Consider the following 72,089-nt stretch of genomic DNA (forward strand, 5'->3'; position numbering starts at 1 on the left):
TCAGAAGAGAGTGGCAGTGGTCAAGTCTTGAGATGTCTAGACATTTAAGCATAAGAGCACCTTTATTCTTAATAGTGTACAATGTTAAAAGTATTAGATCCCTTGAGGAGGGGTTCTTCAAATTGAAACTGTGGCAGAACCTCTTAAGGTGCTTTTGAGGAAGAAAAAGTTTCCTCAAAGGTTCCTCAAAGCACGTTAAAAGGTTCTGCAACAATTTCAAATTGAAGAACCCCTCCTCAAGGCTCAACATCATTTCACTTGAGTAACACCAAGTGTCCAAAATTTCCCTGCCTTCCCCACACCCCTCCACCCATCCTAACCCCCTCCCATATCACTCCACCTCCCTTCAATACAGCATAAGGCACTGGAGAGCATTAGCAAAATGAGCAAATAGAAAAACAGTCTGGTTTTCATATAAATTAATATATAAATCAAGCCCTGTTTCTCTTTCCCTGCTCACACTGAGGAAAATGTAAAATCCTAACATACAGACTCCAGAATCTTTTACTGGCTGGAAAATAAATCTGTCAATAACGTCTCAGTTGAGAGCTTTTCTTTGGTAACACTGCCACTGTCTGTTCCATCTGATTTATTGCTCTAAGGCAAAGACTGATTAAGACCAGCTTCACAGGCTGACATGAAGCAGCAGCAGGAGGAACAAGTCTTTTCAGAAGATCAATGATGCCCTCTACTGGCAGATCTATTGAATTACAATACACTCTCCTTTTGCCTCCTTTGGCAGTAATTGGTCTCTTAGGTAATGTGGCCAGGTTCATTACTCAGCTCATCTAGCAGATCAGATGCAGCCCCTGGAGGGGAAGGGCAGCATGATTAACAGAGGAGCGCACTCAAATGTCCTAGATATTATCAGCACTAACTACAACTACTACTGTAATGATCTAGGAGTCCATTGGGAATTCTGTAGTGAGAGCTTTACATGTTTACAAAAAGCCACATTTTTATATTTTTATTGTATGACATTTGTAATAACATAATAACTGTATAATTCTTAAACAATTTATCTTTATAACCTCTTTTGAATTAAATAAACAGACTTCATTTTCAAAGATATGTGGACCTCTTTTGAAATGTAGGAAATGTTTTAAGTGAAAAATAAGAAAGCAGTGGTAAAAGTTTGCTAATACTTTAAATAATAAATTATAAATGATGTTTATTTAGGCATACATGCTGCACTGTGTATTCACAATATATGCTTTACGTAGCCATGCTGTTAACTGAAAACTATATATATATATATATATATATATATATATATATATATATATATATATATGTTTATATATTTAGGGAACATGCAAAAAAAAGTGTGAATGCTTTCTGTACAATTTGACCTGTGGAGCTCAAACCTTGATATGCCACTGTAAAAATAAACATAGAGTAATTAGCAATTAGGTTCATCGCAGGTTCTTTAGAACCATGATAACTAAATTAATCGATTTTAAGGTTAAATGTTCTATGCTTGGTTATATGGTTCTTCAGACAAAGGTGTAGGTGGTTCTTGTAGATGATTCTTTATAGAACATTTTATTTTCTATGTAACACTATCATGTAGTCAAACAACCCAAATTTATTAATATTATTATTAGTAGTAGTATTACTATTATCATTACATACTACACTCATAAAAACTCTTCATGTTTTTTTTTAGTAAAGGCTTTAAGACTTTTTTTATCATTTAAAGAACGAACTGATCGTCCTTCACCTCATAAAATGTTTTTCTCTGCAAAATTGTTAGAGAACCCAAACATTCACATGTATTTGTGTACAAATATAGAATGTGAACAGAATGTATTTCAGAGTGAAGAAAAATACTTGTGTCTCGTAACAACTTACAAAAATATGTTTCACGTCATTTGTCTCCTCAGTTCAATGAACAACAGACCTGATTCATCTTCAGCTTCTTCTGCAGCTGATCCAAATAATGTTCAGCTAGAATGATGCTGGATTGATTGACAAACACAAGAAGACATCCACAGAAGTATTGTGCTCTCATTCTCTCTCAACACAAAACTGTAATGAAGCAGGAGTGTTTTTTGTTAATATGAATATTTATATATATTAGTGAATTACTACTTTTAGAAACTTACCCCACAAGTAAAGGAACTTGGTTTCTTGCCTGATCACACAAACAAAGGCTCTTCAGTAAAAGCAGTAATACTGTATAGAACTACGATAACTCAAAGAACCACTTGATTGATTGAATGGATCTATGTCTGATTAAATAAATTAAGGAAATATAAGGAATATAAAATTTAAATAAAAATTTCAAAGTTTCTATACATGGTTATTTATAGAACATTTAAATTGACAGTTCTGTATAACACCAAATACCAAGGGTTCAAGAAACTAGGACTACTTTTAGTCAAGAACCCTTGTGTAGAGTGCAGAACAAATAAATAGCACTGTAGATTTAACCTCAAATACATTTAAGCTCAGTTTCACACTGGACCGGGGTTAAGTGTTGTTGATTTTGTAAGTTTGCATCATCTACAGACACACTTCTGTGCATTCTAAAGCATAGTTACTATTTAACTGCTTAATTTAACATGCTCCCAAAACAAACCATACATTATATTTGGCATGTGCAAGTAATGGACATTGCTGCAGCCCTGCAAAACGGCAACTTTACAGGAGAAGGAAAAACACTGACACAAATGTAATTTCAAATTATGTCAAATAGTCAAGTTTTTTTAAGCAAGACAGTGTCAGTATGATATTTATAAAATCAGAAATGTGTTTTTTTATATTTAAGTTTGTTTCCTGTAGAGAACTGAATTGTGTAATTTAAACAGAGGTGCCCAAACATTTGCATAAAACTGCATTTTCATATTTAAATTTTTCATCTTCTCTCCAAATAAACAGAGCCATATATCCTTCAAATATAAAATGTATGAACCTGTTTCTTACCTAGCAAAACAAAACCATTCCAAGTTTCCCAATTTGTCAAAAACTCATCAAACACATCAGAGCAAAAAAAAACCTTAAAAAAGGTAAAACCGTTCCCCTGATTTAGCAGTGATCTTATCTTAATCAGCTCCTAATGGAAAAATCAATAGTCTAATGACTTTCTCACCTACAGCCAGCTGGAGCCGGCTAGGTAAAGAGATTTTCGGGTGAATAATGAGTGCTTTCCGCTGGTCGCCGTACCCCCTCTCCGTAGGAGAGAGCGCCTCAGGTTCAGTTGGGGGAAATGAAAGAGCTCAGTGACCCCACACAAAAAGCAAAGGCCACACTGAGGAAATGGAACCTGACAACTTCCATACCTCACTCGGACCCTAACACACCGGCCCTAAAACCACAGAGCAGAGACTACTGACATTAACTAATGACTCGGAGATGTCGTTCGGATAGGCATACGCGTAGATGTAGGATCTGGTCACTCAAACTGGAAAACAGATGCTGACAGGTTACCATAAGTCTGAAGAACTAAGATAAGGTCAACTAAATAAGGTCAAGACAATATAAATGTACCTTAAATCTCTGTATGGGATGAGATCTAAAGCTAGGTTGTTTTAGAAGAGGTATGTGACTAAAACTAGTCACAAAATTCTCGAAATCACACACCAGGCACATTTGTGTCATTTAAGAATATATTTGCAAAATTAATAAATTTTTCGAATGTTCTCCTTAAATATGAACTGAGGATAGAAAGATACGGTCATAACTCAATCTTATATAGTTTTGTGCAAAAGTTTGGGACACAGTAAAAGTACACCAAAAGTACACTAAAAAATATAGAAATCTAAAATATAAAAATGTATGTATTTTCTTAACTTGTACATAATCTATATGGTGCTATTATCGCCTCTCATTTTATATTATACAGTACAAATAATGATACATTTCCATCTTTTTCAATTGTTTTTTTTAATTATTTTAATATTAGAAAATATCGGATTAATCTAACCTAATATATTTAATGTGCCAATACCTTTTCACAAAACACATATTAGCAATATCTTAAAATGGGCAAATACTCTGTAATTATGCTTTATAAGGTGCAGAAGTGTGTAACTATAGAGGATGTGAACTTATTTGCCCTAGAAAATCAACCAAACAAGTAGTTTATCAAGGGGTGCCAAAACTTTTGCATAAGACTGTATCTAGGAAATGGTAACTTCATATCAATCTAATTTGCAAATAGATAAGAAGTGACTGTATGAACAGTGGTGTTTAATATAAACATACACACAGTATACACACAGATGCAGTGCATATAAGGAAAGTCAGACCAGGCTGCTTCACTAAGAGAACGCAGGCCCCAAAAAGTTCAGAGGAAAGGAAATCATTCGGAAAATTGTCCAGACCATTTCCAAAAACACAAGAATGCTTGAACGATTGTTGACCAGACGTGAAATCAAGCTCGCAAATGTGGCGCTCCGAGTTGATTATTGGTATTCCCCGTTATCTTTAACATGTGACCGCACAAGCTCTGACCTGAGCAAATGATAAATTCCAGACAAACTCACGCAGGTTGTGGAGTCAGTGACCAGTAAGGCCTGCACTGGGATACAGGTCAAACGATTAATGACCAATAATGACAAGTTCAACCAGAATTTAAGCCACGCTCCTGTGCCCTGACCTGAAGCTATCCAGAGACACGGTATGAGTCTGAGCGTGAGGGTCAGCGAGGGTCATTTATTTGACATAAATGTGTCAGTAACTAAAGACTAGCAAAAAAAGAAAAATACATACATAAATAAACAAAATATATTAATCACTAATGTTAAAACAAAACATAAACAATCTATTTCTACATTTATATTTGTTCTTCAACCACAAAATGAAGTCGTACTGATGCTAGGGGGGGTTTAAAGGCTTTAGAGAACCCTTCCTTTAGCTTCACCTTATGAAGTTAAGCACTTACTGCTGAATGTGAACACACAGGCAATGCAAATAATCAACATTATAGATAACCAGTGATCGATTCATTTAATGATTCTTGGGTTTGAAGCAGGTGATTGATGCATGTGTCTGACAGGGAAATGGCAAGATACGATTTAAGCACATTTATGGAATAGTAACCATTAATAATGCAGCAAAAAGAAATCTCTGCTGTTTCAACATTTATAATAATGACCACACATAACATGCAGACATTTTCCTTCCAAATGATTAAACAGATTGATTTCGTTAATTCATTTGATAAAGATTTATTACTACACATGCATTGAAATATTACACATGCAGTTTCCAAATCTTACATCTAAAGTACTGGGTCAAACCTAACTTCATTGATTGTTATGAGCTAAATCTGTACAGCTGAAAAAAAAAATCATGTGTAAATAAACTTCCATAATACCTGGGACATTTTCAGTAGAGCGAATTTAAATAAATAAAGTTGTGGAGAGCACATGCACTTGTAACGATTAAAGCACATTATTGCAAAATATCTATTTCTGAAATGATCAGAAGATGGTTATGTAAATAATCTTTAATCTTTATGCTCTTTACATTCTGATGTTTTACTGTTTTCAAGATTTTCCTGTAAAACATTTAGACAAAAACATGTACAGATTTATTATACATCATGGATGTTTTATCTCTAAACTTCATCACATTAATAAAGAGCTATGCACCAGAAGAGCTTTTGCTTCTAATGTGTTTTTTTTTAAGAATATTCTGGAAAGGAAAGTGTAATCTCAGATTTTTTAATGATGTAAATTTTATATCTGATTATTTATGTTAACATATTCATGTATAATAAATGTGACATACAGGCAGTTATTTGTATGATGTATAAACTGCAACTGCAATGTAATATCAAATTACTTTAAATATACAGAAGAAAAGAAAAATGTTTTCTCTAAAACAAAAAAAACAGGAAGCAAAAACATTGGTGCAAAAACAGCTTTCGGCAAAAGCAGCTCTCACACTACATTACACAACACTTACACACCCTGCTTCTAACTCAAATGTGACTCAAAAATTCTAGAAATATGAGTTTTTAACAATAGCATCCCCGAATAAACAAATAAACATTTACAACAATATACATTTCACAACTGCAAAATACATTTTACTATTCAATTAATTTTTACTATTTTATGAACTTAACTACAACAATTTTGCAAAAGAAAGAGTGGCACAAGTATTATGTCATCCTTTGGCAGTTATTTTTACAATAGCTTGCTAGCTGAACAACCACAACATGATAAATGACAGATTTATGCTTCTTATGAAAAATGTTACATTAAATACAAAATAAAAAATATATACAAAATATTATAAATAATAAATAATTATACATACAATCTTTTTTCTATGTTTATTAACTACTTGCTCTTAACTCAACAATAAATTATATTACTATTACTATTATTAATTATATTATTTTCTTAAAGCAGTAAATCCATATGTAATGTGAAGTCAGAATAAAGATGATTTTTGTGATTTTTTTATTATAATTTAAAAAGTAATAATAGTATTAGTAGTTTAAGTACTACACAAAAATAAAAATAACAAAAACTGCTACTTTCCCCAAAGAAACTTTGCATGTATCCTAACATTTCTTCAAGTTCTATGTGTTTATTAGCGTTTACGGTAAAACATAGCATTTAACACCATGCTGCTCAAAAATACAGGTATTAAAATAGTGACTTTTCACTGTTGTAAGGATCTTTTAATGGTATACGTGTAGTATACTGGGCAATTTTAAATGACTTTTGAGATCAGCTAAAGATTATGTTGAAAATGTGAGCTGTTTGGGATGTGTCTGATGTGAGCTCCTAACCAGCGACCAGCTGGAGGAGGCTGGAATGTAAGTCAGGTTAAAGTGTTTTCATCCTCATCAATTAATTAGCAGCACCTAAAGCCCTTTAAAACTGGCAGCGGTGTTTATTGGCAGATTGCAGATAGAGAGGCGATAAAAATCACTTTCTGCTCGTCATAAGACATACACTCTCAGAGAAGAGGCAAGGACACACAAACAGCACAAAGCAGAGGAAAATAAGATGGCTAGAGAGACAGACAGACAGACAGACAGACAGATAGATAGATAGATAGATAGATAGATAGATAGATAGATAGATAGATAGATAGATAGATGCAAAAATATATATTTTTTAATTTAATTAAGACAAAAAAATGAGACAGCATGAGCAGGAGTGAGCAGCACTGAATCAAGTATGCATGTATATGTGTGTGTGTGAGAGAGAGAGAGAGAGAGAGAGAGAGAGAGAGAGAGAGAGGGAGGGAGAGAGGGAGGGTTAGTAGGAGGTGCCTAGTAGAGTCCGAGCTGGGCGGGGCAGGAAACTTGCGTGACAAACAGGGTGAAAAACAAGCGTCTCCAGGCCCGGCTGCTCTCCTCTGGGCAGTGCATTAATACCACCGCCTTTCATCTTTCATGTCGCTTTTGGTTAACCCAGCACTGCCTCCACTCCCTACATCCATCTTTAATCAGCACTCCCCCAAAAAGCCCCACCAATTACCTCAACCAGGCCGGCCAGGCCAGAGCAACCCATCCCCGAGACCCTGAAACCCAGGCATGAGTAGATCAGCCCATAAGCAGAACTGACTCACTATCAGGCTCTCTGACACGGTGAGGTAACATTGTTTTTTCAACGTCGTCTTAAATAAAACTGGCCATTAGTTTTAGCCATGGCGGCTGAAAGAGGATCCCCCTTCACATTCAAGCAGCCCCTCCTCGGTTTTCTCTAGTAGAAGATGTTTGGAATTAGTCAATATGTGTTTTGGACCGGTCTGGATTAAATCTTCAGAGTAAATATTTATGTGGGAGTGTTTAGCACACTCTTAAAAATAAAGGTGCTATAAAAGGTTCTTTGAGCGATGCTGTAGTTAACAAAACACCTTAGGATCCTTAAAAAAACCTTGAATTAGTAGAAATCTTGTTTATTTTAACCTTCAAAAGGTTCTTCACACTCAAATATCACTTTTATAAACATGGCACTTCTATGGCATCAAAGAACCCTTTGTAGAACCTTTATTTTAAGAGTGTAATGTTAGGTCATTTATTGTCTATAAGAGGGTTCTTCAAGTGTTTTTTGTGGTAGGCAATGTTTCTTTATAGAACTGTGACTCAAAGAACTATTCGATCACTTAAATGCATGCACTTCTAGCATGGCTTCTCTACTATGAAGAAACCCGTGCATCTACACTGTAAAACTGGATAAGTTCACCTAACTTAAAAACTTTGAGGCAAGTCATTGCCTTAACCCCTAACTGCCGGTGGGCCAAACGTGTTACTACAAACATCTACTGCCAGAGAATAGCCCTGCCACTTAGTATAGAAGTCCCTGTAGTTACTGAGTAATACGCTTTAGTGCGTAATATGTCTTAAATAAATGAAGCTGTGTTGAACAAATGAATAGGTTTAGGATGAACGAATGTAAAGCACTAAATGTTGTACATTAGAACAGTCCAAATAGACTAGTTTAGAATAACTCATACGGTCTTAATACTTTAATTAAATATCTTAAGTTACCTTTACCCAAAATCTCACCTGGAGGCAAAATACGCTTGCATTGTTATAAAGTTTCATTCATGTCTTAATTGATTATTATTCTATTCTATTCTAAAATCACTGCCAGCACAATCCTGCATTGCTCAGCCAGAGTAAAGTCCCACTGAACAGTACAGAAAATATTAACTTACTCTTACACAATATATGTATATATTGGTATGAGGCAGCCAACCATTATACATGACTGTATTGCAGAGGTAGCCTGGGGGGAACAATTACACCCGGATGGTGAGTCGGGGTGGAAGACACACCCAGTATGCAAATAGATGATGCCAGGAGCCAGTGGGCAAGGTTCTGGTGGAGTTTTACTCAAATAAGTTGAGATAGATAGACATATAGATCACATGGGCCATCTATAAAATTACCACAAATGTTTACCTAACTCATAAAGGTTTGAGTAATATGTGGGATGTATCCAGTTTTATGTACAACAGACTTGATTATTTTAAGTAAAAACAACTTGTGGGATTACAGTGCAGAAAGAATCCAACACCAAAAAGGGTTTCACTACCTTTTCTGGTATTAAAAGTGTGTATCAGTATCAATATCAGTATCAATGATATAAATGTCCCACAACAATATTCATATTTATTTTTAGTTGTACTAATAATACTTCTGGAATATTTAGATTAGATATTAGAGAAACAATAATTAGAAATGTTTAAAACTAAGTATTATATTATATAAATGTATAAATCTGATTTCTTTGTAATTAGCATTTACAGCTGGGTAAGGCTTTCAAGCTTTTTGATGCAAATTCAGCAAAAATTGCAAAAAAATCCCTACAGAATTCAAGGTGTCAAATTAAACCAAGCTATGTCGTTTATACACCGATCAGCCATAACATTAAAACCACCTACCTAAGGTCCCACTTGTGCCATCAAAACAGCTCTGACCCATTGAGGTATGGACTCCACAGGACACAGGCAGCACTAACTTTTTTTCAGCAGTTTGTGCTTTAGTAGTTCTTTGGTTTGAACCAGACGGGCTAGCCTTCACTCTGCACCAGTCAGGGTCAAGTGCCCATGACCCTGTCCCTGGTTCACCGGTTATCCTTCCTTGGAGCAATTTTTGGTAGGCACTGACCACTGCATACCGGTAACACCCCACAAGACCTGCCTGGTGTTTTGAAGCAGATGTTCTGACCCTGTAATCTAGCCATTACATTTGCCCCTTGTCAAAGTGGCTCAGATTCTTATGCTTGCCCATTTTTCCTGCTTGAAACACAAACTTCAAGAAGTGACTGTTCCCTTGCTGCCTAATAAGTAGATCCCACCCCTCAACAAATGCCACTGGAACCTGATAATCAATGTTATTCACTGCACATGCCAGTGGTTTTATTGTTATGGCTGATCAGTGTAAGAAATGCCACAAAAGGTTTCTACGAGTGATTCTATAGGAAAACAATCTTTGGGTCGCTAAAAAAGTCTGAAAAGGAGATCTACGAGTGTGAAGAACCTTTTGAAAGTTGTAAGGACCTTAAAATAATGTAAAGGTTTCTACACCAATTTCAAGGTTTTTCCTAGAGCCTTTACAATATGTGGAGGTTCTTTAAACTTCCAGGTTCTTTAAGCTTAAACATCTAATTTACAAAAAGAGAGTGGTTCTTCAGAGGACCACACAGTGGAAAGTAAGAAAGAACCCATCGCTCTAGGACTGTGATATTGCATTTTTTTAAAATATATAATTCTAGCAAAAGTAGATCCACCAGATTTTAGAATTCCTGGAGTAGGTTTGGTGCATACTTTTTACTTTGGTGCACAGTTACTGTGAACCAATGCTCATCTATTTAAGACATTAAGGGCACGGCACATTATCTAGCTAAATCGGCATGGGTTAATTAACCATGAGCGCTGTAGCTTTAACCTTGAGGGCAGTTTGCTTTCAAAGGCATCCTCTTCCATAGTGCACACTCACAACACCCCCTCTCTTTCTCTCTCTCGCCCAACTCGCTCTCTTTCTCACGCAATCCCTTCATCTGACAGCAGCTCAGTAAAGCGTGTACAACATCTCCCCATGCAACAACCAGTTAAGTGTCACACTAAATGAACTCATATAAATCACTCAGAGGAGATGAACTCAAATCATAGCCAGGCTTCAAGGAATTAATCGGAAAAGGGAAAGAATGACAACACTCTGCACGCTCTCAGAGAGAAACTACTCCAAGCCTCTTCTTTTTCCACTTCATAAAATGCGGGCAATTGTGGCTAAGTTGTGTGAGCTGGAAGGAGCCGTCCAAGTTAAAGCTCAGAATTCCTAATACCAATTAGAGCGCTGACTGTAGATGCGATTAGGAGGAGGAAAGCTGTAAGCGCATAAGCACATTGCTTCTGTTTGATTAAGAGGTTTGGGTATTAGTGGGAACATTCTATAGATATGATTGCATGAAGGGGTTAGGAATGTTGCCTCACACACACACACACACACACACACATATACACATAGAGTAGTGTATAGACAGGTTTAAAATGATTGATCTCAGGGTTGTGGCAATATAACATGAAAATAAACATAAATAAACATTAATGTATATCTCTCAAAAATTTAACCTTCAAGGTTCAAAGATTCTTTACCAATTTAACATATCTTCATGCCCACATTACAATTTTGAGACTGTATAGTAACAACTAGACAGACTGTGCTGTTGATCAGTAAAAATATTCATTATTGTTGGTTAGAAGAGCACAGAAAAACAGAACAGCACAGTTAAAAAACAGTTAGAATAGCACAGTTAGACAAATAGAAGAGCACAGCTAAAAAAACAGTTAGAATAGCACAGTTAGAAAAGTAGAAGAGCACAGCTAGAAAAACAGATAGAATAGCACAGTTAGAAAAACAGAAGAGCACAGCTAAAAAAACAGTTAGAATAGCACAGTTAGAAAAGTAGAAGAGCACAGCTAGAAAAACAGTTAGAATAGCACAGTTAGAAAAACAGAAGAGCACAGCTAGAAAAACAGATAGAATAGCACAGTTAGAAAAACAGAAGAGCACAGCTAGAAAAACAGATAGAATAGCACAGTTAGAAAAACAGTTAGAATAGCACAGTTAGAAAAACAGAAGAGCACAGCTAGAAAAACAGATAGAATAGCACAGTTAGAAAAACAGAAGAGCACAGCTAGAAAAACAGATAGAATAGTAGTTAGAAAAACAGAAGAGCACAGCTAGAAAAAACAGATAGAATAGCACAGTAAAAAAACAGAAGAGCACAGCTAGAAAAACATGATAGAATAGTAGTTAGAAAACAGAAGAGCACAGCTAGAAAAACAGTTAGAATAGCACAGTTAGAAAAACAGAATAGCACAGCTAGAAAAAGTTAGAATAGCACAGTTAGAAAAACAGAAGAGCATAGCTAGAAAAACAGATAGAATAGTAGTTAAAAAACAGAAGAGCACAGCTAGAAAAACAGATAGAACAGTAGTTAGAAAAACAGAAGAGCACAGCTAGAAAAACAGTTAGAATAGCACAGTTAGAAAAACAGAAGAGCACAGCTAGAAAAACAGATAGAATAGCACAGTTAGAAAAACAGAAGAGCACAGCTAGAAAAACAGATAGAATAGTAGTTAGAAAAACAGAAGAGCACAGCTAGAAAAACAGATAGAATAGCACAGTAAAAAAACAGAAGAGCACAGCTAGAAAAACATGATAGAATAGTAGTTAGAAAACAGAAGAGCACAGCTAGAAAAACAGTTAGAATAGCACAGTTAGAAAAACAGAATAGCACAGCTAGAAAAAGTTAGAATAGCACAGTTAGAAAAACAGAAGAGCACAGCTAGAAAAACAGATAGAATAGTAGTTAAAAAACAGAAGAGCACAGCTAGAAAAACAGATAGAATAGCACAGTTAGAAAATAGAAGAGCACAGCTAGAAAAACAGTTAGAATAGCACAGTTAGAAAAACAGAAGAGCACAGCTAAAAAAACAGATAGAATAGCACAGTAAAAATACAGAAGAGCACAGCTAGAAAAACAGATAGAATAGTAGTTAGAAAACAGAAGAGCACAGCTAGAAAAACAGATAGAATAGCACAGTTAGAAAATAGAAGAGCACAGCTAGAAAAACAGTTAGAATAGCACAGTTAGAAAAACAGAAGAGCACAGCTAAAAAAACAGATAGAATAGCACAGTAAAAATACAGAAGAGCACAGCTAGAAAAACAGATAGAATAGTAGTTAGAAAACAAGAGCACAGCTAGAAAAACAGTTAGAATAGCACAGCTAGCAAAACAGAAGAGCACAGCTAGAAAAACAGATAGAAAAGTAGTTAGAAAAACAGAAGAGCACAGCTAGAAAAACAGATAGAATAGCACAGTAAAAATACAGAAGAGCACAACTAGAAAAACAGATAGAATAGCACAGTTAGAAAAACAGAACAGCACAGTTAAAAAACAGTTAGAATAGCACAGTTAGACAAATAGAAGAGCACAGCTAAAAAAACAGTTAGAATAGCACAGTTAGAAAAGTAGAAGAGCACAGCTAGAAAAACAGATAGAATAGCACAGTTAGAAAAACAGAAGAGCACAGCTAAAAAAAACAGTTAGAATAGCACAGTTAGAAAAGTAGAAGAGCACAGCTAGAAAAACTGTTAGAATAGCACAGTTAGAAAAACAGAAGAGCACAGCTAGAAAAACAGATAGAATAGCACAGTTAGAAAAACAGAAGAGCACAGCTAGAAAAACAGATAGAATAGCACAGTTAGAAAAACAGTTAGAATAGCACAGTTAGAAAAACAGAAGAGCACAGCTAGAAAAACAGATAGAATAGCACAGTTAGAAAAACAGAAGAGCACAGCTAGAAAAACAGATAGAATAGTAGTTAGAAAAACAGAAGAGCACAGCTAGAAAAAACAGATAGAATAGCACAGTAAAAAAACAGAAGAGCACAGCTAGAAAAACAGATAGAATAGTAGTTAGAAAAACAGAAGAGCACAGCTAGAAAAACATGATAGAATAGCACAGTTAGAAAAACAGAAGAGCACAGCTAGAAAAACAGATAGAATAGTAGTTAGAAAACAGAAGAGCACAGCTAGAAAAAAGCACAGTTATAAAAACAGAAGAGCACAGTTAAAGGAATGCAGCAGAATACAGTTAGAAGAACCATTAGAAGACAGTTAGAAGAGCACAGTTAGACTAATGTAAGGTTTGAATGCTGAGCTTCTCTGTGAACTGCAGACATTGTTTAGATTTCTTCAGTTCCAGCAGCAGCTGACCTGATTTACTTTAATGACGGACTGATCAGGTAAACTAGATCTTGGACTGGAACTGTATGTCCGAGGCTTTCTTGAGGAGAACGTGAGAAATAAATGTTTAAACTAACTCACTCAAACACATCTAATCTCACTGTATTCCCACTGGCCTAAGACTTTGGCAGAGTAGTGTAGATACACACACACACACACTCACACACACACAGGCTGGCATTCAAAAGCAAACACATGCTTAGATCAAATAGCTGATTTGTTCCGATTCACGTTTTTCTTGGTAAAAGCGCTTTCAGAATTAATACCTTAAGAGTTTTTCTTGCTTAATTAACTCTCTGACCAGTAATGCACTACTTGACCTAAATTCCAAGTAATTAACGCATGGTTTCAAATGGCCTTTAGGAAAAAGGATAAGCAAATCATGTCAAGTGATCTAATTTGAAGTAAACCTATTATTTCAAATTGAAAAGCTTTAAAGCTGTGTCTGTAAACTTTCTGCTTATGTGTTCAGCAAGGAATTGATGTCCTTTGAAAATATCACAGCAAATATCACTCAGGAAAAATTCTGAGAACATTTCTATTTATCTAATAAAATGAATGATGTTCCCACAATATGGCTGTGAACACTGCACAATGCTTTCAACACATATTTTAGCATTATTACATTTCAGCATTGTAATGAATACCTAATGTCGAAGTGCTCTACAAAGGACACTCCAGACTAACCAATAAAAGCAGTATAATTCCATTATAATTCCAGTGACTGGAACCGAAGTATCAACTTCTTGTACTCACCGTGTTGGGGTCGCCAGTTTGCACTATGAAGTTTGGGGTTTGGTTAGGAGTCCTGTTTAAAGCCCCAAATGTTCACATCTTTGAGGTGTGGTGACGAGCTGGGGTTGACAGGGGTTAACGTAGCGTGGAGAGGTTAAACAAACTGCCATTCTTCCTGAATAAGCCCCAGCTGATAAAGAAGATAAACTGAGGTGTAAGTCTCAGATTAAAGACTAAATTCTTAGCAAAGCCTCTCTGTCCCTCATCTGAGAGAAAATCTTCATGCTAAGAAAAGTCTTAGAGAGAGAAAACAGCAGTGTGAGAACCGGAGATACTCTGATAACTCTGCTAATGAGAATATCAGTGCTGATGATTAGAGAGTTTAAACAAACAGTGTATCTAGAAGTTGAAAAACAGAAGTTTTGTTCATCATGAAGACACTTAAAAACAAAAAACAGTCAACTTCATAATACTTGACTGTCCTTTATCTGACCAGAACCTAAAAGAGATCAATATTTTAATGTAAGCATGTTTTCATAATTGACACAAATGAATATTTTTATTATTAAATAATTTAACATGATAATAAATGAGATTTGTTAAGAGTTATGTTATAGTGCTTCACAGAGAACCCTAATAAAATACTGAATACTTAAACCTGGAACATTTAAAAACTTTTTTGTAACTTGACCAAATTCACAGCACATACAAAAAGTGCAAAAACAACAACAAAAAACAGCTAAACAAAGAAATAATGTGTTTTAAATAAAAAATAAGAGCATATAAAAACTAACGGGGTCTGAAATCTGCCCAAACAGAGCTGTCACTTGAGCTATTGAGTCTGAAAGCTTTGTATAAAATGTCACAGTGACTCAACCTGTTAGTAACACGCCTTGAGCACATGGTACCCAGCACATATTCTACTGTATTACTCACAGTGAATAAAAAAACTGAATATGTCACTAAGAGTATATTTGACCATAAGCCATACATATACAGCTTCAGACATCGCGTGTGAGAGCTGTAAAACAGTGGTCCTACATTTACACAGCAATGTAGGTGAATGACTGAGGAGCTTTCCTGTCACTCTATCCAGTGCTGGCAGTTGAAGAAAGCTAAGGTTACTCAGACACTCAAAGTTACTTGGAAATGATCTGGAATAGTATATTTCTTTCTTTCTTTGGTGTTGATTTATGTTCTACATGTTGCAACTCATCCTAAAGGCCTTTACTAAAGCCTTTTCGAACACTTCATAACTTCATTTCTTTGTGGTAATTTTTTTCCAGGCTGGAAAGGTTCTGGTCTATTTTACACCTAAGAGATCAAACTGAAGCCGTTCTCAGAAACAATGGTTTCAAACTACTTTCTCAGATAAGCAGATTATTGGTTACACAAGTGAGGCCTTCCACATGTTGGCCAGGGGCCTCAAAGGAGCTTCTGGTAATGATGTAATAACCAATCAGACATTTACTAAACACTGCCGCAGGGGGACAATCACCCTGTTTGCTGAAGAAAAATGTATATTTCCACATGCTGAAAATAAAGAGTTGTGCTCTAAATCTCTTGGTCATAGAACAATATTGTGTCTCGCACAACCTCCTATCTTCAAATGGCAACTTTACAGGAGAAGAGAAAAAAAACTTCTTAACTATAAATGGAAGTCAATATAAAAAAAGTCATTTTGAAGCATTTCTATTGGTCCATTTATCACAAATGCACCATATTACGCAACATATTAGCTAATTACAATTCCTCCACCTACTCACTTATTTCTGAATATAGTTTTTTTCAACAATTGCTTCAATAGCACTATTCAGATCTCACAGACAAACCTGTCCACCAAAATGAAACACAATCACTACTTTAGTGAAAAGTCTAAATCACTAAATCAGCGTGAATTTTTCTTGTAAAAAAAGAAATAATAATAATAATAATAATAATAATAATAAACATTACATTTACAACTATGTTTGTAATGTTTTGGTAAAAACTTAAACATAGATTAAGTTTTCTTCAAAATACCTTTTCATATTATTAGATGATATACCTACATACATCATTTAGGTAACAGCATTTCTGCCTGTTATTTTTACGTGTCTCAGTCCACTATACCCATACTTTACCACAAGATATAATAAATGAAATAATAAATAATTAAACCAATTAAATAATCAAACTATTGTTATTTAGTGTCCCATAACATGCTAATTATTATTTTTATTAATTTAACTGATATTGTCATTGACTAACATCAATTTACAGACTGACATTTACAGAAATGTACAGACATTTATTAAACGAGTTAAGTAAATCATAACAATAGTCATAATATCAGCATAGATGTATTTTCAAATATTATGTTCAACACTGTAACTCTTTATAATCAGTCAGCAAAACAAAATGAGATATCATAGAAAGAGTCTGTCCCATATTAACATATTTTAACACAGCTTTTAACATAGCTTTCTTACAAAACTACAAAAATATAGTTTACTTTTTAAGAGTTAAAATGAAATCATAATCAAATCACAATGAAATGAGAAGATCAGAAGTAATCAGCCTAGGTTTATAATTCTTTGGTAAAACGGTCTGTCCCCTGTAAAAAACTAAATAATTAAAAAAACTGAGTGTAATTTATTTACTGCAAAATTACCGCAAAAAAGTTCAGGTTCTTTAAACTTTAAAAAAGGTTTGTCACACTTGCACATTTTTGCAACTGATTACCGTGAGGCACGACACTGTCACAGAACTACTAATACGAGCAAGGTGCAGTATCCCTGGCTGGTCCCAGCAAATATCTCTTTGATAACTGATAAGTGATTTTCTCAGGAACCTCATTTTAACACAGTCAGGCTACAATGTACTGTCACCATAACTGATTCATTTGGACAGTGTTTCTTACACATGGCCCCTGCGGTCATTCTAAAAACGATACAATGCAGAAACATTGACCCAAAGCTGACAGCAAAGTTTTGACAGTAGAGTTTTGACAGCAGAACCTTTGACACTTTCCGCTCTGACCCAATCCAATTTCACGGTGGCAGTTCAGGGGTGGCGGAGACTAAAGTAACTGTGGGTGTGTTCTGCCTGACTGAGGCTTTAAACAGCGAGAGGAGATGCTTGGACCTCCATGTATCTTGGGTCAGTGCGGTTCAGGGCAGCTCAGTGAAGGCAGAGGTCCCCAAAACACAGTTACAGTGTGACGGGGTGACCCTGACCCCAGCTAGAGAAGCGGATTCTAAACTGGACATAGCCATTAACGATCCTAAAGACGTCACAGCTCACTGAACTTCTGTCTGCACACAAACATTGGACATACCATATCTGCAGCAAGGTGCAGCCAGGCATACAGGCCACTATATCGCAGCTACACAGAGGTCAGCCTGTACTCGGCCTATGTTAATAATGATGAATACTAGATATGGCCATGCGGCAATGCACCCACAATGCTTCTTCTTTGGTAAAAAAAAACGGTCTGTCCCCAGTAGAAAAAACAGGGAAGAAAAGAGACTGTCATTCAGGTCATTCAGGTCATTCAGCACATCAGTGACCTCAAAGAGGAGAGCCGACTCTTCTGAGAAAAATGGTTCCAGATAATAGCTTTTTTTTTTTTTTTTTGCAGTTCTTAGCTTGAAAATACTTTAATACAAAGTTTAGCTTCTTTAAACTTTAAAAAGGTTCCTCACACTTGCACATTATTTTTTTAAGAGCCATCCATTGAAATGTTCTTCAGGGAACCAAAAGTGTTTCTATTATGGTCTCACAATTAAAAACATCCTAAAGTACCTTTATTTTTGAGAGCTTGTCTCAATATATAGACCATATTTTTACAAGAAAGAAGGTCTACAGTGATTTATCTTAACCTAGTGTTACATACACTCTGCAATTAAGGTGCTTCGAAAGGTTCTTTTGAGCGATTCCATAGAAGAACCACTATTAGTTCCAATAAGATTTGATGTAAAAGCTATACATACCCTTTAAAAAGGCTATGGACCGCCGGCAGGCTAAAAGTGTCATTACAAACTTCTATTACCAAAGAATAGCTTGTACAGAAGTCCCTGTGGTTACTGAGTAATACACCTTCATGTGCAATAAGCCTTGGAGTGTTGGAGAGTTAGCACATATTTACAAACATGGTTCTGTATGGAATCAAAAGTGGCTCTTCTATGGCATTACTCAAAGAACCACTTAAAGCACCTTTATTTTTGAGAGTGTAGATAGCCAGTAGAAAGCAAATTCCTTATAGACACTAACCTCAAAGAAGAGAATTTGCTCGCTTTGAGGCATGTTACGAACAGGTCAACCAGCCAGTCAGTCAGTAAGTCAGGCTTTTTGGACTGTCAACAATACCTGACGCACAGCAGCCCATGCTAAAGAGGCTACTACAGGTCTGTACAGAGCCAAGACAGGAGCTTACTTTCAATTAAAGGCTCATTTTATCTCCCGCGCCGGCGTCGCTGAGTCTGCTCACCGATGTTAAAGGCCTCTAATGCTATCAATGGGAGTCGACACTCGCCTCATCACAGAAGGCCGTGTTCTTCAAGGCTGGCGCACACACTTCACTCCACACGGCTAAGCTAAGATGCTCTGGCGGCCTCCCTACAGCCTAGGGTGCGTTCCGCACTAGTAAGCAGAGTAACATCAATGTCTGGATGGAGCTGCATTCTTCTAACCGCCGTCTTCTTCCAGGGTGAATAACATTGTGCTTTTCAAGGAGTGCCCAAGATACAGCCCACTACCATTGAGATGCTGTAAACTGGGGAGGCCGATATTGTATACTGGGGTGCTCACAGGGCTTCTGAATGAAAACAAAAGACGGTGAATCAGTGCATCAGATGAGAGCAAGTCTATCAGAGAAAAAGCCCTTAGTGAACTAAAGCTACACACCACTGTGTAATTAAGGCCAAGCATTACGTTATAGAGGTGCACATTTACTAGTACATATTCACCTACGTTGGAGGACACATATATTAAACCCGAGTGTTTAAGCAGAGGTGGAAACAGGTCATTTTATAATTTTTTTATTATTTATTATTATTTTATTATTGTATTTTATTGGAAATGGTGCATTATAGAGAAACTCACTGACTCAGACTTCCTTACTAATGGTGGAACCAGGGTTAACAATGTCTGCATGAAAGCCAAATACAGCCTTTTTTATTTATGATCCAAAAGTCCACTAGTAAACCCTTCCTAGTGGTTATATGGGAACGATTTTCCTCTCTGCAAGGAAGTTTTTGTTTTTAAATTTAGATTTTTATTAGGCTAAACAATTAGATTGTTAAGAATTGAAGCGTCTGGTTCTATTCACCACCACTGTGAACAATTCTGACTCTGTAAGTTTCTCAGATAATAGTTTTCTACAACAGCATTTCACACCAAACCCTGAATTACTTTATTTACCTTCTAAAGATTGGACTGTATAGAAAAGTTGAAATATCCAAGGAATTCCCCTTTAAGTTTAAAGCAGCAGTATGTGAGAACTGGCATTTCTTGCTGTAGGCTCCCCCTACAGTTAGGAAGTAGAATTCCACATTTTGGGCTACCTAATTTTACAAGCTGAGATACATGTCCATCTTCCGAAAGTGAAAGAAGCATGTGGACTGAGGTGATGGAGTAATACAAAATTACAGAATTTTACACAAATAGGAAATATGACAAAAATTACTGACAAATATAAATGATAGCAGCACTACTCTCCCTATTACGGTCAATGGAGCATCAGCATGAATTTGAAGCTGTTATTTTAAAGTAAAAATATTACATACTGCTGCTTTAAGTTACTTGTTTTGTCAAATTTGAGTGTTTTTCTCTAATGTATTGTCACTGTTGTGCAGAATGTTAACTTTATAGAAAAAGGGGGAAAAAACTTCTCAACCTTCAATGGGAGTCAGTGTTATAAACTGTATTCCAATTGTAATCATTTTGGGGGCATTTCTATTTGTGTTACAGTGACAATATGTATGTCTTGTACAGTTCCTTTTATTGCTGATGTAGCAAACTATCTGTCTAGCAATCAAGGGGGTCTTAAAATTACCAAACTAACCGCAGTACAAAAACTTCACCAACAGATGGGGCAACATATCCAACATCCGTTTATACATCTTTATAAAAAAAAAAACTTGAATTTAAGCATAAACTAGTAGACTACTGGCTTTGACTCTCAGTTATTAATACTCTAGGAACAATTATTGGTTAAGAGCTCCTAGGCAGGCCGTGTTAAACTGCAGTATATAGAGTCGGGTCACTGTATTCGAGAAGGACTGGTACAAAAACAATAAAAACTAACCATGAGATTCAGACTGGATTAGGCACTACAGACAGAGCCTGTGTTCTGGCGGTGACGATTATAAAGTGTTACAGCATCCTCTCTCTCTCTCTCTCTCTCTCTCTCTGTGTCCTCAGATGTCATGTGAAGAGCATGGGGGGGGGGGGGTAGTGAGATAGTGAACTGGGTCATATGTTGCACTGTCTAACAGTCCTAAAGCACTTTCCTACGCTCTGCCTGCTCTTAATACTGTAGTGTGTTTCTAGAGAGAACCCTTACTGAGCCCTCAAGAAAAGGATAATAGGAGATGGGATAGGAAGCCTCTTGAAGTGAGAGAGGGCAAATGGAGGATGAGAGTGAGGGCCAGAGTTCAAACAGAATTAAAGGCAGACAGGGGAAGAAGGGGTGAATAGGGTCAAAGTGGAACAGCAGAGGGAGAGAGAGATAGAGACAGAGAGAGAAAGAGAGATAGAGAGAGTGTGTGTATTAAAAGGTCTGAAAAGGTCTGAATGCTGGTCGGCGGTGTGAAAAGGCCATGCCAGTCTGGATAAAGATCAGCGGGGCTACATGCCAACAAGGCCAGGAGCAGTCTGCCCTCTCATCCAGGGGTCGGAGTGAGTGCCATACCAGAGAACGCACCGATATACACACAGAAATATGAGCTAAGTAATCGCTCTCAATCCCTTACACACACACACACCACGGGCAGAAAGAAAAGTGAGAGAAAACACACGCTTAGATGTTCCTCATCTATGGTCTACTGGTGGAGGAACAGGACTGAAGCTTTCTCTCAATAAATCTCCAGGATCATCCACCAAGAAGACCAGCTACGGCCCATGTTCAGTACTGAACCACTGCCATTATCAACAAACCCTGGAGGAATGAGTATGAGAATGTAGGCCAAAGCGTTGGTAGATTGACTCCTCACTGATACAGCTAAATAACCTGTAGAGTTAGAGACTTTCTTTGTACATATATGTATGCGGATTGTTTTCCAGAGCTAACTTGCCCTCAGGCTTAGGATGAATGGTGTTTGATGCCAGTTACAGTACCAGGGAGCTAGGGCGGTATCAATAGCCACCAAATCGCTGCTCTGGGATTAGGACATGGAGAGATTATAGCCTAGGTCTGTTTAGTCACATCTGCAGGGGTGGATTTAGATTATAAAAGAGAGTTTAAATACTGCAGCCAGCCTGGAGGAGATCTTCACTGATGGGCTTTTTTAATATTGAGCTGCGTTGCTAAGGTTCACCAGGGTACATTAAAAAATAAATAAATAAATAAATAAATAAATAAAATGGTAGTACGTGCAACCTTCTTGTTCTACTATTAAGCAGCATCTTGGAATTCATATTCATAATTATGTGCCATTCTGTCTTCTGCAAAGTTCTCTGTGGTAATGAAATTTAACGTATAATAAATTTAGCAACTTCGTTTCAACTTCCATTAATAAGGATTTCTCGAACATTCGGGACTATTCAACTACGATTAACTGTTTCGGTGCATTTCAGGTATTCACTGATATAACCCCTCAGAATGAGGAGTAAAATACAGAGCATTTAAAGCGCAGAAGAATAAATTATTTTATTTATAATTTATTTATAATTTATTTATAAATACACCCATTAACGTACAACTTAAGCACAGACTAAACTATGAAATTGCTCAGATACATTTTCAAAAATAAAATAAATCATACACAATATCGTATTTGGTTGGACTGGTTTCTAATGCAAACATTTTCTGCTGCAGAATCAAAACTCAGACTTTTACTCCCGTCTCGCGGCATTAGATTGGATGTATATGCTGCCTATTCACTGACAGACAGACAGACAGACAGACAGACAGACAGATGTCCGTTGAGAAAATATTGTAAACACCGTTTCTAGAAAAAGTCGGAAAACTATATCAGACTAGGTCCGATTTTTACTCCGACTTATTTATTACTGACATTACTGTAGTTTCGTAACACCAAACTTGGACGGTCTGATTTTATCATTTTAGACGAGTTGAGAGTCATGTTTCTGTATGAAGCCACGAGGCCTCACAAAGCGAAAAACAAGACTCTGAAAGATATTATCGGATTACAAAACTGCATCATAAACCAAACCATGTTTTAATACTTTACTCTGTTTTAATTGTGACAAAGTCATAATGTGCGTTTTTTTATTAGACTAATATATTAAAAAAAAAAAAAAACAATCCACACAGCTTTACACACAATACAAACAGATCAGGCGATGCATTTCAGAAATGTCTAAAAAGAAAATTCATAGCTGATTTCATAACTGGTCGTTATGGTGTGTTATGTTATGTTATGTTATGTTATGGTATGTTATGTTATGTTATGTTATGTTATGTTATGGTATGTTATGGTATGTTATGGTGTGTCTAAGCTTAGCGGCATCTTTTGGATCCTAGCATGTACAAATTAGCTAAAGTAAATAGTGAAGGACTTTCGTAAGTCGTTCTGGATAAGAGCGTATGTTAAGGCCATAAATATAAATGTTAATGTAATAATTATAGTTAGAATAGCATAATAGTAGCCTATTTTATTTACAAATAGTATATAGCACAAAATGATATACAGCATGGACTTATACAGCAAACTCTTCTACGGTTCATATCAGCAACAGCAGCCCCGAGAAGCATACATGCATACATACATGTCCATTTAGCATCATGCGCTCATTGTTTGTATGAAATATTTCAGGCTTACTGATTCCTAGACTGAACGATCTTGACTCATAGTGTAATAAATGAAGCTTACTTTGCAATTACATCTAACAAATGCTATCCAGTAGCAGTGATGGTTTATCATTAAGAACATAGGATGAGTCTATCATCTGTTCAACCTAAACCTACGTCAGAAAGTACTTCTAACGAGCCTTCATCTCCGATCTCATATTTGGACTAAATTAGACGAAGCGAATCTGAAGACGACTTCAGCCGTCACAGCAAAGATAACCCATAAAGCAGACGTCATATGACATTATAGGCATACGTTTATTAAAATAAACCAAACCCGAAAGGATTTGTGTTCTTAATCATCAAGACAAACTCGAGACAAATAGTCCCGCTATCAGGTCAATAGGTCTAAACCCTTAACTGGTAGACAGAAAACAAGACTCTGCCATTTAACAATTATATTTGTGCTGGGAGGCATTGGGAAGAAGTATCTGTCCAGTTAAATGTGGTTTTAAATGGCTTTAAAGTAAAATTGAAGTAATATTACTTTACATTACAATAACATTAAAGTAAAATTAACAATTGAAAGAAAAATAGAATTAAAAAGCTGCTTATCTGGGCAGTACGTGTTCAGTACGTTCAGTAAAACACGACAATCAGGATAAATACAATATAATAATATATTACAATATAAATAGTAGAGTATCTATATGCATTATCTAACATATGCTTATTTAATTTTATCAGGTAAGGAGTTGAACAAATCCTCGCACTGATTGGGGGCGTCCAGGAGAAATCTGGAACCAAGCTTTGTTCCTCAGATCAGCTCAGAAGATCTCAACTACTTTCTATCAAATAAGACATTTTTGTTACTTTTAACTGTACAATATTAATGTTCACTTGCATCCTGTTCTAAAGTATTTGAAATATATATTTATTTACACTTTTATTGCTGAGATAAATAAGAGGTGCCTAAAAACTCTAGACTGTAGCTACTATATCTAAGTTAATATATATATATATTATCAGTAAAATTCATATGAATCAAATATCTCGACTGATTCGAAATGATTCATTTGGAGCCACCGCATCACAATCGACCGATAAAAACGTCACAATGCTCCTTCTCCGACGGTCTGTTCACGTGGCAACTCCATAAGCCAATAGGGTTCTTGTATCCTGTTCCGCGAGAGCCAGTTCACTCACGCGCTTCCAGTGAAAAATAAATAATAAAAAAAACATCGAGCTGGCGCTGTTTTGGCTTTATCCTCCACCAATATTCCGCCACGACACACCTCCCTGCGCTATGATTGGAAAGAAGCCGACCCCCCTCCTGCGCTGTGATTGGCTAGCAGCTCCCACTCGCACACAATCCGCCGACTCTCAGCGCAGGTGGGCGTGGCTTGTGCTAATACGGGTGGGAAAACAAACCACCGCTCCACTTGATTTTGATTCGCTCCCTAATTGACCCAAATAAAGCGCTCACTGCCAGGGTTTCCTCCGACCCCGAGGCACTGTCAAACACACACGGAGAGGGGGGTAATTCACGGCCACTAATACCCCTCTTCTTGAGCCTAAACCCCATTCGCCATTTTGTGCTCGTCCAATAGCAGAAATACTCTCGTCCCGACTCGACCTCGGTTCTCCTCGCGCTGTCGCCGCGCTCGAGCCCCGTTGAAAAGCCATGCTTGTTTTGCGGAGGGTCCCGGGACCGGTACTTTTTGTGTGAGACAAACACACAACACGCGCGCGCGTGTGTGTGCGTGCGTGCGTGCGTGCGCCCTCGGCAGTGGTGGGACTTACAACCGATCTGGATTTGAGAGCGAAAGAGATGCACGAGAAAAGTCCGGAGAGTCGGACCCCGACGCCCCCGAGAGGGTCTTCGTTCTTTATCGAGAACCTGCTGGGATCCGGCCGCGACGAGCCGCATCCCCAGGACAGCGATATCGAGCAAGGCGTGAGAGGGACGGTTCTACGGGGCAGCTGGGCGCCGGTACATCCCCGCGGAGACGCGACCACGAGCTCCGACTCATCCGCGTGCTGGCCGTCCGCGAGCCTCGGTGCTCTGGAGCGCTCTGAGAGTGAGTATAAAGCTGTCCTCCTCCCTAAAACGAGCTCGCGCAATGATTTCCAGTCGCTTTATGACCCCAGGAATAACAGTGAGGTTGTTTCGGACCTGGGGTTGGAAGTGTGTTGTACTTTAATGATGGTCAGTTTAGTAAGATGGCAGACAGAATGGGCAGGGAGAGAGAGAGAGACATCCAATAAAACAGTGTTTCTAGCATTTGGGGCCTATGGCGTGCGACATGCATGTGTCACCATACACATCCCATAATAAAATAATAAAAATGAACTCACACAGTACAGTTTAAATATTGCATGCATGAAAAAATGCAAATATTTGTAAGTATAAGTGTCTAAAGTGTGTCTAATGAGGCAGGCCCTGTCCTGCACACTGTAGAGTCGCCCTGCATGCAGGGCTTGGGAATGAGGTGACAAGTTGGGCTACACACACTAACAGACTGATGCAGATCAAAGCATGATTGCACCAATTTTGGGATTATTACTGAAAACCCGTTTTTAAATGTAAGGGTAAAAGTAGTATCTTGGAGACTTTATATCATCCCAGAAAATGTGGATTTATTTTTATTTAAGAAATTAAAATATTATGCACAGGAAACCGTGCAGGGCCGTGCAGCTCTGGTCAGCTCTGGTCTTCAAACTGACCTCCAGCTCTAAAGCAGATATGTAGCTACAGGTACAGTAAGGTTAGCTTGCTACAGTGTGCCGTGCTGGGGTCTCCACGGGGACTGGGAAACCCTAGCATGAGGTGATGAAGTGATTTGCCATTATCACTCCCTGACAAACTGTTTGTGGGCAGTGATCTTTGAGGCGGGCACAGGGAAATGGTGTTGCTATTAATTAAGTGATAATGATGTGTGGCGGCTGGTGGAACACTTCTCTCATAACTGTCATGGTCATGCAGGGCACATTAGCTTTTGGTTGCAATGGATTAAAAATAAAATTGAAATATGATCGTTTTCACTTTGTTAAGTTTACAACATCAGCAGCTGAGGGGTTAGAGTTGGATTTAGCGTTGGTAAGGTTTGTAAGTGTCTCAGAACTCTTCTTAGCAGAGCAGTTTTCCCAAAGTCATTGTTAAAAGCTTTAAGTTTGTGACTGGTTTGCCAGATTAAAACCATGGTAAAGAGTGTAAAAGTGAGAAGGGGAAAAATCAAACGAATGTGCTGCTTATTGGCTCTACTGTGATTAAATGTGTAGGTTGGAATCATGTATTTTGGTCCAGCTACCCAATGGGACATTTTCATAATGAAGAATATTTGTGGTAAATGTAGGTGCTGGCTAGTGGTTAAATGGATCATACAATGCTCCAGACTGCTTGGAATATATAATATAAATATATACTCATATTGGCATATGCCAACATCCCATTACATCATATACACCACATTGTGCCATGACTATGGAATAACTATATGTAGCCACCTGGGCCTTTAGTCCATTCAGGTTTAAACTATACAGTCCCACATAATAGGACCTGCTACCCCATATACCAAAACACACCACTATACTGTACCAAACCGTCCCATATAGCAAATAACCCCCCTGCTGTCCCAAACACACCATCCCATACATCAAATAACCTCCATACTGTCCCAAACACACCATCCCATACATCAAATAACCTCCATACTGTCCCAAACACACCATCCCATACATCAAATAACCTCCATACTGTCCCAAACACACCATCCCATACATCAAATAACCTCCACACTGTCCCAAACACACCATCCCATACATCAAATAACCTCCATACTGTCCCAAACACACCATCCCATACATCAAATAACCTCCATACTGTCCCAAACACACCATCCCATACATCAAATAACCTCCATACTGTCCCAAACACACCATCCCATACATCAAATAACCTCCATACTGTCCCAAACACACCATCCCATACATCAAATAACCTCCACACTGTCCCAAACACACCATCCCATACATCAAATAACCTCCATACTGTCCCAAACACACCATCCCATACATCAAATAACCTCCATACTGTCCCAAACACACCATCCCATACATCAAATAACCTCCACACTGTCCCAAACACACCATCCCATACATCAAATAACCTCCACACTGTCCCAAACACACCATCCCATACATCAAATAACCTCCATACTGTCCCAAACACACCATCCCATACATCAAATAACCTCCATACTGTCCCAAACACACCATCCCATACATCAAATAACCTCCACACTGTCCCAAACACACCATCCCATACATCAAATAACCTCCACACTGTCCCAAACACACCATCCCATACATCAAATAACCTCCATACTGTCCCAAACACACCATCCCATATAGGGTGAATATCAGGGCTGTATATTGTATATGTATATGTAAGTTCTTAAGCCCTAGGTTTTTTAACCCTAAAGCAAAAACTACTGTATAGCCATTTAGCCATTTAGTTTGACAGATTTTTTGGAGTGCCACAGGGTTCTATTTTAGGGCCCTTGGAAGTGATGCAAATTATAACAGTAATAAAATGTGGGCCTACATACAAGGTTTAAAAAAGTGCGTCTGGGAGCACTTGGCTTGTATTTTGTTGTTTGTTTATTTGTTTATTTGTTTGTTTGTTTGTTTACACGGTTTGTTTGTTTGTGGTTTTGCATGTAAGCTCCAGGACGACAGAATTTAAAGCAGTTTAAAGACTCTGTTCTCCTCCAGGCCCGAGAGAAGCCACGCGCAGCTCGGACGAGCACTCGGACTCCGTGTCCAGCGACAGCGACTCTCCGGTGGCCCCGGAGGCCGGGCGGAGGCGCACGGATCCGGATCCGGAGCCCGAGGCGGGGGAAGCAGGCCTGGCGCGACGGAAGAAAACGCGCACGGTGTTCTCGCGCAGTCAAGTCTTCCAGCTCGAGTCCACGTTCGACGCCAAGCGCTACCTGAGCAGCTCGGAGCGCGCGGGCCTCGCCGCCTCACTCCGCCTCACCGAGACTCAGGTGAAGATCTGGTTCCAGAACCGCAGGAACAAGTGGAAGCGCCAGCTGCACGCGGACCTCGAGGCCGCAGCCGCAGCCGCAGCCGCCGCCGCCGCGGCCTCGCACGCGCCTCGGCGCGTCGTGCGCGTGCCCGTGTTGTATCGTGAGAGCTATCCGGCGCCAATGACCGGGCTCGCGGACGCTGTGAGCTTCCCGCTCACGTCCCTCGCGCACTCCATGAACGTGCTGAGGGCGCAGATGACCGGACTGGTGTGAGCTGAGCTGAGCTGAACTGAACCGGGGGGTGGGGGTATACAGGACATCCCACACAGGAGGGATGAATTCAGGTGCGATGGGTCTTCAGAGAAGTGTAATATTAGGAAATATGGGAGTGAGTGTTGGCTAATACAAGAAAATGTGGTGTGTATTACTCAGTATCATTCAGGGCTTATAACGTGTCTCACACTACCAAACACACACACACACACACACACTTCCAAACACAGCATACAGTATAGCTCATATAAAGGAAGATTAGGGTGTTATGGGCCATCAGAGATAGAGGTCAGTCTGCAGTATTATGGGCGAGACTGGTGTTGGATATAGAAGTGGGCATGTTAACTAATAATGGACAGAGTGTGGAGTGACATAGGAGAGTGTGTGTGATAACATGAGTGTGTGTGTTTGGAAATACAGAACAACACCGGACAGTGTGTTTAGCAATATAGCAATATAGTGTGTGTTGGGAATATGGACGGACCTGTTTGGTAATATTGGACCATGTGTTAGGCAATATGTGAGTCTGTAATCATTTTGGACAGTGTGTTTGGTTATATGAGAGGGTGTGTTTGGTTATATGAGAGGGTGTGTTTGGTTATATGAGAGGGTGTGTTTGGTTATATGAGAGGGTGAGAGGGTGTGTTTGGTTATATGAGAGGGTGTGTTTGGTTATATGAATGAATGTGTTGGGTAGCCTAACAGGGGACGGGTTTTGTTATATGCAAGAGTGTGTTTGGTAACATGGGCAAGTGTGTTATTATTTGACCCTGTGCTGGATAATATGAGTGAATGTGTTCATTTACAATAGTTTGTTTTAAGAAAGTAAATAAAATAATGATTTTATAATTCAAAGTCTAAGATGTGTGTCCCTATATATTATTCTGTATTATCTATATATTATGTATTACCCAACACACTGTCCCATTCTACCTAACATTCTACCTAATGTACTGGCCCATTATACCTGGTACACTGTCCAATATAACCAAACACACTGTCCCATTATACACTCTATCAGTTATATGAGGACATGCGCGTCCAGAATAACAAATCTGTCTCACTCAGTAACTGTTATTTTGTAACTGAATGAATCTATTCACTGCATTATTATTTTTTTTAATCTTTTAAAAAAAAAATATGCAGCAATTGAAATTGGAGCAAATGGTTATTTCCTAGCGTGTGCTCTATTACCTGATGGCCCAGAACACCTGAATCCAGCTGGAATACTATGGAATGTCACACTGATTCTAAACCGTGCAATAACCCACCTGGCCGCAGGAAAAACTACAATCATGTTTTGCTGCATCCAAAGAATTCACTTATCATGATGATTCTACATCAGGACAGAACTCTATCTATCTCTGTATTTCATTATCAGTGTTATTTTCCAATAGCTAGTCTTCTATGCATGGGGGTGAGAGGTCTTCCCATAGGCCTAATTGTATATCTGAGGGCAGCACATGCTTTGTGTAAAATATATTTTTATTCAGATACACTGATTTCAAATTTTGTCACTTTTTTCACACAATGAAATTAAATAGTTAATAAACTCATCACAAAACTTGAGACTGCTGTTTTTTCTTTATGCTGGTTCAGCGGGACTGGTTGTGAAAGACACTTCGTACATGGAAAGGTATCTTCTGAAGGAGGCAAAATAAATATAATAATAAACATAATATATAGGGCCTTGCAAGAACCTCGTTACATAAGAAGGAAAACAATCTTTTTAACGTTTCATGGAAGTTATTAGTTATTATACACATTATATATATATATATATATATATATATATATATATATATATATATATATATATATATATAATTACTAGCTTATTTCACTAATTCGGCCAACCAAGCGCTTGCTACCAAACTAATAATTAGATATAACATTACACCTTAAACACTAAATCTGTTATACCTTTTAATTATTTATTATATAAAAAATAAGACTTCAATGTAATAATAAACAAATAAATAAATGTCCCTAAAACAATATTTGTCCTAAAAAGTTTTCTTTGCGTTTTTAAATGCTGTAAATATAGGAAGACACTGAGTGCGGGTTTGTTAAATGCTCTAAATGTGTTAATGCTACACTAATGCTAAATAAAATAATAACTTTAAGCAGTTTAAAAACTGTCTATGGAACAGAAAGCATGTATTATTATTATTATTATTATTAATAATAATAATAATAATAATTTCTCCAGACGTTAAAAAACGATTATCCGCACATGCACTTCTCTCAAACAATCCTCGGCCTTCACTGTAAAATTAGCTAACGTTATGATTTTCCTTACATTTTCCTAAATCATCTTTTAATCAAATCAGTAGATTAGATTCACCAAGACGCGACAAACTATAGCCCACTGTTTCAGCACCGAGATCAACAAGTTCGGCGAGGGTGGAAAGTTCCTATACATTTTTAATCTGTAAAAAAAAAACATCTGTATGATGTCCAGAAATAGAGCAGCCTAATACCTTGCAGAATGGGAGCAGTCCAGCACTAAAACACTGTCCGTTTCAGTCACTTCACGTCCATAAGGTCATTTATTAAAATCAACAGCAGCCAACCAGATGTAAGGAGTCGTTCTTTTGAATCGGTTCTTTAAATCGTTTTTTTTTTAATCCAGTTTTTCTTTATTTGTTGGGAAAAGATCTCACACTACGCTATTGCCTAAAGACGTGAAATAATATTTGAGCAACCCGCTTCCACAACTTCATAACGCGATACCAAACAAAACGACACACATATAAATACATCAGCTGAAACGTTTGACTCGTTTAAACAGGCTGTCCAAAAGAATCGGCTCGATCAACCGAACCCAAACAGGATCATTCCCAGTTCCCGCCCTCTTTTGTGATTGGCTGTGGTACTGCGCTGTGCAATTCTGTTGACCAATAGTGGGCCAGGGACGCGCGTCGATGGAGTAACGGCCGCTGTAGACTCCGCGGCACTGCTCGTAGCGGAGCGATGGTGCTCGGAGGAGGCTGGAGTCGCCAAGGTTAGCTCGGAAAAACCCCACGGAAATCAGACACACAGGGAGCTGAAGACTCTAAAACAACAGCAGCGCTGTCTTTACGTTGTTATCGGAGAATATGAGCAAGGAGGATCCGCAATGTCGACCCGGTTCGCTGAAGTTCACCATCGATAACATCCTCAACCTGAAGTCGAGTGGCAGGGCGGTTGACGCTTGCCCGTCGAAGGCGCCGATCGCGGCGGTGTGCCGCGAGGAGTTCCCTCAGCCTGACAACCGACTACACGACGCCGAACACGGTAAGTCCACTCAAAAAAGTTATCTACCTGTCTCACAAATAACGACCATGTAGAAACGTTCAACAGCCTCAGTTTAACAAGCTGCCTAAACCTGTTCATGACTTTCCAGAGCGAGTCCACGCAGATGAAGATGCCCCGGCGGAGGACTCCCCGAAGGACGCGGACGGATCTCTCCAGGACGGCGGCGCCAAGAAGAGCAAACCGGCCGCCAAGAAGAAGACCCGCACTATATTCTCCAAGCGCCAGATCTTCCAGCTGGAGTCCACCTTCGACATGAAGCGCTACCTGAGCAGCGCGGAGAGAGCCTGCCTGGCCAGCTCGCTGCAGCTCACCGAGACTCAGGTGAAAATCTGGTTTCAGAACCGGCGGAATAAGTTGAAACGGCAGCTGTCCACCGAGATGGACGGGGGACCGAACGGGGACTTCGGCGACGGCGGGAAGGCGGTGCCCTTCCCCGGCGCGTATAAAGAGAACAGTCTGCTGGGGAGGTGTTTGTTACCGATGCCGTTGCCGGTCGTTTACCCCGGAGGCAGCGCGCCCTATTTATGCCTCTCAAACGGCACCAAATACTTCGGTTTTTTCGAAGGGGACATGTGACTTTCCTCACTGCCACCTTAAAACAAACTCAGAACTAAACTTGCAACAAAACTCGCCGCTCCCCGCTTTTCGCGCACTTGGGACCACCAAAACGGACGATACCCCCCCCTCCTCCTCCTCCTTCATCTCCCGGCCCCGGGCCCGGTTATTACTCCTCTTCTCTCTTCTTTTCTTGTGTGCAGTGGAAACGGTGAGATTAGGACATGTACGCGGCGAGGAACGCGCTTCGATTTCTATGCAAAAGTTGATGTTATTTATTATAAACTGTACCTATTTTGATATAACCGAACTGATCATGTTTTATACTCTTTCTTCGCGCGCGTCAGACTGAGCTGCAGCCATCATGCGCGCTGCCGACACTGTCGTGTTGGCCTCACGTGACAGAAATAACCTAACATGAACGTTTACATTATTATTATTATTATTATTATTATTATTAGGTTGGATTCAGGTATTCTGGGCTGTCAGGTAATATGGGACAGTTTAGGAAACCTATGTTTTGTTTATTAATGTTATTGTTTTCAAGTGGATTTGTTCTAAATATGCATAAAAGTACTAATTAAATTAAATAGGAAATAATTGGGATATAATCCATTCCTAAAGTAAGTTTTTTTTTCATTTTTTTTTTCATTCAGAGTCTGTTAGGAGTGTCCCATATTACTAAACACACTGTCCTCCTCAAAATAATAAAAATAAAAAAGCTTCAAAGGGTACTTTGGATGATTCATAGAAGAACCACCTTTGGTTTCTTAAGGAACCATGTTTGCAATAGAGAAGTTCAAGTATGAAGAACCTTTTAAAAGGTCTTGATGTTAAGGTTCCTTAACGCTCCCAATTCTATTTTACTATTCTTTATGAAGCAAAGGTGGTTCCTCTTTGGCATCTCTCAAAGAACCATTCGAAGCACCTTTATTTATAAGATTGCACAATGTCTCTTATGACCTGCTGTCCCACATTACCTGACTTCATCCTACAATTTCGCCAAAGATTGATCGTTTGCATGCTTTTCTACAGCCTCATACAGGCCTATTTCCCCACTGAGCGCAATTAAAACCTATTTAAATGAATGTAACTCTTACTTATTTTTTTGTTCACAGCATGTTTTTATGTTTTATCATCAGCGTTTCTTACCAGAGAAGTAGCTTCCCGTTAGGCCTCTTCACACCGTTAACCGAGTGTTATTAATTAAAATGTCCTATTTTACACTTGACTCCTAAGCGCTCCTTTGGCCTCCTGTATTTATGGACTGTACTTGATAGTTAAAAAAAAAACTACATTCTTAAAGGTGCTTCCAAGGGTTTGTACCCTAGAAGAACCACTTTTGGTTGCATAGAGGAATTGGTTCCATGTTTGTAATTTTATAGGTTTAAAGAACCTAGATGTTCTTCACACTCACAGATCTAGATCTCTTTTTCTCTATTACAGACATGGTTCTTTATGAAAACCAAAAGTGCTTTTTCCATGGCATTGTTCAAAGACCCTTTTGAGGCACATTTATTTGTAATAGTGTGACGTGAACAGAGTTTTGGTTGGTGTGGAATCTCCTTAATCCTGAGCAGGTCTGAACTGTGTTGATTAAACCCGTGAGTGTGCTTAGCAGGGCTAGGGCTGACCGATAGGAAGTCCTACAAAACATATCCCTGAAAATGTTCTGCATTCCTCTGACAAAAGCTAGCATGGGCAGCAAAGTAGGCTAAAGATCTCATGAGGGACCGATTTCACTTCAGAGCAAACAGGCCATGAAATCAGCAGAGCTAAATGAGCTGAATGACTCAGATTCAGTTCACACCGACTCTACGGCTGACTTTGCAGGAGTAGTGGTTTCAGTGGTGAGTCAGTAAAACGCCTGATTATTAGGGTCACCCTAAATATTCAGTTATCATGATTTTAACATAGCTCCTGCTTACGTTTTAAATAGACTGCTCCTATACTCTCATCTTATGCTTAAAACACCACAACTGAATTCTTTCAGTCTGGAGAAGTTAATATACTACTTATGATACATGGTGGTAGGTTGGTGAAAAGCCTTTTTACAAGCAGTATTCATCATGTACTGTAGTAATCCTCCTCTAATGCCCACATACCAAGTGGCTAAAAACATCCATTAGCTTGTAATTGGCATTTTTGTGTTGCGGTTCAAGTAACGATACAATAAATTGTATGTGTGTTTATAGACCCACTTTTAACAGATCAGACAATACAGCTAGTAACACCCACCAAATGGTACTTAACACTGCCACAGAAAATAATCAAATAAAAATAAAAGCTACACTGTTAAGTAAAGTCCATGGCAGTTAAAGACAATTAGGAAAATTTGCATAAATATATATATATATATATATATATATATATATATATATATATATATATATATATATATATGATATATATATATATATATATATATATATATATATATATATATATATATATATCAACTACACAAAATATATGTAATAAAACTATATATACTATATATTTATATCTATATATAATTGATCATTACAATGAGAAAAACAAACTTGTAATCATTTAAGATACATTATGCTGTAAATACTTGTAAACTGTAAATATAGTTGTAAACTGCTATAAAAAATATATTCAGAATATATTCTGTAGTCCACACTCTTAGCAGAAATAATTGTGTACAGTACCCAAAATGGTGATCTGAACCCTTTCTAATGGTATATAAAACCATTTTATAAACGTTTAGTATTATATTATTATTTAATTATCCTCAATCATAGATAACAACCATTTAATAACTCAAACAGTTACAACAATTATAGTTATAGTATATATATATATATATATATATATATATATATATATATATATATAAACACATATATAGTATATATATATATAACACTTGTCTTAAAAAGCTGTGAAGAACCCACGGTCTAATATAGTAATATAGTAATATAGTATAATGTAGATACATTTATTTTAATGCTGTTAATCATGTTACCTATAAAATATGTAGACAGAACCGAGAAGGCATTTCCAACCACTTTTCCGGCTCATTTGTTTTGTACTGTTATCCACTGTGCTGTGACCTAACTGAACTCTTACTGTGGCACGTAGTAGCCATGCTGGGGACATTGATGGGCCACAAACAGACCAATGGGGTGTCATGTCATCTCCCCCACATACTGCGGGTTTCTGTATTTTAAACAAAGCTTGAACAATGAACCTACTCTGAGAGAGATACTGTCTCAGTCCGAGCTTTCTTTACTCATACAGGCTTTACCTAAGCTCAACAGCTTCACACGCATGTGAGGTTTATTTATGTAGACCAGGAGTAAGAAGAGATGATGCCCAACGACTTCAAACACAGTTGTAAAACAGCAAGATGTGAGAAACCTCCTGGTGCAGTCAGCGTTAACCCTGCTTACGGTATTGTAGTGTTTCAATCCGCTTCATTCTGACTTACTGCAGAGTGCTCAAAGAAGCACTGGCTGTACTGCATTATACTATTTATGCAGCTTTAGAGCTGTGGGTGAAAGCAGGCCCAGCGGAGAATAAGAAGCCTATAGGTGGATAATCCAGGCTTGTTTGTACGAACATGCTGTTACTGTTCTGTGATCTGCTGTGGCCTTTTTTTATATATCCAATCAAGATTGCAGAGCTGATCCACGGAATCCAATCAATCTATTCTGAGGATCATTAAAATGCACAGACGTCTTTAACTCCTCAAGCTAAGATTTTAAGCCTTTAGTAACTGCTGTAAAAGGCTCATCAACTGTTTGATGACTTCCTAAACGCCCCTGTGCTTACAAAAAACTTTTGAGTAATTTATGTATAGTTTCCAGTTAAATTAATTAGACTGTGATTCATATCTTTCCTGAACTCCGACTACATTAAACAAAACAAACAATTAGCCCACCTGTGCAATAAACACATAAATAAATACATAAATAAATAAATAGTCCAGTAAAATAGCATAGTCGCTTCTTATCCGTACAGTGATGTAAAGCAGTTGCATTCAAACTTCTACCCAAAGCTCCGGGTATGTTTTTATGTCCAGCAAAAATTACAAAAATAGTTTTTGTTTCTGTCCAAACAAATATTAACTATATAGAGTCTACATACTATATACTATATAGTTATATATACTATATAACTATATATTTGGGCACCCTTCAAATGGCATGGTTTATTGATATTCTGAGTGTAAATAAATACATTATATATTATACATCATTCTCTACACTTCTGCACAATCACTGTTTATCTGCTCAATTTAACATGTTAGAAAAACAATGCATTAATAAGGCATGTACAACAGTTCTGCCACATTTTATATATCAGCATTTCCCAATTTCTGGTTAGATTCTGCAAATACATTAATAATAAACAAATAAATAAAAAACATGCTTTAAAAATTTTAGGAAAAATGTCACATTTAAATGAATTTGAATAAATTGAAAATTATTCATGAAAATGAATAAATAGTACAATAAGGCCAAAACCGTGGCCCATACTATGTGCATTTTTGCACAGGACTGAACATCTAAAAGAAAGTGGATGTACATTTTTACAAGTGTGTCCCGAACAGGATAAACCACTTATATTTATATAAATTCAAATGATATCAATATTAAACTCAAAACTGAATAACTGACTTTTATTAATATCAGAATTTATTGATTATAATGTTAGATTGCTGTAATTTATTTAAAAGAAAATTCAAGGTAAATATTAAAAAACAAGGCAAGCTCTTACGCGCAAGAACTGCAAGTATAATTGTATTACAGGTGCCACATTTTGTGTCATTTAATTTTTTTAAAGTGTCAATAAAAGCCAGAAAATTAAAATAACAACGACAACAACTATAAAAAGTTCAATCGTATGACTATGCATTAAAACAGACTGTATGGACGTGGATTTGGATATATATATCTTGGCAATCGTGGCTCGTTTTTATGGGCATTCATTGTAACCCGACCCTTCCAGCCCCAAAAGAGCCGAAGGAGAGATGTGATGCCCACACACCTCCCGGATTGGGTTTCAGCCAGTTTGGACAGTGTGAGACAGAGGTTTTGATTGGTGCTGAGGTGGTGGACTTGTCACTGCGACTCCATATTGGATTTCCTCCAGCCTCCCATCTATCTCTGCACTACATCCCATTAATGCATGCGATCTGCTAATGGTGTGGTGTGGTGTGTGTGCGTGTCGGGGGGACACCAGACTTCCTGTCTCTGTGAAAGAGCCACGTTTGAAAACAGAGAGAACACCTTCTGTCGTCCTGCACTTTGCTCCAAAACCGCAAGGTTCAAATGACCCTCCGCCCTGTTCCAGGCCTGCACTCCACCTCAGCGCCCTGTCTGCGGGTCAGCCGGCAGAAAGGGGGAGAAAAAGCCATTAGAACCAGAGCCTGATCAAAGAGGCCACAATGCAAACATGCCATATGTACTGCTGCATGAGTATCAGTGACTGACGGCGCGTAACGCATGTCCCTATACTGCTGTATTGATTGATGGCACTGTTGGCTGTGGAATAAATGACAGTTTCGGATTTCATAAGTCACGCTTTGCTGCCCTTTCACCTCCCCAGTTTCTCCTCTGATCCTTCCCAATCTCAGACTCACTCAGCACTGTCCAATACTGATAAATTCATGGCCATTATGAAGAGTATGCTTTCAATTATGGCTTATGAACATTCATTTTCCAGCCTGGGATCTTCAAACCCACACAAATGTCATACAGAAGAGTCAGCATTACGTTATATTTACTACAGCTACTTTTTTGCATTACGAAAAGCAAAAGGACTGAAAACTAAAATTATGTGAAAATCATTTACGTAGTGGAAAATAAAGCAGCTCAGCCAAACTTGTGTTATGTATTTACATTAAAAAGCAATTTTCCCATCAGTCAAAAGTGCCTGTGTGTAAGTGCATGTCTGAGGGCGTGCGTGTGTGTGTGCGTTCGTTCGTAAGTGTGTCAGGGTGTTTGGATGCTGGAGATAGCATCTCCTACAGTGGCCTCCTGCCAGCCACTGGAGACTCTCAAGTTTCCGAGAGCTCTGCTCGCAAACGCCCTGGCGACGGCAGCCCATAATACCCCTGAGCCTCAGAGGCAGACATGCTGTCTGCATGATTGACAGCTGATCCAGGAAGAGGCGTGTCTAAGCAATTAGCCACAATTACCCACTCATACACTAAACACTAAATCAAGCAAGGTAATATATATATATATATAGATAGACAGTATTATGCAGAAAGCACCGAACAAACAAACAAAAACAACAAGGAGCAAGAGCTTCTCATTCTGAAGAAAGTAGTGAGATCTTGTTGGTGAGCTAGTCTGAAGAACAGAGCTCGGCTCCTCCAGGTTTCTCCTGGACGCCCCCCAGTCCAGCCAGCACAGCATGGCGGATGTGTTCAACTCCATCAGCAGCAGCAGCAGCAGCAGCAGCTCACCTGATTGACCATCATTAAGCCCTGATTTACCACCAAACCAGGTGTTGATCTGAGGAGAACTCTAAATAATACTAGACTCCATGAGGAGAGTTTTAATGAAGACAGTAATGTACAATCAATTTGTATTTATCCTAGTATTAGGATTAAATTAGTAATATTAGTGTTTTTATTGGTGTTTTACTTAAGAAAAAATAAAGTGTTAATGCCCAGAAAAACAGCTTTGATATTCTAAATTTCCCAAGTAGAAACAACTTGTATATATTAGATATCGCTGTCACTCCTGATATTTCACACTTTTTACACTGTTTTTTTTCTGGCAGTTGTTCTTTATAATGTGTCCATATTTTATGATGAATGGACCAATAGAAATGCCCCAAAATGACCTGAAAAAAAAATTCCCACCGAAAGTTAAGAAGGGTTTTGTTTTTCCATTCTTCTGTGAAGTTGCCATTTTGAAGATATGGTACTTGATGCATCTAAAAATTTAGTAAAAATCTAAACAGCTTTACAGAGTCCAGACTGTTTAAAACTGTATCTGAATAAAGCTTTACTAACTACTGTTACTTTTAAACTTTACATAAACACGGTCATATGTGTTTTACCATAACACGTGTCATCAGCTCCAATAGGAAAAGGACTGCCAATTCAAAAGAGATTTAAAAACTTCTGAATGACTCATACAGTATATCTACTCTGCACTCTGTGTGTGTGCGTGTGTGTGTGTGTGTGTGTGTGTGTGTCAGGCTGAACAACCTGTTCTCCACCCCACGCCTTGTCAGAGCTCATCACTAGCTCCTGCTCACTGAGCCCCAGTTCTGCATACCACACACATCCACACACACACACCCTGAGACTTGTGTATGTCTGTGTGTGTGTGTGTGTATGTAAGCCAGCAGGTGTGTACACAGTGATTCTCCTTTGTTATAGTTAAGGACTGACAAAGTTAGAAAATTGTCTGATTCTGTATACATCTGTGTGAATATGGGACGACTGTGTGTGTGTATTGTTCTGCACGATTAAAAGGGGCCTCTGTAGCTGGGGGTCCACCCATTAGTTTGACCTCTTGACCTTTCTCAGTCCTCTGACAGAGGTTGTTGTTACTGGCAACCAGACAGAGACAGAGACAGAGCCAGAAGCTTGAGGGAGCTGAGAGACACACAGATGAACTACCACTATTGACTGATCATCACCAGTGTCAATTAAACAACAAGTTTCTTCACTACTCAGAGCTACTTTGCTCAAAGTTAATTTGTTGAGAAATAATGAGATGCTTTATTTAAACTTAAATTTGTTTGCCAATAAATATTCTTACTTAGCCTAAGACCTTTGTGCATTTATACATACTTCCGTAATACTTGGTTATATTGGCAGTTTGAGTTAAAATCAAACTAGTCCTACTAAACTTCATACTTAGACAGGGGGACCATATTTTGGTTTTCCAAAACAGAAGACAATGGGGACACATAGGTATCCACCATGATTGGGATATCATGGTCTGGGGTCTCAAATAGGCCTAAGTTTGTAGCACCATGGCAACATGTATGTGTGTGTGTGTGTGTGTGTGTGTGTGTGTGTGTGCGCATGTGTGTGTGAGGGTTGAAAGGAACTAAATACTTAAACTTAAAACCATACAACTATGATAATGAACATTAATAGACAAACTCATTCATTATATTTATTAGTTTTGGTGAATATCTTCCTTAAATATTAACTCAAGAGTTTCTTTTACCACATTACACATACTTTTATATGAGTAGATTAAATATTAGACGTTGATTAGACCTTTCAGAATTGGTCCACCTGTTTCCTCCGAGATGAAACCACCGTTTTGTTTTTGTAACTGATTTGTGTTTATTTATATATTATTTGGGCTATGGGAAAGAGTGGGAAAGTTTGTGAAGCTGCCAGTACATTAAGACCACTTGTGGTGGGTAAGGAGGTTAAAGAGACTTAAACAGAATGTGTGGTGACTGTAGAAACAAACGCTTACGTGAAATCAAAGCAAAACCCTGGATAATTACATAATTTAAAAATCCTGCCTTTTTCCCAAGAAGAGGACATGCCCAGGAAAAAGAGGATGTCTCTGCACCATAACTTAGCTTATATAGTAATATAAGACCATTAGGAGATCTTTGGAGATTTTTGGTTTTAATGAACACAGTAATGTTTGGATTCACTTGGTTTCTCTGAGACAAAATCACAGATTTTTTTTCTGTAACTAATTTGTGTTTATTTTTATATTCGTTTAGGCATTTTTGAACAGAACACTAGTTCACATGAATGCTTTTTGCTAATGTCAGGAGCAACTTACTGCTTTTTAACACTCACAAAAGTCAACAGTCAAAGTCTATCTATGTTATGTTAAAAGAAAAGTCTGTGAAGGCTTGAAACACATACAGTCCATAGAAACTAAACAAAAAAAACAAACAAAAAAAATCATACTCCATGCTTTAAAATGTACATTTTAAATAAGTGTACAGCATATACATATACATTTTTCCTGACTATATCACTGCTTTCACACCATATTTCGATTAAAAAGCTTTCATATTAGAAAAGGATTCATTTCTCCAAGTGCATGTGAGAATATTGTGGCTCTTAACAGCCCTTATTATTGCATTTAATAAGGACATTTAATTTAGTTGAACTTCTATTGAGTTAAGTCAGAAGAACTCTGAAACACAATGCTATGGAGGTTTAGCTTAAGGTTACTGGATGCTCTTTGTTTACCCATATGAATGATCAATATCTCAATATCTTCTCAAAAGGAGATATGTGTGTGCGTGTGTGTGTGTGATTCTAAAGTGGTTAGGATGTGACTTTGGCCTCAGGGCAAGATCACTAATGAGAGTAGCAGGGAGACCCAGATGTCAGTGTTTTGGGGGGAGTGAGGGGACATGTGTGTGTCCAGCTATAGGAAACAATGGGGGGCATCATTTACATTTTTCACCAGTGAGCAAATACAAATACAGTTGCAGCCACTAGGGCTGAACTGGGAATTAACTGGGAGCTTATCATCTGCTCTCCATCACAGCCTATACCATCCAGAGTGAAATGACATTCTCAGCACAGTGCAGTATTCCACACAGTGCAAAATTCATTAAGGGCCATATTAAAGCTGAGATACTCCGTAAAAAATTCCAGCTCCACTGCAAAGAACTGCTGCCAAGTGCTGCAGTCAACTGACAAAACAGGCGATGCGCTCAGTGGATGTATTAAACTGAATGAAAACCATAATGAAATGAGGGCATGTCACCAGATGACTGTGTGCGCGACCTCTCGCGCATCCCTGAAGTGCCCAGTGGTCCGGGGGGACGTTTGTAACAAGAACTCCATGACACAGCACATTACAACGTAAACAACATCCTATTCGTTAGGACGAGCAACTGGAGAAGTGAACAGGGCTTTTCAATACCCCCTAAAGAGTTTCAGATAGCTTATTGATCCACTAATTTAGTCGACTTCTGTGGTCGGGGCGGTGCATGGTGCTTAAGGAAATTGAATGGGGGTTAAGGGACAACAAGGAATCTTTAGAAATGGGACATGAAAGAAAGGGCGAGAGTGCATATATACGTGTATGTGTAAGAAAGAGTGAGAGAGAGAGAGAGAGAGAGAGAGAGAGAGAGAAGGTACGAGAGTGAGAGTGTAAAAGAGTGCTTTCACACCTACCTTGTTTAATCCAGACCTTTGGACTTTTTGTTTGGTCTGCATGTGTGAAAGGTGCCACGGACTAGGTCTGGATCAATGGATCAAAATCTGGGCTGACCAGAAGAAGTGGTCTCGGTCCTCATTAAACTGAATCATAGTTCGGTTGGTTTGCAGTGTGGATAATTCAGACTTTCGGTCTGATTACAGGACGTTGAGGCAGGCTATCGTAGCCTACTAACCCACTGGAGTCTAGGAGTATTTTCTGGATTTTGGCATATCTTATTAAACACGCCTTTAAAGGCACTTGCATATTAGATTATTACCACATGTTTCATATCAAAATGTTCAGAACGATCACAGCTCTTACCCCCATGTGACCTAGACCACTGAGTGAAGAGATACTCTGCCTTAATCCTAAAAAACGTTAAGTCAGATTTTAGAAATTCTTCATATTTCCTTTACTCATGTTGACAAATTGTCTCTATGTTGGAAAAGATTTACCAAAGTCTTAGCTTTAGAAAAGTAGTGGAATGTTTAAAATTTCTGGGTGTCCATTTTTCGTTTGGGGTCAGTTTTACAAACCATAGACGGACGCATTATTCCAGGAATTACAGATGAGGGGAAGATGATGGACACAAATCCACCAGTTACACACTGCAAGAGGCAGAGCAGAGTATCTCAAGCCATCTTCAGAGCCTCATATCTCTGGATGAGAGTCATGTATGGTCTAGTGAAGAGATGGAATGGAAAGGACAGAGTCTACATAGTCAAGAAATGTTTGAACCGTATTTCTGTGCTGTATTATCACAAAGTTTTTAATAGAAACATCAAGAAACAATGAATTGGAAACAGTGACGTGTTTGTAGAATCCAGAGGGTTGAACAATAGAAGAAGAAAGAACCAGAAAAGAAGTATAAATTAGTGGGAAGAGCACCTAAGAATGGAGATATCTGTCAGCAACAGCATAACTGATGACGAGCACATTTGTTTGACGAATCAGGACTAGTCTGGAGCTGTTTATTATTTTTTTCTGGGAAAGGTGACGTCAAACACATGCCCCTCTACAAACCAATCAATGTCAAGTATAAGGAGACGCAGCACATGCAGGAGAAGACAATGAGGAGTATGTACATCATGCTCATTGTTCGTTAGCGTGCTCACTAAACTGCAGTGTGAAACAGAAACTAACCGGATCAAATGTTTACAATATAACAAAAACCTTGGTTTGAACCTGAGTTCAGACATTAGTCTAGACTATCGCGTGTGAAACCGTCCTTACTGTGTTCATGTTAGTTTGCGAAAGAAAGTCACACACTCACAGAAGGCAATATCTACTCGCAGTACATCACTACAGTAGTAGGTGATGGGTATGAACAATTGATGAGAGCCCTGTGCCAACAGAACAGTTCCATCAGCCAGAACATCAGCTCTCCACTGCAGCCCTGATGCAAAAGCTCAGCAGCCGACTCCATATTGCAATGTACACTGCCAACATGAAACCTAGAGGCTCCAGTGAGCTCACAGATACACACACACACACACACATACACAGAGTACTCGGACCCATCACACCACTGCTGTCCGCTGGCCATTTAAGCAGAGTGACAGAAAAGACCAAATCAATGATCCAAACACGGGGGTGGGGTGCTGAAACCCGAGACTAATGGGCAACGAATTAGAGTGACCAGGGTGTGTGCATGTGTGTGAAAGCAGTCGGACAGAGAGGGATGAAACATATCTGGGGGTAGACAGAAAGGAGCTCCACTCATGGAAGGGGGGGTGGGGGTGTAGGGCAAGAAAAAAAGAAAAGACACCCAGTTGTCCATTCTTAATGGAAGTCTATTGACGGGGTCCAATCACTAAGTGAGTATTCCAGAATATTACACCACCACAGGTAGCACAGTCAAGTCTCCTGTGAGCGATTTGTGCCGCTAGTCTCACTCTACGCAGGAGATTCTGTGTTGGTGATTGTCCATCATTTTCTCTCTCACTCTCCCTCGCTCTCTCATTAGTCCCTCTTTCATATTCTCCATTCTCTGACCTTTCAATCTATGTCCTCTCACCCTCCACTACTTCCTCCATCTCCTTCTCTCCTGGCCCTGCTAATTGATCAATAGTCTGCTTTTAGTAGCTCATTATCGCTTACATTAACACAGTGTTTGAGCCGGTATGTGTGTGTGTGTGTGTGTGTGTATGTGTGTGTGTGTGCATGAGTGAGCGTGAGAGTGTGTGGAGGGATCTAACCGAGGCTCCTTAATTGATAAACAATGAACAAGGCCATAAAGTGGTTTATGTACAGTGGCATGCACAAACTGCAACCTTCTGAATGTTTATTAACTCTTATAATAAAAAGCCATTTAACTGAGCCTCTCCTGGTGAAATAAAGAGCTACTGTTATCATCACACAGTGAAAATAAAGCCAGACAATGAATACTAAACCAGATAAGGGTGGGCGATGTGGTAAAAATATTATACCACTAGATTTTCATGATACGCTAATGCATATACTAATGCACGACCACCATGACCCAGGGGTCGTGTGTTCGAATCCCGAGCCATGCCGCTTTGCCATCAGCGTCCGGAGTCCAAAAAAGCACAACTGGCCGTTCTCTCCCCTCATCACTCTGAGGCGATGTTGGCCGGCATCTGTTAACTGGTGTGGTGGAGCTGGGGACCCAGCACTTTCCTAGACAATTTTGCACCGACCAGTTTGAAAAGAGGCGATCGTTGGCTCTGCATGTATCAGAAGAAACATGTGTTAAGTCCTTACCCTCCTAGTGTTGGACAAATTGCTAGTGCTAGGGGAGCTATGAACAGGTGGGGTAATTGGCAGTAAAGGGAAAACATTGGCAAATTATTGAACATAAAACAAAATGTACCAGTACTCTCTAATAAATAAAGGTGTTTCAAAAATATCACTTTTTGTTTTATAAAGAACCAGGTTTGTAAGGCAGTGTGAAGAAACCTTTAAAGGTCTACAGAACCCTCACCTAATGTAAAGGTTCTGCACACTCATTGCGCTTTATGGAACCAAAAGTGGTAATGGTTCTTCTAAGGCATTGCTCAAAGAAGTATAGTGGCAGATTTTAAAAACTGCTATCCAAATACTATCCCATACCTAGTCCAGTGATTTCTATTTAAAATGTACTGCACTCCATCCAGCTAAACAGCACTAATTAAACTCTTTGTAATGAAACATGTAGTTGGTCAGTATTCTTCAAGCACTGACAATTTCCAAGACATGCTAATAAAATCATATTTTGTATCACAATTGCAAAATGTATCATTATATGATACAATATTGCCAAATTGCCCATGTCTATAACCAGGCCAATGGTTAATTAGTAAAATATACAATTTTTCAGTTGTTTGCAATTACCCAATCAAACGAGAACCTTTTAAACAGCAATCTCCAAATTCAACACAAAATGACACTTTTAATGACGACTGCTCTCTCAAAATTATCCAACTCCTTCATGACAAATATCTTTAGCTTGGTGACAGTCTAAGTCCAGTGTTAGCAACATTAGCCTAGCATATCCTATTCTAAACAAAAGAAGCAAACTTCAGATATCAAACAGGTCTTGGCTGATCGACTGCATCTGGGGTCAGTGATGAATCAGGCTAATTTATTTTTTCACCAAACTATTCCTTTAACCATCCGATTAATTCATCTGTTCATGATAAGGCAAGTTCTCAGACAGCAACAATTAGTAACAGCTTTCTGCATTATTTTTAAGAAACGAGGATGAATAACGATGAAACTAACAATACCATATCACTGACTTAAGTAAGAGTTAAGATTAAAATGACTAAACATACGCTGACAACATACACACAAAGCAGAAAACCTGGGGGATCTGCAAGTCAGCTTGCCAAGGCTTGTACTCCAGTGGGCGCTGATGCAGAAGTGATGGCCAAAGCAAATGTACGCGTAGCAAAGGTGACCTAAATGCTAGAGCAGCGACATGCAGCAGAAACGGGCCCCAGAGACGCCCTGCTCTGCACACAGTCACCATCTACCAAACACACACACACACAGGCTGACCCAGAATCAGCTCTCATGCAGCTACCATGCAGAACTGTGCACATTTTCAGCATCAGCTGCACAAACACACTGACCTACACTCAGCTTCAGCACACATATTTAAAGCGAGTGCACTGTCACAGCAACTACTACACAGCCAGACTGATCTAAGCCACAGCTACGAGTCAACTTCACATTTTCTGTACTGTTTCAATTCAGTCCAGAAAGTTCCTGCCAGGCGCCATGGGACTTCACATTCAATCGATCTAAAAATCGATCCACATTATATAGCTAAACGTTCGGGGATAGCCCTTCTAATTGTTTAGCCAAACCAGTGTATGAAACGAAGCACAAAGCTATGCAGTCTCTTAACATAGCATTTAAACATGGCACAGTCATACAACACCAGTCTGTTTGTGAAACTTCCCAGCTAGAGCTGCCCCGATCAACTGTAAGTGCAATTATTTTGACATAGAAGCATAGCCACACCGACAACTCAGCTATGAAGTGGCAGTTGAGCCTACTTAAGAGCCATCACTCACTAGGTCCAAACGGTCTCTGAAACCAACATTAACATTAGAAAGAACACCAGGAGCTTCAAGAAATGGGTTTCCACAGCCATTCAGCTTCATATGAGTCTAAGAACACGATTCATAACAGCAAGCATCAGCCGGTATGGTTTGCCACCACTGTTCTCCACTGGAGCAGTGGAAACATGTTCACATGAATCATGAATTGCATGTCACTACCTGTCAGTCTAATGGACGAGTCTGGGTTTGGTGACTACCATCAGAACACTGTCTACCCAACTGCATGGTACGGGCAGTAAAAATTGGTGGAGGAGGAAAAATCATGAATAATGGGGCTGATTTTTAGGGTTTGAGCTCAGACCCCTTGTTCCAGCAAAGTATACAAATACATGTTAGATAATTATGAGCTTCAAACTCAACAGTTTGGAGAAGGTCCTTTTCTGTTCCACCATGAATGTACACCTGTGCACAATAGAAGTGGGGGAACTTCTGTGGCCTGAACAGATTCCTGACACCACTCAACACCTTTGAGATAAATTGGAATGTCCACTCCGAGTGAGGCCTTCTCATCTATTCTGACTGAATAGGCACAAATTCCCACCAAACTCTAAAATCTTCCCAGAAAACTCCAAAGTCTTCCCAGAAGAGCGGAGAGTGTTAGATCAACAAACTCCATAGCACTGACCATGATTTTGGAATGGGATGTCCAAAAAGCTCATGTAGGTTTTACGGGCAAGCGTCAATATTTTGGTCAAATAGGGCAGATAACTTTTGACCTTTTCGTTGGTCAATCAGTAAGTGCTGAAAATATACTGCTATACTCTGCTTTACGCATGCATTTCTGGACAAGCTGAGAGATACAGAAGCGTTATCTGAAATGAAAGAAGCATGTGGACTGAGGTGGGATTTTACACTAATATGGCTCATTAGATCACACAGTTCTGGAGTGAGGTCTCGTGAACACTCCTTCCATAGGTTCTAAGATCCATAGTGCAGTAGCAGCGCTCCAGCCTCGAGTGGCAATGACAGAGACACCATTCTCCCTGTTAGTCATTGGAGCATCACCATGATTCTGAAGCTGCTAATTTAGGGGACATTTGCTGCACAATGTTGTTGTAAGTAAGTCATTGAATATCACCAACAATAAAAACTGTTCATAAAAACTACAGTACTGTTGTGACAGCAGTACCACAATGCTGGTAAAAATGAGCATTGCCATCTATCTTTCGTCAGCTTAAGCCACGCCACCAGAGTAATCCGAGACAATGCAGTTCGAAAGCCTCTTTTCAACATCTAACCATTTTGCTCTCACCTCAGTGGAGCAGGCAGCCACCACAAAAAAGGCAAACCCTCCAAACCAAACCTGTATCCCTAGTCAACCTCGCAGCAGCTTTTTAAACGACTGTGTCAGGTAAGCATGGTGACAGATTCAGAGCATCCCACTTCACTTCATCGGCCTCTCCACTTCTGCCTGTCACTTCGCATCAAAAGCAGCCCATTCCAGCCTAAAGGCAATCTTTCATTCAGTGCAGCCCGATCCGCAGCGGCCCAGGCTTTGAGGCTCCTCTAATGGCAGGGAATAATTGCGGCTCGTCGGCTTGCCGTGGGGGGAGAAATAAATATATAAGATGAATAAATAAAAGCACAAGCGCGTAGCCGGTCGAGACAGAGCATGTTCCATAATGAATATAGATTGAGGGGCTGAAATATTGATGAGGTGTGAGGAGAAGTGGCCTGTTAAATGGTTCTGTTCAGAGTGGAGAGTTAAGACTAACCCTCTCCCCTTGTGGCACACGAGGCAATCCGTGACGTCAACAAAGTGCTGCAGACTCGGAACTGGATGTGCTGTACAGAATGTGGACACTTTGCGTTTGCGGTCAGACTGAGCGAATCACCAGCAGCAATGAGGACGTTAGGCTGCCTGTGGATAGGAACAGCCTTCAACTTCATAGAAGAGGGAAAATACCACTGGAACCGCTGTTACTGTTATCCTAAAATACTTTAGGTTATTTTTTCAAAATCTTGACTTCATTCATCAAGAAATGCTTCTACTATGTAAAGAGCAGCTGATACTTTCACTGACAGCACTGGTGTTACATGTTCTTTGCTCTTGGACATGGAAACGTGGTTAACATGACAAACTACAAATGCTGAAAAAGCCATCCATCACTGTCTATTTCTGCTACATTTTTCAAATTGCAAATCTGACAGCTGTACTTTATATTGTTATGAATTTCACAACAAATGGACTAATAGAAATACTCCAAAATGACTTGGAATAAAATCTTTTTACACAAACTTCCATGAAAGGTTAAGAAGGGGGTTTCCTTCTCTTCTAAATTTGCCCTTTTGGAGATTTGTTTTGTATTACAGCGACAATTCTCTCTATTGGTACTTACATAGACAATTTATTGAGCCATAACCAAGCAAAACAGCCTTTACGTAACACAATGGTACCACTAACCATCCAAAAAACAATGTAAGGAAGTATATATGTTGTTTTTTCAACTTCGCAGACACTCAATAAACATTTTATTAGAAACACTATATGGTCGACATGGTACATTCTGAGATGTTTTTCTACTTTTTACCACAATTCTACAGAGTGGTTATCTGAGTTACTGTAGCCTTTCTGTCAGCTCCAACCAGTCTAGCCATTCTCTGTTGACCCCTCTCATCAACAAATGGTTTCCTTCTGCAGAACTGACACTCGCTAGATGGGTTTTCTTTATTCCACCAGTCTGAGTAAACTCCAGAGACTGTTGTGCTGAAAAGCCCAGGGGATCAGCAGTTCTAGAAATACTTGTACAAGTTGTATGCTGCTTAATATATTGCTGGTCCTCAATGTTCTGCCAACTCAGGTCTGACTCACCCAGGCATAGACCTCTGAAAGCACCCTGTGATATTTGGTACCAAAACTGTGCCAACAGATCCTTTAAATTCTGTCATTTGGGAGGTGCTGTCAGACTTGCTGTTCTAGCACATTTAGCACATCTGACAGATGCTCAGGCTTGGACTGAGATTTGGGGAGTCTGGAGGCCAGGACAACAACTTAAACTATTCGTAAATATTGAGAAGTGAAGCCAATAAAAATAAAACATATTCTTCATTAAACTGAAATAATTTGGAAAACGCCATTCATAGAAATGCACATTTGTATGAGGTAAAAGCTAGGACACCCAAGATTTCTTACAACTTTAAATGTGTAAAATGAGAATCAGATGAGTAGAACATGGTCAGAGAGGATTCTGGAGGAGTCTGTCTTATTTAAACCTCAGACATGTAGTCTTGTTTGCTCTTGATTGTTGGAATGAGTGGTTTCACCACTATGGCCAGATCCAAAGAGCTCTCTGAGGCCTTCGGAAAGAAGGCTGTAGATGCAGATGAGTCTGGGACGGGATTTAAAAGGATCTCAGAACAATTAGAAATCAGCCGTTTCACTATCTACTAAATAATTTACAAGTGCAACTACTGCCAGCATGGCCAGGTCAGGCCGTATTAGCAAGTTCAGCCCAACAGCAGACCACAAGATGTGTAAAGAAGTCTCTAGCAATCCTAAAATGTCATCACAAGACCTACAGGTAGCTCTTGCCACAGTTGAAGTCAAAGTATGGCATCTACCATCAGACAGAGACCAAACAAGCTTGATTTTCGTGGGAGGTGTCCAAGGAGGAAACATTAGGGCAAGATCAAAAAACAAATAGTTCCAGAAATCCTGGTCTTTGTCTTGGTGTTCTCTGGCAAACGTTAGTAGTGATGTGTTTTTCTGATGAGATGAGAAGATGGAGGAAAAAGAGACATCAAGAACTCAAGGTCATGAAGGGTGTTACATGTAGTAAAGCCAGACTGTGCTAGTATGCATGCAATAGACTAGTTTCTTACAAAGCTCAGTCCAGTGTTCTCCAGGCTAATTCGTGCATGTGAACATATAAACAGATAAACACTGCAAGAAGGAGATGTCTGCGATTTCTGCAGATACTCAAAATCACCATTTGTGTCAATCACAAACTGAATATGCCCACGTTCTTCAACTTAACCCACCACCCCCTCTCCCCAGGACTCAAAAACTCCTCTTTAATGGCTGATTATGAGAATGCAGACTGGCAACTAGAGTATTACCACATTGCCACTGAAGGATTATGAAGATATTTGGGTCAAATTTGCTACCACACTTTTAGAAATCAAGGCACTACAAAGGGTTTTTTGGGTGATGCCATAGAAGAAACAACTCTGGTTCAATAAAGAAGCATGTTTTTAATTGAGATGTGCGAAGAAGAACCTTTTAAAGCTTTTAAAGTTAATGTAAATGATTTTCACCAATATAAAGACTCTTCACACTCATTACCCACATCTTAATTACAAACATGTTGTTTGATTGAACCAGAAGTGGTTCTTCTATGGCATCACTGGAAGAACCCTCTGTAGCGCCTTGATTTTTAAGAGTGCACAATGCCAATGAATTACTGTTGGCATGCTGCATACGAGCTGCACATGAGCTAATTTTCTAGGCTTGAACCTGTATTAGTCTAAAATCTCAAAACAAGGGTGGGCAACAGAGGTCCAGGGCCTACAACACCTGGCAATTAACAGGAGTTAAATCAGGTGTGGAAAAGCACAAAACTGCAGGAACTGCCCATCCCTGTCCTTAAAAATACAACATACAGAATATTAACAATAATAAATGTTCTGCAATAATTTTGTGTATTTTTGTGTTCATTGTTCTTTAGTAGAACTGTGTGAGTTTGTGTGTGAGTGTGTGTTTGTGTGGACAACAATGCACGAGTGAGTGAGTGATGGAGTTTAGAGAAAGAGCAAAGTAAAGAACAAAGCTCATATGTTTGCATCCAGGGACTCTGAGGGGATGCCTGTAGCAAGTGCAGTCTTTTAGTAAGAACAACAACAGAAAAGGGGGCAGATTTATTGGAGAGGCAGGAGGCTTTTAGGCATGCATTATTCAGCGCAATCAGTTGACCAAAATATACAATAGAGATTATGGCTATCCCAGTGTGTCGCAGGCCTAACTATAGAGCCATAACACCACAATCTCTCTTTCTCTTTCTCGTTCTGAATTAGTAATGCGCTCCATTACCGCTCACAGTGGGCATATCTTTAAACACCTTAGGAGGCACAAACACACTCCCCTGGATAGTTTGGAGAACACACTATAGAGTGAAAAGTGTGTGTCTATGGGGGGAGAGAGAGAAGAGAGAGAGATGGTTAGATAAAAAAAAAGTGAAAAAAAAAAGAGACCAGTGCAATCCAAAAGGACAAAAGTCATTCTGGGTAAAAAGTCAGGTTTGAAGGTCCTCAGTGGTCCAGCGGAATGAGGTGCTGTCACTATGACCAGAGGATCGCTAGTTCAAGTCCCGGTCATGCTGCTTGGCATCGGCAGCCAGAAAGAGCACAATTGGCCTTTCTCTCTCCAGAGTGGGTAGATGGCACTTTCTCCCCACATCACTCCAGTGCAGTGCTGGCCGGCACTGGCGTCTGCTGGCCAATGCATCAGAGCAGGGTGCACAGGACTTTCCTCTGAGCGCGTGGGCTGCCCGGTGACGTTACATCAGCATCAGTTCTGAAGAAAAGGCAGTGACTTGCTGCGCATGTGTTGGAGGAGGCTTGTGTCGATCCTCACCCTTTGACACACGCGCAGCCAGTCACTGCCTTTTCTTTATGGGAATATGTATGGGTTGGGTAAATGGTAATCCTTGCAAATTGGGCAAAAAATGAGAAGCAATGGGTGGTTCTCTCGTCAGGAGAGTTTAATGTGTGCAGAATAACTTGGCCAATCTAAAAATTCCACTTTTTACCCCTATGGAAGTGCTTTGCTGTGTTCTACCTCCACCCTGCTTGATCCATGAGCTTGGGTGATTTTGATCATGAGCAGATCTTTTCTTTCTTCCATTCCTTTTAGTTCATCTTGGTCTAAACAGTCTATAAAACATAGCTCCAGAACCTTTGAGACTCATCTTTGCAAATTCCAATCTGGCCTTCTGATTCTTACTGCTGATTGATGGGTGTAGGTTTATCTTTGTAGGTTTATACCCTGTATGTATATTTCCGAACCTCGAATCCCTAAGAAAACCCCCAAAAATATACCTTGTGCACCGAATACCTGTGTGTTTTCTATTTAGGATGAATGCTGTCACTCATTCTGCCCCAGGAAAGGATCAGTTAGTTTACAGAAATAATTGAAAACCCAATACTGGCATGAAATTCATGTCCATGATGAGGTCATGTAACTGCTATCAAGTCAATTTCTATGGATCATTTTTATGTTATCCATTTATCTCCAAAGTTAAGCACAATATATAATGTAATTATGCAGAAAATAATATGTTTTATAAGAAATTACAAAAATGGAGATTGAAGATGTAGGTAGCACAAAGTATACTGGCTTGTAGACAGAGGAAGAGAGATGGAAGAAAAGGGGAAAGAGATTGAGAGAGAGAGAGAGAGAGAGAGAGAGAGAGAGAGAGAGTGTGTGTGTGAGAGTGTGCTGGCATGTATGCCATCAGAAGGCTTTCATGGAGCAGCGTTTGTGTTGCATTTTGCATGACTTGAGGGCTTACTGCTTTGGCCTGTCTTTTCCTCTCTCATCAGGGGCCTGCTCACTGGGCCTGCTACATCCTCTCACCATGTGTGTGTGTGTGTGTGTGTATGTGTGTGTGTAAGCCACAGAGTGTGAAATCATCCAACAGGGGCTCTTCTCTACTCTGCTGGGAGACGACAGAGTTAGGATTCCCCTTCTGTGTGCAAGCATAGATAATAGTCAAGTCAAGTCAAGTCAAATTTATTTGTATAGCGCTTTTTACAACTGTTGTCGTCACAAAGCAGCTTTACATAATTAGTACTTAATAAAGAACAGAGACAGAGAAGAAAGAAGGAATAACATGAAGCAAATGAGAAAGTAGGGATCTATTCCGGTCACATGATCCATTTTTTAAAGAAAAAATGGATCATTAGTATACTTGAAGAGCATTTTCACAATGTGTTCAAAGATTTTCTGGAGGTTTGTGAAAACACAAATGCACCAGGGGTATAATAATAATAAAAATAATAATAATAAAAAGGATATGAACAAATATATATATATTTTAAGATCAAGATAATTTTATAGTCTACATATATATATATATATATATATATATATATATATATATAGACTATAAAATTATCTTGATCTTAAAATTAGTCCTATTTAGTTTATTTAGATTAGTCATATTTATCTTAAACATGAAATTGACTGAATTAACTGACATCCAATCACCTCCTTGCTTTTATAAAATGGATGCAGTTATTATGCACAGCTCATAATTTCCCAATTATCAGGGTTACAAGCAACAGCCAAAACATTAGGTGATGTTACAGGTTGTATTAACCCCATGACTACACACTCTGCCAAAGCTGCTAATTATTAAGTGCCTACTTTATAGTGAAGCTGAATTTAGCAGAAACAGCCCCTCTGATTGGCTGATCTAGTTCTGTGTGTCAAACCACACAGTGTACCCTACTTATCTACTTCTATCCACTTCTGATGAGTATTGCTCTGTTTTAAACCCACTGTGCCTGTGACCGGAATAGATCCCTACTTTCTCATTTGCAATCCACTATATAGGCAGGGACTGTTTACTAGGTTTACTAAGTAGTGGAGGAAACACAAGTGAATTCAGACACTTCATCATCATCAACACCAAAACTGGTCGCATTAACGAACGTGTGAGTGGCTGAGCCCATCATTAACGGACTACATGGGAAATCTGAAGTTCAAGGCTTTCAGTGGCTCGTAACTATCACTGGCTTATGTTAGCAAACATTGTGTCTGTTGCTTAGTAACAAGAGACCTGCAGTACATTTTGGTCCTTGTTTGACGTTTACTATACATTACAAGTGCATTGTGGGAGATTATAGTTCAACGTTTCTAAATTCAGCCATGTAACTGCACTGCTGCATTCTCTTAACTGGCTTCCTGTAGCTGCTTCCCACATCAGATTCAGAACCTTGACGCTGGCCTACAAAGCCAAGACTGGACCAGCCCATCCGTAACTGATAACTGTGGTATAATAGCAAGTAATGCAATAAGAAAAGTGAATTATGAAGTAATTTATAGCAATAGTGCTGATTCTCAGTGCACATGAATTCACTCTATTCCACAGACAAATAGGTCAAACAGTGCGGGCAATATGCTGACAGCTGTGATACATTGACAGTACTCTTTTCTGACTGGATCATATTTAAAAATCTAAAATCATTCATTTTTGCAAATGTGCCATAGTTTTTAGTCTTTTCTTACAAATGTGTTTCTTACAAATGTGCCTCTACTGTCAAACTACTTGATCACAAACCTAAGGAAAATAACACTGTGATACTTATCATGAATTAAAACAACCTCTGTTAAGGTTTAACATGCACTATATGGACAGAGGTATTGGGACACAACTCTTAATCATTATTGAATTCAGGTGTTTCATTCAGTCCCATTGTCACAGTTTTATAAAATCAAGCACCTCAGCCATGCAGTTTCCCTTTCCACACATTAGTGAGAGCTCACTGAACTCCAGCGTGTTTCTGTAAAAGTAAATATGGAAATTTCCTCCCTCCTAGATCTTCCTCCATCAGCTGTGAGTGGTACTATTATTGAACAGTGGAAGCATTTAGGAGGAACAGCTCACAGAGAGCAGCTCAGCCACCGAGTGTCTGTCAGACCACGTAAAGTTACAGAGCGGGGTCAGGGCCGAGTGCTGAGCTCAGAGTGCAGAAAAGTCTCCAACGCTCTGCTGACTCAATAACTGCAGAACTCCAGACCTCCTCTGGCATGAATACCAGCACCAAAACTGTCCACCAGGAGCTTCATGGCATGGGTTTTCAGCCTATAGCAGTTTAGCCCTGCCCACTCCATCTGACGATATAAGGACTGTTTCAGCTCCATCTGCTTTTTGAATGCAGAGCAGTGCAGAGGTTGGCAAATGGTTGTGCATAAAACAGAGAAATAGTGGCTCAGTGATTAGAGCAGTAATTTATTGATAACAGGGTTGTGAGTTTGACACTCTGCTTTACTAAACTGCCGCCACTGGGCCCTTGATCACTGATCATTTACTGGGACCCAGTTGAGCTTCCCAAATTGGCCCTATTGTTACAGCCCACCGTAATCTCATAGAGGTCCCATCTAGGGAACAGTTAATCTGTTAATAACTAATAAAAAAGGTATGCTCAAATTCAGCTTATGTAAAGTTTAATTAAGTAATACATGAACAATAAAAGACATGTAGCTTGTATACCCAAGCAAGATATATAAAAACGTGTTGCGTCCAGTGTGAAATAATAAGCAAGCACTGCAATAGTATGCAGTGTACAACCCAGTTTTTACCCCAATGTTTGACCTCTCCTGGTCCCATCAATGACCCTGGTGGACATCTGTATGTGGGGCCAACGTGGATCCTGAGAACAAAACTTCCCAGCTTCCCAGGTTCCCAGCTGGGCCCATACAGGCCTAGCTAACAGACATGAATATGGGTCATATACGCTGAAGGTTCTTCTCCTTCAACTGGTTTGCTGAAATGGAAACACTGCGTTAAAACTGGGCTTTTGTCATCGTCACTCTGGATAAAAGTATCTGCCAGATGAACAGATATGTGCAAGTAAATGAACACATGATCATTAGAGAAACCCCACCAGCTATCTAGAACCTGAAGTATTTGCCATGGATCTTTATTTGGCACAGGTGGGATCAAACTCACAGACTGAGTGATGAAATATTGGGAAATCTGTTTTTTTGTCATCAGAACAAACAACAAATTTCCCTTCACTCCCTGACACCTGTCTTCAGCGGGGACAAGATGTTGGTTATAAACAAAATATATTCAGTACTTCAATACACAACCACACACACACACACACACACACACACACACACACACACCTACCTAGGAGATCCTGTCTCATCTTTGGGGAAGTTTTTATTAGCGTCTCTGAGAGAAAGCATTAAATACTAAACAGCACCATAGTCACAGGAGTCAAGTGTGTGTGTGTGTGTGTGTGTGTGGGGTTTTGTGTGTGTGCGCGCGTGCTTAATGCACTTTTAATGAGACTGCCTTCAGTGCCTGGGGCAGAATAGCAGCCAGGCCCATCTCCACGTCTGACAGGGTGCAGAGTGAGCTATGAATTATTGCTCATTAAAGGAACTAATTACTCCCCTCCTCTCTCTGCAACATTTATTGGACAAAGGTGGAATTTTGGGCCGGACGAATAAAGATATGACATGAGTAAAATGAGGGAAGGGGGTGAGAGAGACAGAAAAAGAGTGAGAGAGAGAGTATGAGAGACTACAAGAGAGAAAGTGAGGGGTGGCGAAGAATGCACTAAACTATTAATGGCGCCAATACTCCGGACCCTCAGTCGTGTGCCATGTCGTGTGGCTCCAGCAGATGGCTAGATCGTATTTATCAACAAAAGTGAAAGAACAGTGCCAGGTAGATGCACTATTCATGACATTTCTGGGGGAAAAAATTGTGTTTTTGTCAAATTCTCAGCAATAGGAGTGGCAGGACGCAGCTTGTCAAATCTCTTGTCAGGTAATTTGAGCCAGGACTTTGGCAGTGTACTGGATAAATATTGGATGTGCTCCTTTAATTGAGCGGTTGATGTAGCATTGCTCGCGTGGCTCAGGGGGCCTCCGAGATGGGAAATTCTCGTTGCTGAAGTGCCGCGCTGCATTTCACCTTAAGGAGCCCACGAGGTGTTTTTAGCTTCCGACGCTGTAAAAGCTTTCAAACTGCCGACCCCACTGCGAGACGTGATCAATATTGCAGACACAGGAACACATGGATGTCCCTGAATACATTTACTGGTTTTAAAGTGTTTGTGTGTGTGTGTGTGAGTGTATGTATGTGTGTGTGTGTGTGTGTGTGTGTGTGCCTGTATGTCTCAATGTTCATGTTTACCTCACATACAACTCAGGTTAACCCATACAACCTACTTTAAGTGTAAAACTTTTAAAGTAGTTGTATAAAAGATAAAATTTTTAAGGGGACAGTCACATGTGTCAAATAATATTTCTAGGAGATCCTAGACTACTTAAATATGGTATAATTTGAGTTATAAATATTAACATTATTTAGATATTTTATGAATTTTGATTTGAAAATGTATTTTTGGGAAAGCTGCTAAACCTCAGCAACATTTTAAGGATGAAAATACATGTATTTTGATGATAAGTCACTATTGAGCTGATTACTGTGATGAAATATTTGGTTAGCGTAAGACATATTATTCTTCTGATTTTCTATCCACTTATAACCATGCTGATGCTAAACCTTTCATAGCCACCAAGACCCATAATATTTCATTTTTTAAAATAAAGGACAATTTAGGGAGCTCCATGTACTGGAAATGACTTCAGAAATGGTTTGTCAAACTAACAAAATGACTTAAATGTGTTACAAAAAACAATTTTATTTAACTCAAATAAATACTTTCTGAAACAATATAAAGCAAAAACAAACCTCAAAAACACCAAAAAATCAATCAATTTGTCTTGTTTGACCTTCTACACTAACTAACATTGCCCATCTGTTTCTCCTTTCAGATTCTATTAACAATAATATAAATCAGTGTCTGACCAGTCAAGCACAAAACAATAAGAAAAAAGCAACTACGTACAAAAACGTTGAGCTTAAACCTGCGTACAACCCCCGAAACAAGACGTTATGATTTATTTTAAAATGAGGATTAAAATGTGCCAAAATAGTATTTTCAAAATAAATCTCACATCTGGTCGGTATGGTTTAACATAGTAAGAAAAATGCTCACTATACTTTCACCTATACTGCCTGCCTGCTTGCTCGTCATTATTATCAAAAGATAATGGAAATTCTCTAAAACACCTCAAAACCTTTAAACAGTAACACACTTTCCAGCATGCGGTACAGGAGCTATTTTGGGTTCACTCTAGAGCTCTGTGATTGTTCACTGAAACTGTTCTTAATTCAATTCAGCTTTATTTAAATAGTACGTTCACAAAGCAGCTTTACAGGGACCGAGATTAAGGAATTGAGAGGCAGAAACATTGGGAGAATGTTGAACATTTAATGTTAAGACATTAGGGTAAGTAAAACGTTTACTACAGATTAATAGAATAAAAGATTTGTCTTAGTGTTAAAAGCAGTTGTTTAACTAGATAATTATAATTATATCATTGTAACAAAAAAGGCAACCTAACAACGCAGTACTGCTTAATAAAGCTCATGTGTCATGAGCTTATCTGTCATTGATAAAGACAGTTAGGTCACATACTGTACTAACGTATGCACACTGCTTCAACTTCTGCATTACTATAATTAAAGGACTTTAAATGATAAGTGATTGGCAAACAGTTCAGCGAGGTAGTAAATATCATGTAAATAATTACAAATCAATAACTATTCATTCAAAATTATTAAAACACAACCACACATTTTCGCACATTTCTTAAAACACTCTAAAGATACTGAAATACTGCATTCTTTTCTAGTGAATGGGAAAGTGCTGGATTTCCCATGCAGGTCCACTGTTGAAATATGTGAGCCGCTCTGAGGGCTGAAATATGGGCGAGGTCAGAGGTCAGATGGAGATAAAGCCGGTACAAACCCACGTCTCTGCTCCTCTTTCAGCACTTTGCGCTGTGATCGCAGTCCTATAAGAGTCGGGCTGACGCTCAGTCCACAGCAAAGCCAACACTGGGCAAGTTAATACAGCAATCAGACTGAACTCACGGCTACAGCTATACCTATATGCATATATTTATACCATTATACTTCACACACATTATACATAAGGAGGCATATATATATATATATATATATATATATATATATATATATATATATATATATATGTGTGTGTGTGCGTGCGTGTGTGTGTGTGTGTGTGTGTGTGGTGATATTTTTGTGTGCTTTTGTAAAGTGGATTAAATAAATGTATTTTATAAATTTATAAATGTATAAATGGATTTTGTCAAATTAAACTTCAGGATAATTGAGAAACTTGAGCAAACATTACAAAAAGAACACAAGAACCATGAAGAACATGAGCTAAACTCTTAATACCACACTGACAACATCCACGTTACGTGTCAGCACTTGGAAATAACTAAATCCATGAAAAAATAACGAAACGGGGATAAGCAGGAAGGTGTAATCAAGTCAAAATCACTGCGGCTCCGCTCGGACAATTACTCAGGAATTTCTCTATTGGAAGTGTCGAGGGATGACGGTAATATTCCTGTTAACGGCCTTTTGTGCCGCTGGAACACGGAGAAGATCCTCAACATGGTCAGTGTTCTCCCACAGACCAAATTACACTCATATCAATAAGCAGGCCTCAACCACACACACACACACACACACACACACACACACACACACACACAGATTACACACATCTACGATACAAGAGAACAATACCATCTTCGCCACTCTCAAATCCCATTTTATCCTAAAAGCTGAATACAAACTGAGCTTCTTTAGCTAAAATGAGGCTCATCAGTGTTCAATACCTCAATACTTCAAAGTACTGGAAGACTGGATGATGGTCAGCATATGTGACCTGAGTAAGAAGCCGTTTTGAGGTTCAATACCAGCGCAAGAAAAGGACGTGGCTATTTCCTCCTTTCTCAAATCCCACTGTCAAATCCCACACAGGCTAGTTGACTCACTGAGCTCCTTTAGCTGCAATGAGGCTCATCAAATGTTCTCAGCTCTTCAATACAAAAACAAGACTAATGCCACTAAAGTTTAAGAACACACAGCATGTGTGGCCAGATGCCGTTTTGCAGTCCAGCCTCAGAGGATGAGGCTATCTCCCCATTCCAAAATCAAACTGCATCCTAAAAGCAGGACATAATGAGGTCTAAATGAGCGACCAAGCTGACAGACAGACTTTCTGAGCTGCTTTGGCTACAATTAATGTCGTTTTCCATCGTATTTTTCAGTTCTTTTGCAAAAACCGCAACTTCAACACAAAACGAATGGCCGTGAAAGCGTCCTGGAAAAGCTGGCAGGTACAGCCTGTACATAAGATGCCATGGAGCGCAACCCAGAGCTATCGTATTCCCACAGCAGGCCAATCACAGATTGTAAATGACATGAGCGGGGACGTACGCTGACTCCTCTACTTAATAACAGCAGCAGACTTCAGATGGGGATCAACACTTTGAAACTGACTCGATGGCCCGGGGGCAGAGCGTGGGCAAACGGGGGCAGGAGAAAAGAGGTACAGAGAGAAGGAGGAAAATAAAAAGGGATAAAGGTCATTGGTAACATTTACAAATTGAAGCCATGATCAAAGCTAAAGAGGCCGTCCGGCGAAAAGGGGGGGGGATTGGGTTTAGACAAGCAAGGTGTGGACGGCCAAGTGCTATTCATTAGGATCTCCTCTCGTTCTGTTCTCCGTCCCCTTTCCTTCTCTCTGCGTCTCCCTCTCTCTTTCCCTCTTTCTGCTCTTCTTCGTGCCAATCTGTGACTGATTTGAGCGTCTGGCGGAGAGGCTGGCTGGGGGAAATGGGATCCCACGAAGGCCGACACGGGCTGAGAGAGCCCGGAGCAGAGAGAGAGAGAGAGGGAAAGGGAGAGGGAGAGAGAAAAAGAGAGAGGGATGTGTTCCCGTCACTTTCCTTTAAACTGACACCTCTGCTCACCTCAGCGGAGGCAGCTCGGAAACAGACACCGCCGCATTGCCCATTCACAAGCGAGCTGTGCGTGACTCTACTCTAGCAGCTAACATGCCCTCATACAGCTAAACCTAGGGTTTTAAAGAAAACCGCACTGAATGTACCAGTACTAATATATGGGTTCTACGGGTTTCTATTACTACAAGTTGCTAAATAAAACCCTGCTGGATGTAAACCCACTGGTGTATGGGTTTCAATTACTGAGATGATTTTGTTTTAATGTAGAAAAGCATGTATTTGGGATGCGAGCCAATGCAAAATCCACCAAATCTGAAACAGAGAAACTTGTATAACATTTCAAGACCACTGCGGCATTCAATTCTTGGCTTTAAATTCGCCTTCTAAGGAAACCAGGCACCTCTCATCCATCCATAATCATCCTTTCCTTCTCAAAAGAAGGAGCAAAAAGAGAAGGGAGTTTTAAGGTCCACTGAGAATAGAACTAACTTGTATATATAAAATACAAAAGTGTGCTACTGCCAGAAAACAGCCAAAGCAGCCATTAAGTTATTAAGTTCCTTTTTCAGGATCAGGAGAAAAAATAAAGTTAGCGTTAAAAAAAGGTAACGCTGAACATCTCAACAACTACATTCAACATCAGATGTTTGAGTGTTCAGTGTCCATTCTTCACCCTTATCACAGCTTCCATTCTTTTCAGGAGACTCACTTTCAGGTTTTCTGCAGAAATCTGCAGGGAGATCTTTCCACATGTCCAACGCAGAGTCTTTGAAGTTGGAGCATTTTCTGTTTCTCACCATCCAAACAATCCTAAACGCATTCAACGTTGTTGGAAAAAAAAACTTGCTGGGTCATTTACAGAGTGCTGGGTGTTTTTGTGTAGCCTAGTGGCCACTTTAGTGATGGTGTCATAGCAACAACCCAGCCAATGGGAATTAATTAACAGCACACAAAGACGTCAGTTAGAATAATTAACAGCACTTGAGGAAGATTAGAACTGGCTGATTAGAACAAAGTCCGATTTTTACAGGTTTTCTTCACAGAGTAGCGCACAGTCATGACAGACAGGAATCAGCAAGCTTGATTTTGACACTGGTGGGGGCATAAAAGCAGTCCACAGGGGACACCCTGAAAACTATAGCTTTTTGTATTCATGATAGACTTCTGATCAACTTCATGTCATCTGGAGCCTTTATGTATAGATATGGTAGCCAACACACTCAGCAAAAAACAAGCGAACATCGCTATTCTGGGACTGATATTGAGGTTCTTAGTCATCATTAATTACCCGTGACCCTGACTCTTTTTTTTTGTTGTTGTTATTCTTTGATTTAATACTTTCGGGTTTCTGGTAAAGAAGCACCTCATGTCCATCTTTCTATTTTTTGGCTGCCATCCCGACCGAGTAATACCAATTTAAGCTAAGTGCCAAACACACACACACACACACACACACACACACACACACACACACACACTAACATTTAGGGCTGCCATTAGCTCTGTATAATATCCTACGCAATCGTGCCTCATTTAATAATAAAAATCAGATCCCTTACTGAATCAGTACAAGATGTGATTTTTGAGCACACAGCTGTTGGATGGCGACTCTCCTTCAGCTTACGTGAACATCTAGTTGACAGAGCTTTGGCGCTTCCTACAACCACAGCCTCTCGCACGTTAGCAAGAAACGGCAAAGCCAGTCCTGTTAGCAATGTGGGTTAGGGAGGTCGGACTCATAGTGGAGAATTTACTCAAGATCTGTGAACCACTTGTACCAAATACAGGACCAGAACACTGAGGGCGGCCTGTTGTATTAAAATTATTGCTTGGGACAAATCAGTAGTTTGATATTGGTAGGGACCTACTTCTCTACGGTCCTCACCGAATTATATGCCCTAAGGAATCGGTCATTATACTGTTTACTATTAAGTGATACTAATCAGGATGTTTTCTAGTAAAAGCAAATGTTAGAAACTGTATTTTTCCAAACTTCCTGGTCTTGTGGGGTCTCTCTGGTCAGCTGTGATGGGCAATAACAGACAGCAGTCCAAGGCATGATAAATCAAAAACCATCAACAGGGCGTTGGCGCGTCCAAGACTCACTGATGTGTGAGGGCAATGAAGGCTATTCCCAAGGCTATAGGCTGAACTGACAATGTTTTAATGATGGTTACAGGAGGAATACCCCACAACCTCAGAACACACAGTGCTTCCCAACCTGTTGTGTAGCTGTAGACCCATTAGACTGTCTATGCTAAACCATTGTGTCTGGACTGGACCTCGGAGCAATGGAAAGAGGTCACATGGTCTGATGAATCCTGTTTTCTTTAACATACATGTACTGTTGAGATGCATTGCCTAAATTCTATTGAACAGTTGTGCAACGGATATAAAGGATGGTCCCTTGGAGTAATATGTAGTTACAGTGCCCAGTCAATAAAGATTTTCCTTACAAAAAAAACTCTGTAATGAGAAACATTTCAAGTAATGTCTATTAAATAAAAGTATCCTACATAATATAAGTGAGTGCTTAAATATTCACACCCTTCAAGGCAGCATTTAGTAACTGCACCTTTGGTCACAATCCCAGCACTGTGTGGACAGGTCTCAGTCAGGCTTGCACATCTGGACACTGTGATTTTACTCCATTCCTCTTTGCAAAAGTGCTCAGGCTCTGTTAGAGAGATCGAGATTGAGTGTAAACAGCCCTTTTCAAGTTCAGCCACAAAATGAGGTCTCCACTTTGACTCAGCCACTCCAGAACATTCAGCTTGTTGTCTTTAAACCATTTCTTTGTAACTTTCTCTGTATGCTTCAGATCACTATCTCGCTGGAAAATAAATCTTTTCCCAATTTGTAGTTCTCCTGCAGACTGAATCAAGACTGTTCTCCAGGACTTTCCTATATTTAGCTGCATCCATTTCACCCTCAACCTTCACAAACCTTCCAGAGCCTGCTGCTGAGAAGCATTCCCACAGCATAATGCTGCCAACACCATTCAGGCCTTTGAGTGAACTATAGCTCTCCCATAAAGCTTTGATTGATGAAGAACCCGGGTTACAGTTGTTGAATGCAGAGTCTCTCCCATCCCATCTGCTGAAGCTTTTAACTCCTTCAGAGTACTCATAGGTGTTTTGGTGGCCTCCCTCACTAGTCTCCTTCTTTCACTGTCCGTCAGTTTGGGAGGACGGCCTGATTTACGCATGTGCCATATTCCTTCCATTTCTTAATGATGCAGTTAACTAAGCTCCAGGGGATGTTCGGTGAATTGGACATTTGTTTGTATTCATCCCCTGACTTATTCTTCTCAACAACCTTAGAGAAACCTTAACTCTAGAGTGCTAGACTCTAGTGTTCTTCTGTCTTGGTCATGGTGTATTTGCAGCCAAGAATACTGATTATACAGTGACTGGACTAGATAGGTGTCTTTATACTTCAAACACTTGAGACACATTCACTGCACTCAGAAGATCTTAATTTCACTAATTGTGAGAATACAAGCACAATTAGTCTGCCAGGACCTCTTTTTAATGACTTCAGTCACTTCACTTATTTTACATTCTATATTTTGATTTCATTGGCATTACTTTGTAGAAATCTGATTTAATTCTAAAAGTTATTTGTAAATTCACAAAAATACAAAGCTACATTATATTGACCCTGATTCCATTTGTAAAAGAAATACAAATGAGAAAACATCCAAGGGGTGAATACTTCAGATACTTTATAGATACTGTAATTCTATTGAGAAAAAAAGTATAGGTGACTCTTGTGACCGATCAATGGGGGCAATAACGATAACCCAGTTAGTCTGGGTCAGTGTGTGTAGTAACTTCAGGCTGGGTTAAATAAATTAATTGGGTTGTTTTTAATCCAGCACTTTTCTTGTGGTCAGTCCATTGTTCTAGCAGCAGCTTCTTTGTTTGGTCTTCTTGTTTGTCCATTTGCTTTTCTCTGTCTCAGCTCCTTGATTAGCTCCACATACTTTCAGACCCACAACACTGAGTCATCTTCTCACTGTGGAAGTTTTGACTTCTGGGGTGTTTTTTTTTTTTTTAACTGTTTATCTGATGGAGGGCCGTTTTGGTGGTCTACCATGCTTTAATTTTTCTTTAAGTCATTGTTTTTTTAACTCTGGTTGTGGACACTCCAATTCCCCTAATTTTACATTTTACCAGGAATTAAACAAATGAATAGTCTCTAACTTTTGCACAGTACTGTCTGCAACAGTTATAGTTGAGAATTAATCATTAACATTAAATTAAAGTCAATCACTCTCCAACGCTTGACTTTTTTGGGAGGCATTCTAGAAAAAAAATACGTTTTCCAAGACTTTTTAAATTGCAACTGTGCAGTGACCAACTTTAATTATCCACTTAATTCACTCCAAACCCACACAGAATTCCTCCTCGAGACAGCTTTCCTTCCAGCCTCTGAAAGCATGGCTAAAGTGACCACAGCAATTTTGGTGCGCCGCTGTCCCATTCACTTCCCCAAATGAATATGAAACGGCAAATTGACCACTGCTCACCTCCGTAAGTGCTGCCCGGTACCTGATTTGCAATCTTCAAAGCTTTCCAACTTCCTGTGCTAAGCCCCCTGATACAAGCCACCCCAAGCAGAGGGGGAGAAGGGAGTGAGGGGGGTCAGAGGCAGTGAAATGCTCGGGAGGGGGTAGACTTTGGCCTGCAGTAACTATTAGCAATAATTGTTGGACAGGGTGAAGGCCTTTGATGGGCCTGTGTTTGTCCCAGGGCCTTTAACACTGATGAATGCAAGGGTTTCTTTGAGATGTCATTGGCAATTGAGTCGGGATTAATATTTACAAAACAGATACACTACTCCGGACATGCAGCCCGGCGCTGAAGTGTTTAAAGATGTGTACAGAGAACATATGACTCATTGCTGTGATGCTGTTGTGCTTTGTTTTCCTTTTTTGGTTTGGGTTTCAAACTCGCATCTTAGCTGAAATATGAGTGATTTACTGTATGCTAGTGATTGAAAAGGAATGGATGTTGAACGCAGATCTAAGAGCTGGCTGGCTGGTTTTAATTGGCCTGTAGTGGAGTATAATAGTCTAGAGATGACTGATCCAAGAACTGCTATTTTTTCTATTCTTTTAAATAAAACTTTTTAAAAATGTGAAATATACTCCAATTACCAATTTTAATTTAGCTAAAAGTGTAAAAATGGATTTCACAAAAATCTGTGTGTGTGTGGTTAGGTCCTGGTGGCGGTGGGGTGTGGGGAAGGGGGTAAATTTGCGCCACATTATATAAATTAGGCTGAGGGGGGAGAAAAGCCTCCCACAAACTGCCCCTTTTTGATCTTAACAGCCCAAAATTGATTCAAGCTGATGAATTTGTTATCGGTTATGATTGATTAGGCCTTGTCCCGGAAGAGAAAGGCCTGGCGTCAAATTCGCTCTCTCAGGAAAACAGCAGCCCTCTTCCATCCATTATCATCCCCTCTTCCTCAAAGAGGGAGCGAGAGGGACGAAAAAGAGAAGCGATGTTTAGCGTCCATCGAAACACATGCCTCTTCATTAAGTCCTGGTCCAAAGCCAACAATGGAGACGGAGTCGGACTGTTGGTGGCTGCAGGCGATGTGCGTTGTTGGGGTGGGGACAAAGGGCAGATACTGCGCAAGATGATGAAGGTAGCGAACGAGCTGCATAATGACCGCGAGAGGTTCCCAGCACTTGCCCGGTCAAAACCAGAAACATGTGGGCTAATGTTAAGGTTTCAAAGGCTCGGTCGTATCACTGACACTTCTCAGCCCTCTCGGCTCGAAGGTAGGCATTGCACTAAATCATAAACACGTTGCCAGCGAGTCCCTTGGGTTGGCAAAACTATGGCTTGGCTTAATCATTGTGCCTAAAGCTATACCACAAAGGCAGAATCTAACTCAAGAGGAATCTGCAAAGGCCATTAGTAAGAATGATGCAACTGACCCTTCGGTCATTTCTCATTCATGTCTGAATACGTACTTTAAGGATAAAGATGAATGGATCTTCCACACAACAGATTTGTGTCCTCAAGATTCAAAAGTTTGAAATCACTTATTTTTTTAGACAGCTTGCACAACTTTTTTCATGAACACCACTAGATATTTTAATCAACATTTCATATATTTTGAGAATAATAATTATATTCAGAGTATTCATAATCCATGAATTTATCACATTATGAGCCTCAAGATTTAATTGTAATATTTATTTATTTGTCGTAGAGATGTAGTCTGAACTTCTGGGGGCCTATATTGAGAAATAGTAAGAAAATTATCCATCATCATCTACTTTTGAGAGCTTAAGTTAACTTCTTATTCACTGTTCCACCTTAAAGAAACCTTAAAACAGAAAGTTCCACTCTACTACACCATTTAAAGTGGACTGGAAAATTAGAATAAGACATTGTTATTGTCTTTTCTTTTTTGGGGGAAATCTGAAGCCGAAGACAGGCCTTTATTGACTATGTGCAAACATGAAGGTTTCACGATTAGTGGCTACAGGATATCTGCACCTACAAACCAAAATGATCACCCGAGTCAGATATGATGGGCAACATTTACTTGACCAGCAGTGTTTCTGAACATTCTTTAAAGAGTCCTGGCTATTTAATTTGTTATTTATATGCATTTGGGACAGAAAGGGGGTAGATGTGGGGTAAAAGAAACACAACAAAACTAGAACAAAATAGAAAAAGAAAAATGTTATTAATTTAAATATTCTATGTATATTTTATTTATTATTTATTATATTTAAAACAAGCTAAATACTACATGCTTGTGAGATTCCCATTAATGGCTCAGGGGCCCTTAGTGGCTATTTTTACCACTTATAGTAAATGTACCTGCTTATTTTAGTAAATAGGTTTGATCTTATTGACCAGAGATTCTAAACTATTGAATGATGTAAATACATTCATTTATGCTAATTTGTTGTTGACCATGCAGATGTCTCTGATGTTTAAATAAAGGAATGTTTTTCTTTAACATTTCTTTACATCAAGTAATACTTGATGCACATTTCAGTTTTAGTAAAGCACTGTAAGAAAAAAACTGCACAATGTTAATTAACCCCTTTAGGCCCGCCAGCAGGCCAAAAGTGTTAATACAAACTTCTATTACCAAAGAATAATAGCCCCACCAGTTTGTACAGAAGGCCCTGTAGTTACTGAATAACACACATACAGAGTGTAAAAAGCCTTGGAGTGTTAAGGAGGTAATGTTAAACCATTACCATTAAGCCATTATTTAATCCATGTGTGATGTTTAGCTTCAACACATATGTAAAGTCATTTCCTGGTATAAAAATCAAGATTTGCTTAAATAATGATTCCTTTTTTCTTTTTAGTTTTTTTTTCTATTGTTGGTTACTATTGTTTAATGGGGCTTGTGGTTAAAAAAACCTGCTGTTATTAGTTTTAATTTTAAAGTTGATATTTTCAAGTATTTAAATTGCAAACTAACAAAGCTGCAAAAAGAAATAATATTACCTTTTAATTAGGCCCTGTTAACAAGTACAATGTCAAAAAGTGACCACCTAGGATGTCCCTAAATTTTTCATGAAAGGTTTCCAAAAGCATGCTCTCCAGTGTCCAGCCAACAGTAGCCAGTCAGTGGACTCTGCTGAGTCTCAGCTACTCTTGCCTTACTTCAGATAAATGTATTAGTAATGGAAAATGTAAATGCTAGCTTTTAATTAATGTAGATGTTACAAAAGGGCCTTTCACTGCATGTAATACCACTTATATGATGATTAACTTACACCGTATTACAGTTAATAAATCTATTCATGCCTGAGGCGAAACCCAGTGGGCAGAGATTAAATGTAAGCCTGCGTCTCATGCTATTCATGGTCTGCTGGAAGTGAACTCTGTATTCCCTCCTAATCTAACACGTTCAGAGCGTCCGGGTTAAACCAGAACAATCTGTACTCAAACGCCAAGGATTCGTGATCACTGAGCGTGTGTTTGAGTGACTATGTGTGTGTGTGTGATTAGAAATTAGCAGAGAAACAAAGACAGATTAAAGATGACCAGAAAGTGTAACTGCCCATAAAAAGAAAATAGACTCATTCTGGTGTTTATTCTAATTAACTGTAACAGAAGTCGGGGGGGGGGGGGTACTCAATGTGTACTCAAATGTGCATGGATAGCTGGTTGTTTGGATGCTTAAGTTTCACACAGACTCTCACATATCTCACATACTGTGTTTTATACTATTATAAAATTATAAAGTATCAATGAAAAGATGAGAATCAAACACGTCTCTGAAGAATGGGGTCATGGTTTCAATCTCACTCTTCCTAAACTGCTAAACTGATTTATATTTATTACAGAGCCTGATGCTCTTATCCAGACTTACATTTAAATCAGGTTACACAAGAGGGAGAATGTAGGGTTAGGAGTCTTGTCCAAGGTGTAGTATGGTGTGCTTGCCCAGCCAGGGGGGAACTGAACACTAGTCTGACACACAGAAGGTGGTGTCACCCACTATGTAACATCTTAAATTATAAGATAATAAATAATTTATAATAATAAACAATTATATATATATATATATATATATATATATATATATATATATATATATATATATATAATTTTTTATAATAAATAATTATAATAATAAATAAAATGTCCCAATTTAATATAATAATACAAATCCTGTGTCTCTGAAATTACCTAAAACTACTGGAGACTAAACAAATATATTTTGACCATAGCAAAATCATATCGACCAAAATTAATTATTAACTGGAAAATTCATTTCCTAAAAATCTGTATCAGTGGCAATAATTCATATTGTTCATATTCACTGTTAAAGAAATGGTATTTGTGATCACAACCCTGCCTCACCCTCAACTTTCCAACTCATCCTAAAAGTATTGGATGGAGCACCATCAATCATTCCAGAGACATTCCAGATTCTCTTCAGGGACAAGACAAGCTGTGTGTGTGCATTTGCACATCTGTGTGAGGGATGGGTTCAACTTTGAGTAGCTGAATGTATTCATTAGAATGGGTGTCCACAAACATTTGGACATGGTGTATATGGTTCAAAAGGGTTTCAATTAATTTGATTATTTCAAATCAGGATCAGTTTGAACTCCAGCTTTTACACCCACAGAGTAAAACACTCTACACACACTGAATCCATACTGTCCACTGTCCATGTTGTTTTTCGAGGACCCAGTCTTCCAGACGTAGGCCGAGCCTAGTCTCAGACAGAACTGACTTCTCAGTGGTGAATCCCTATCGCTGCCGCAGTCAAGCCGGAGAGCAGGCTTTAACCTATTTCCAGAAGACGTGCTCAGAGAATCCCCCCCTCACTCTCTCACTTTCCCCCTAGTGTCCCGTCATTGTGCTAGTGCTGTTGGGCCGTACAGTATTTCTACATTAGCGGGCACTTGGTATGAGTTACGCCCTGAATAAACCCACTAAATAAAGAATCGTCCCACAATCTCATCCATTTTCACTCACTAAACCTTTTCATCCTATCCACGTTGCCATGGGGATGGCCAATTGCATATCATATGCATGCCTGAGCTGGAGCGTGCTCGGAGCGGAGCATAGCAATGTGTTCCACTTAAAACGCTAATTTTACATATTTAATGCCAGACAGAGGTGCTTACAAAAGGGAGAGAGAGGGACCACGCGAGAGAGAGACAGAGCGAACAAACACGAGACAGAGACAGCAATGCATCCATATGTCTAAAGCATTCTTCCAATCACTCCTCGTCTGGAATTCTCCTAATTCAGCTTCAAATCAGCTTGAGGCGAAAAAAGGAACGCTGTGGATTAAAACCTATAAAAATAAAAATGGAAAATAAAAGCCCTCTCTACCTTTACTCACTTATTGCGAAAGCAATGTACCACCCCCACTTTCATGCTTGATTAGGGTGATCTGTCGATTGTGTGGTGTTATTTTAGGTAGGGTAAGGCGAGATTAGGCTAAATGGGATGAGTGCAGTGATGTGGAAGGAAAAGCTGGCCTGTTCTCATAGACAGGAACCTGGGTGGCACACAGTGAGTTAATGTGCGGTCAGCTTCTCCCCTACACCTGCGCCCTCTCACGCTCTCTCCCTACATCTGTGTCATGTTCACAGTCAGTACACACTTTCACATAAGGTATAGAGTTTTCTACTATTTATATACACTATATGACAAAAGTATTGAGACACCTG

The 72,089-nt window shown here is 39.1% G+C and overlaps 2 protein-coding genes across 2 annotated transcripts; both read left to right on the forward strand.

The window, feature by feature from the left end:
* The first annotated feature begins 25,258 nt into the window (after window positions 1-25,258).
* On the forward strand, window positions 25,259-28,733 carry hmx1 (H6 family homeobox 1). Its single transcript, XM_072677107.1, has 2 exons — window positions 25,259-25,508; window positions 28,204-28,733. Exons 1-2 carry the CDS (start codon window positions 25,259-25,261, stop codon window positions 28,731-28,733), a joined length of 780 nt encoding a protein of 259 aa, XP_072533208.1.
* Window positions 28,734-31,834: 3,101 nt separating this feature from the next.
* Window positions 31,835-32,609, forward strand: hmx4 (H6 family homeobox 4). The gene is made up of 2 exons (XM_072677109.1): window positions 31,835-32,012; window positions 32,122-32,609. Exons 1-2 carry the CDS (start codon window positions 31,835-31,837, stop codon window positions 32,607-32,609), a joined length of 666 nt encoding a protein of 221 aa, XP_072533210.1.
* Window positions 32,610-72,089: the final 39,480 nt, after the last annotated feature.

Source organism: Salminus brasiliensis, chromosome 4 (genome assembly GCF_030463535.1).
Source record: "Salminus brasiliensis chromosome 4, fSalBra1.hap2, whole genome shotgun sequence".
In the NCBI taxonomy this organism is placed as follows: domain Eukaryota; kingdom Metazoa; phylum Chordata; class Actinopteri; order Characiformes; family Bryconidae; genus Salminus; species Salminus brasiliensis.

What these genes read in the sequence shown, in the direction of transcription:
- hmx4 (XM_072677109.1), top strand. Translation starts at nt 31,835, where the DNA reads ATGAGCAAGGAGGATCCGCAATGTCGACCCGGTTCGCTGAAGTTCACC. An exon ending in ACTACACGACGCCGAACACG is followed by an intron (nt 32,013 to 32,121) that starts GTAAGTCCACTC and finishes ATGACTTTCCAG; the next exon opens with AGCGAGTCCACGCAGATGAA.
- hmx1 (XM_072677107.1), top strand. Translation starts at nt 25,259, where the DNA reads ATGCACGAGAAAAGTCCGGAGAGTCGGACCCCGACGCCCCCGAGAGGG. An exon ending in TGCTCTGGAGCGCTCTGAGA is followed by an intron (nt 25,509 to 28,203) that starts GTGAGTATAAAG and finishes GTTCTCCTCCAG; the next exon opens with GCCCGAGAGAAGCCACGCGC.